Genomic DNA, 72,089 nt, shown 5'->3' on the forward strand with positions numbered 1-72,089 from the left:
CAATAGTCTGCAAGCATTGATGGGCTCCATTTGCCCTGATAGCGTTTCTCCATTGTTGCAATGTCCTGGTGAAATCGCTCGCCGTGCTCATCGCTCACTGCTCCGCAGTTCGGTGGAAAAAAGTCTAGATGAGAGTGCAAAAAATGTATCTTTAGTGACATGTTGCAACCAAGGCTTTTGTATGCCTTGAGGAGGTTTTCCACCAACAACCTGTAGTTGTCTGCCTTGTTGTTTCCAAGAAAATGTATTGCCACTAACTGGAAGGCTTTCCATGCCGTCTTTTCCTTGCCACGCAGTGCATGGTCAAATGCATCATCTCAAAGAAGTTCACGAATCTGAGGACCAACAAAGACACCTTCCTTTATCTTAGCTTCACTTAACCTTGGAAATTTTCTACGGAGGTACTTGAAAGCTGCTTGTGTTTTGTCAATGGCCTTGACAAAGTTCTTCATCAGACCCAGCTTGATGCGTAAGGGTGGTAACAAAATCTTCCTTGCTTCAACAAGCGGTGGATGCTGAACACCTTTCCTCCCAGGCTCCAATGACTGTCGGAGTGGCCAATCTTTCTTGATGTAGTGGGAATCTCTTGCACGACTATCCCATTTGCAGAGAAAACAGCAGTACTTTGTGTATCCAGTCTGCAGACCAAGCAAGAGAGCAACAACCTTCAAATCACCACAAAGCTGCCACTGATGTTGGTCATAGTTTATGCACCTCAAAAGTTGTTTCATGTTGTCATAGGTTTCCTTCATATGGACTGCATGACCAACTGGAATTGATGGCAAAACATTGCCATTATGCAGTAAAACAGCTTTAAGACTCGTCTTCGATGAATCAATGAACAGTCTCCACTCATCTGGATCGTGAACGATGTTGAGGGCTGCCATCACACCATCGATGTTGTTGCAGGCTACAAGATCACCTTCCATGAAGAAGAATGGGACAAGATCCTTTTGACGGTCATGGAACATGGAAACCCTAACATCACCTGCCAGGAGATTCCACTGCTGTAGTCTGGAGCCCAACAGCTCTGCCTTACTCTTGGGTAGTTCCAAATCCCTGACAAGGTCATTCAGTTCACCTTGTGTTATGAGGTGTGGTTCAGAGGAGGAGGATGGGAGAAAATGTGGGTCCTGTGACATTGATGATTCAGGACCAGAAGTTTCATCCTCTTCCTCTTCCTCGTCTGACTCAAGTAAGAATGATTCTGGTGCATCAGGAACCGGCAGTCCTTCTCCGTGGGGTACTGGGCGTATAGCTGATGGAATGTTTGGATAATGCACAGTCCACTTTTTCTTCTTTGACACACCTTTCCCAACTGGAGGCACCATGCAGAACTAACAATTGCTGGTATGATCTGTTGGCTCTCTCCAAATCATTGGCACTGCAAAAGGCATAGATTTCCTTTTCCTGTTCAACCACTGGCGAAGATTTGTTGCACAAGTGTTGCAGCATATGTGTGGGTCCACCTCTTGTCCTGATCTCCAATTTTGCAGCCAAAATAAAGGTGATAGGCTTTCTTAACCATAGTGGTTATACTGCACTTTTGTGATGCAAAAGTCACTTCACCACAAACATAGCAGAAGTTATCTGCACTATTCACACAAGTACGAGGCATCTCTGCTCACTTTGGCTAAACAGAAATGTGTCCCTTTGCAAAATCAAACACTGACAAATAAGAGAGCATGACAGTGTATGATTTCTAGAGCTGATATAGGGCAATTTGTTCAGCAGAGTGATGTAAGCTTCGTTATGATTGCATCATCCATGACTTCTAGGAATAACATGATGCAATTCATATCATGTATGACGCAATACCAGCTTCAGATTGCATCATTCATTGTTTTGCCTAAAACGCAAGTACTGTCCAAACCCAGTCATAGATTTATTCATAGATCCAGTCAAAGATGTATTTTAGTCATTTCTGGTTTCAATTGAGATCCCTTCCCTTTATAACTCACTTATCCTCCGCCATTCCCAAGTCAAGGGTCGTATATACTGACTCAATAGCATATCTTGAAAACTAGAGCCAATCAACAATTTTAAGCATCATTTTCATTCTCAGTGACCCAGAATTAGTAAAGTTTGACTACATTTATTTCAGAAGCATTTTGGCTGTAGAGCAGTGCTAGTCTTTGGCGAAAGGACTGCAGCTTCATTATGTGTTTGCACAGCGACTTGCACATCGAGTCTTGGATCTAACACTCTATGAACTATCAAACATAATTTGTTCCATATAGGGCCGGCTCTAGGTTTTTTGCTGCCCCATGCAAAAATTTTTTTGGCTGCCTCCCACCCCAGCCCTGGGCTTTCTCTTTCCCCCCACACCCACACCCCCTGCTGCCCCAGCCCTGGGCTCCCCCCCACCAGTGCTGACTCTGCCCGCTCCCCCCTCGCCTCCAGCTGGTCCAGCGCTGGCAGGGTCGGGGTAAGCAGCGGGGCTCCTGGGCCGCGCCTCAGCCCAGGATCCCTCCATCCAGGGCTCCCGCCTCCAGGACTGGCCGGGACCTGGGAGGGCAGAGCCGGGGGACCACCCCAGCAGAGGGCTGAGGAGCCGGGGCAGGGTAGCCCCAGAGGCAGCGGAACCCCGGACAGCAGGACGCAGGCCAAGCATGACAGCGCCCCGCCCTCTATGGCCCCGCTGCTGCTGCTGCTTCTGGCCGCCCTGCCACAGTCCCTGGGCGGCTTGGGCCGCTTCGCCCAGCCCAGCGCTGGGGGGGGCGGCCGCCCTGCGGCAGCTGCAAGCAGCTCCGTGTGCCCCGTGGGGTGTCTCCCAGCCTGAGTGTCCCCCGCTCGAAGCCTGCCCGGCCCAGCCACAAGGTGTGGGCGCTGCTCCCCTGCAGCGCGAACCGCAGCGGCCCCAGGGCGCCCCCCACGCACGACGCGCTGCTGCTGCCAGGGCCGGCTCTAGGCTTTTGCCGCCGGAAGCACACAAAAAAATGGCCAGAATGCTGCCCTTGAAAATGTGCTGCCCCAAGCACATGCTTGCTTTGTTGGTGCCTAGAGCTGGCCCTGGGGGTGGCTATACTGTATAATGGGCACTAGGGGCAGCAGAGGGTGAAGGTTGGGGCAGCTCTACTGTATAATGGGCACTCAGGACAGTAGAAGGTGAATGTGTTTGCTATACTGTATAATTGTCGCTAGGGGCAGGAGAGGGTGGGAGCTGGGAAGGGGTAATTATAGAATCATAGAATATCAGGGTTGGAAGGGAACTCAGGAGGTCATCTAGTCCAACCCCCAGCTATTTTTTTTTGCCCCAGATCCCTAAATGGCCCCCTTAAGGATTGAACTCACAACCCTGGGATTAGCAGGCTAATGCTCAAACCACTGAGCTATCCCTCCCCCAAAAATGGCATTTTTCAGAAGTGGGATTTGAACCTACATCTCCGGGGAGACTGCGAGCTGAATGCAGCACCTTAGGCTTTGGCTACACTGGTGCTGTACAGCGCTGCAACTTGCTGTGCTTAGGGGTGTGAAAAAACACCCCCCTGAGCACTGCCAGTACAGCGCTGTAAAGCGCCAGTGTAATCAGTGCCTGCAGCGCTGCACGCTCGCTCGCAGCACTGCAAGCTACTCCCCTCGGAGAGGTGGAGTACATACAGCGCTGCGAGAGCTCTCTCACCGCGCTGGCGGCGCGACTACACTCGCGCTTCACAGCGCTGCCCTGCAGCGCTGTGAAGTCCCAAGTGTAGCCAAGCCCTTAGACCGCTTGGCCATCCTGACAGCTGGAAGGGGTAGAAGGGGTGGCTACTCTTTATAATGGGTACTAGGGGTAGTGGAGGGTGGGGAAGGGGCCACTATACTGTAGAATGGACACTAGGGGCAGCATAGGGTGTGGGAGGGAGGGGCCGCTCTACTGTATAATGGGCACTAGGCGCAGTAGGGAGTGGGGACGGGGAAGGGGCGGCCATACTATATAATTGGCACTGGGGCAGCAGAGGGTGGGATGGGAAGTGGCAGTTATTCTGTAGAAGGGGCACTAGATGTCATTGGGGTTGTTATGAATGTCAGATAGTTATACTGTGTCATGTCCAGTAGATGGCTACACAGTGTATTAGCTGAGAAATTCAAAAGTAGGTGAGGTCATATTGTTTATTGGACCAGCTTCTGTTGGTGAGACAGATAAACTTTTGAGCTCTTCTAGGAAACACACTCAGTTTCATAGCTAAACACACGGCGAAACAGGTGGTTTAACATAAGGAGTTAGCATGTATCGTAAAAGAGCATTCGAGGAGAAGTGGCCAGTTAACTCCTCTGTATTCGTAAAACAAAAAAAGGGTTTTGTGGATAACAAGATTGTTGCTATCAGCCATAAATCCAGTTTCTTTATTACATTCATGGTTTTTAGCCTCTAGGGAGGTTGTGAATTTAAGCTCCCAGGCTCGCCTTTTAAAGCTGTTGGGGAAGTTTGCTCTGAGGACGAGGCCTGAGAGGTCTGACATGGAATGACAACTTTGTGAAAAGTGTTCGCCCACAGGCTATATTGTAAGGGAACAGGGCGCAGGCTGTCTGGCCTACGGGTCACAGCTGGGCTGGTATCCACAGGTCAAGGACGGCCACGTGGTGCTGGTGAGCAGGCAGGGATTGGAGTAGTTGCTAGAGCCAGGATTGATAAGCAAGAGTCAGTGTCAGGAGGTCAGAAAGCCAGGTTAGGTCTGGAGTCACAGCAGGCCGGAAGTTTGTGTGGTTACGCAGACATCTTTGTGGGCCACCCTCCAGGGTTTAATAGTGAACATGGGGCAATCAGAGGGCCTCAGGGTGCTCTCACTCTGGACCCTTTGGACCGTACTTCCTGCACTGCTTAATCTCTGCCTTGTCTCTGTCTCTATACAGCCTCTTGGTGGTGATGTGGAGCTGTCAGCTAATCCTGGCTCTCACAAAACCAAGCTCTCATCCCACAGCTCCTTATAGGAGAGGTTGTCCTTGTCTTTTATTAGTTTTCCATGTGAGTTCATTTGAGAAAGGGGCAAAGATAAGGCAGCAAATCCTGAATTCTCAGTAGGTCTCGGGTGGGGCTGTCTTAGGGTGTCTACAGTAGAAACGCTATAGTGGCACAGCTGTGGCTCTGAAAGAGCCTCACATAGACATTTACTACAGCGATGGAAGGAGTTCTTCCATGAACCCAGCAATGTCTACAGCAGGGCTTAAGTTGTCTTATTTACATTGCACAGCCTGTGTAGTTAAGATGACCTCACTTCGTAGTATAGACTGGCCCCGAGTCTCTGTTTTCCCTTTGACTCCTGCACTCAGCTCACATGACGGCTTCTCTCTCTATTTTTACTGCCCTGCCTGCATCTCTGACCTCATGCATGGCACCTCAGAGAAGCCGCCCCTGGGTCATACTAAGATGAGCCAGACTTTACATGCATCATGCAGAGCAATTACCCCATTGATCAGGTATCAGAGGAGAGATGTCCTTGGAGAGGGAAAGGCTGATTGCTTTGGGATCATTATTTGTGCCGTCTACACAGAAAACCCAGGAACTTTCCCGGCTCAGTCATTCCAAATCTTCTTCAACGGTGACAGGGGACATCCCATCTTCCCTGGTGAATGAGGTGTCTACTTTTCAGGCTAGCAAGGAAAGAACACATTCCAGGATAAATTGCGGCTCCAGAATTTCTCTTTAGTGAGTCATTAAATTTGGGAGTTGAACCCTGTCAAGGTTCCTTCCCCACTCTGAACTTTAGAGTACAGATATGGGGACCTGCATGTGAACCTCTAAACTGAATTACCAGCTTAGATCTGGTTTTGCTGCCACCACTCCCAAGTGCTAACTCCCTTCCCTGGGTAGCCTTGAGAGACTTCTTCATCAGTTTCCTGGTGAACACCTATCCAAACCCTTGGATCTTAACACAAGGAGAATTTAACCATCCCCCCTCCTTTCCCCCATCAATTCCTGGTGAGTTCAGATCCAATCCCCTTGGATCTTAACACAAGGAAAAATCAATCAGGTTCTTAAAAAGAAGGCTTTTAATTAAAGAAAGAAAGGTAAAAATCTCTGTAAAATCAGGATGGAAAATAACTTTACAGGATAATCAGATTTAAAGAGCCCAGAGGAACCCCCTTTAGCCTTAAGTTCAAAGTTACAGCAAACAGAGGTAATCCCTTTAGCAAAAGGAACATTTACAAGTTGAGAAAACAAAGATAAGCCTAACACGCCTTGCCTGGCTGTTACTTACAAGTCTGAAATATGAGAGACTGGTTCAGAAGATTTGGAGAGCATGGATTGATGTCTGGTCCCTCTTAGTTCCAAGAGCGAACACACCCAAAACAAAGAGCACAAACAAAAGCCTTCCCCCCACCAAGATTTGAAAGTATCTTGTCCCCTTATTGGTCCTTTGGGTCAGGTGTCAGCCAGGTTACCTGAGCTTCTTAACCCTTTACAGGTAAAAGGATTTTGGTGTCTCTGGCCAGGAGGGATTTTATAGTATTGTACACAGGAGGGCTGTTACCCTTCCCTTTATAGTTATGACAAACCCAAATCCCAGAGAAATCAGAGACCATCATTCCAAGCTAGAAATGTACCAGAGTTTTGGGTAACCCTCATTGTCTGTGCTTCTGGGAGTTTTAGGGCACATGTCAATAATGTATATTTCATGATTCTGGAAATGAGACATTCAGGTATCACTTGTTTATCTCACATGTTGGCTATTAATACGGGCATAACTAAGGAGCATAAAAAAGACTTGTGTGAAAAAGGTCAGTGTAACTACGCACTTGGCTAGCCTGGGAATATGAGGATGTCATTGATAACTCCATGGACTAGCAAACATAAGGTAATCAATGCCCTCTGTTCACAATCCATAACGCTAGAAGGGTGTTAGAGAAATTGAGCTTGGAGAAGCTTTCAAATGTTGCCATTTGGCTGTTCAACCCTTTACATCCTCAGTGCATGAATTTTGCTATCCTGGCTCCTGTGATGGCCTGAAAAAGTATAAAATCCCTGTAATGGACAACTAGGGATTAATAACCCAGTAATGGAAGTGTCTTCATAACTCCTGGTTGCCGATGTCTGGTTATGAGCTCAAATATCAGGATTTATTCCCCTTTTACATTTCTGTCCATGCTACTAGAGCTGTGGCCATTCTTCTTATTATTCAAAATAATTCTCTAAGCCTTTTCCCCCAATCCTTGCTTTTCTGCACCAGTGAGTTCTACACTTTAACTGAGTCTCACATTCAGGTAGATACAAAAAGTGCTTGATATGATATACATTAAATAGGAAAAAAATTAAGGCTGAGATTTACAAAAGTACTGAGAACTGAAAGGTGTCTGGGACTTTCAAAGGACTTTCATAAAGTTTGGGACATCTAATCCCCAAGGCACTTTTGAAAATCCCACCTCATTTTCTTATGCTTTAACTGTTCTTTGTCGATTTTGGTTAGTATTCCTTCCACTTTGTTGTTAATACTAATTGTGTTGAGTATCTGGTCACCATTAACCTTTTTAGTGAAGAATGAAGCAAAATAGACATTAAACACCTCTGCCTTCCCCACCAAGTAGAAGACCTACACTTTCCTTTGTCTTGCTCCTAGAGTATTTTTAAAAAACCCTCTTCTTATTGCCTTTATGTCCTTTGCCAGATGTAACTCATTTTCTGCCTTAGCCTTTCTAATTTTGTCCCTACGTGCTTGTGCTGTTCTTTTGTATTCCTCCTTAGTAATTTGTCTGTGTCCACTTTTTGTAGGCTTCCTTTCTGATTTTCGGGTAATTAAAGAGCTCCCGATGGAGACATATTGGCCTGTTGCTCTTCTTCCTGCTTTTCCTTCGGATCACAATAGCTGGCAGTTGTGCCTTTAATATTGTCTCCTTCTGAAACTGACAGCTCTCCTGAACTCCTTTATCCCTTAGAATTTCTTCCCATCCTCTGAGTCTACCAGTCCTCTGAGTTTGTTAAAGTCTGTTTTTTGGATATCCATCATCTTTATTCTGCTGCTCCCTCTCCTTCCTTTCCTTAGAATTAGGAAATCTAGCTTTTCACTATAACTTTCACCCAAATTGCCTTCCTCCTTCCGATTCACAACCAATTCCTGCCTGTTGGTGAGACTCAAATCTAAAATGGTTTTCCCCCTGGGTACATCATTTACTTTTTGAAACAAAAAGTTGTCCCCAACACATTCCAAGACATTATTGAAAATGTTGTGTTTTGCCGTATTACTTTCCCAACTGATGTCTGGGTAGTTAAAGTCTCCTATTAGTACCAGGCCTTGTGTTTTGAACAGTTGTGTTATTTGTTCTAGAAATGCCTCATCCACCTTCCATTCCTGCTTTGGTGGTCCATATGAGACTCTTACAATGATGACAACCGACAATGTGTTTCCTTTCCTATTGGCCAGGAGCAGGGAGTGGAGGAAATGTATCTAGCCACAAACGCTGCTTCTATGTGTTCTTTTGAAAAACAGATGACTTAAGGTGGGGTTTTCAAATGAGCCTATAAGGGGTTTAGGCACCCAACTCCGACAGCATTTCAATTCCTGGTGTAACTCCCTGGAATCCAGTGGACTCACACCAGATGAATTTGGCCCAGTCTCAAGTGGTTTTCTACTGAATTCCTGCAATGCCAACTGGGGCTAATCACAGCTCTGCACTCCCAGTGGATGGTGTGCCTGGGGAATTCTCCACATGGCCTGGGTGCTATACTTCTTATTGACAACTGAATCCCTGGGTTGATGTTACAGCCTTGCCACACTCTGCAGGATTTAAACATGGGCACACGGAATGCTTGACAAGGTGTCCTGGGGAACAATGACACGTCCTGACATAAACCTCTGCTGGGCAATGGAGGAGATGAGGAGTGAAATGTTGGAAAGTGCCTAACAGCCAAGTGTTAAAGGCACTTAGACACCTAAATATTGAGATAGGTGACTAGCAGGGTCCTCAAATATGCCTAACTCCCATTGATTTCATGATTTACACCCACTGTCACTAATGATCTCCAACCGGCCGATTGATCCTTCTGAAGGATCAGTAAGCCAGCTCTATTCTGCGAAGCCCATCTGGATGGTGCAAAGGGCAATCCAGTCTCCAGGTCCCATTCCTGACCTGCACCTCCACAAAGATTGTACCAACCATAACTTGTTAGGTAACATAGCCAATCATAAAGCCCAAACCAATTTTAAACAGCTGCACCAATGGTTCATGACCTTTAGATATATTTTCTTCTTAGTAGGCCATGAAAAATCTGCGGGCTAACAATTCTTTATTGTCTTTCTTAGACTAACATTGCAAAGCTTCAACTAACAACTAATTATGGTAACACATCTGATTAACCTTCCATTAGAAACACTCACATATGTAGCTGCAGAGAGTGCTTCAAGATGAGATTTAAAGTTGGGAATTAAAAACTGTAAATGACAAACAGAATTAATACAACTAATGGCATTAGTACAAGAAAAACCTAAATCCTACCTCTATTTACATGAGTCATTGATACTTCAGGCGTGCCATCATGAACTAGTTAGTTGTTCCTTGGACTGGGCCATACTGTTACTGATTTGGATAATGTGAATGTCCTTTCTATTTAGTAACTTCTTAAGGTTTGGAGTTAAAGGATTTATGTGGACCCTGAACTGGGGTGATTCTTATTTATAGGACATCAGGATGTAAGTCGATGCTCGTTTCCAGCACTTTCTAGAACTTTTTGGAACCCGGTCTACACTGCAGAGTTAGGCCGAGACAAGGCAGCTCACGTCGACCTATCTACGTCAGTGTCTACACTAAAACTTCGCTCCCGCTGATGTAAGTCGCCTGTTATGCCAACTTAATAACTTCACCTCTGCCGGAGGCGTAGAGTCAAGGTTGATGTAGTTAGGTCGATGCAGTGTCAGTGTAGAGCCAGAACATCCTATCTGAGCTGCCCAGAAAACGGGGGTGGGGAGAGAAACAGATTTTCATTGAAAAATGGAACCCCCCAAACTAATATGTATGTATATGAACGTATACTCGGTTTTGGCAAATGAAAACCAAAATGTTCCACTTAAATCCAGAAAAAATTCCATTTACTGTTGCCAGTTTTATGCTTCAACAAAAAAGAATATCGCTGTTTTGGACAAAAACTTATTTTTGTGACTGACAGTTTCCTCTTAGTTAAAAAAGCCAATTTGTGTCCAATAAAAATATTGGCAGCATTTTCTTATCCGCTTTAACCTCAGCACAATCTAAGACCAAAAACTCAGGTGGTGTAATTAAAACCAAGAATTGCTAAGGCCAGAGAGACCATTATATTTAAATACAATATATAGTATGTTAATTGGTGTCCCGGGATTATTTTTGCAATGAAAGAACAACCTCATATTTCTACAGAGGGCTTTTTTTTCACTCCTGCTTTGATTCCTTAGGACACTTGGCATGTCAGAGAAGAATCTTCTCTTGTTTGCGCTCTATCTTCACACTGACAGCCCCTGGTTCATGTGAAGTGCCCGGGCATTTATTGTATGAAATACTTCTGGCCCCAGATTGATGTTCACTCAGGTTTGTTCCTAAACTGATTCAGGGCTATATTTAGTGCTGTAGCTAAAGAATTTTGATTCCTATTTTCTGATCCACAATTGCAATTTATCATCTCCAATAAGTAAGTATGAGCATGTGAATGCACACACACACACACACACACACGCAATCTAGTCTACACACAAACTGCTACTGAAATAATAAATCAGTTGGAATTCACACCTATAGTTATTTTTAGAGCTAGTTGAAACTTTTTTTAACAAAACCGTCTTCTGTCAGGAAACGCTGCTTTGAGAAAATGAAATGTTGTATGGGAATGGGGCAATGTTTACAAAATGTTAGATGAGAAATTTGGAAGCAATTTGTTTCAGCTTTCTTGTTTTGTTTTGATAATGTCAAAACGTCTCATTTCAACTTTCCTTTCCTTTCCTTTCCTTTTGTAATTATCTAATAAGATAACTTTGGGTTAAATTGATATTTCAGTAATAAAATAATTTCTGTGTTTAGAATTTCATGTGGTTGAATAGTTGCTGATGGTCTTGACATTTTGACTGGTATCCAGTTTAACTGACAAGTGGATAAGGACTTACACCAAGTATCCATATTTCCATACTGGTACCCTAATCTCTTCCCCTCCCCCCAAAAGAGCAGAAAGTTGGAATCAATTTAACTTTTTGTGATAAGACTTTCATTTATCGTACTGTGATTCCAAAGTTCTGGGTATGTTTTAGCATCATACCATATTTTAAATGAGTCCATTTTAACTTTGATAGCACTGTGTAAAGACCGGAGGACTAGAATATGGGTCTGCAGAGCCTGAGGTGGCCATATTCTCCCAGTGCCACTCGAAAGTCATGCAGAGGCACTGCCAGGAAGCTCTGTGGAGAGTAGGCACCACAGGAAGTACTGCCCATGAGACCCAGAGTGACAGTACCCTGCGGCCCTCTGATTGGCCAAGTGCCCCTACTTAACCCCTGGGCTTGCCCCAGTGAAGTCATCTGGGCAACCATACAGGCCTTGGCCTGCTTCAATATCCGACTTTGCCTTGTCTCCTCATCTCCAGTCTCTGACTCCGGCCTGACTTTGACCCTGATTCCTGCCTCACGATGCTAACCTGGTTCTGCCTCTGATCTCCAGTGTCCCACCCCAGCCTGACTCTGATCCTCACTCTTGGTTACGGGGCCTTGTGATTCCTCCAACTCCAGCCTGGTGACTCCCGCCCCTGGTGAGCAGACCTCAACCCACTTGTGACCGCTAGGCAAGACCACCTATGCCCCAGTCCCTTACACACCGCTGTATATTTATTTTATCTTTTGTAATTTCTTATTGATCTTGAAGTTCTACTTTGATTAATAAAACTTAAAAGCTGTAAAGAAATTTGGATGCTCTCCTTTAGGTCCTCCCTTTGAAAGAAATCAGCTAAACCTGTGCTTAACTTTAAACTCATTTTTAAGTCCCATTAAAGTTCCTATATGTACTCTAGTACATGGAGGGGAGGGATAGCTCAGTGGTTTGAGCATTGGCCTACTAACCCCAGGTTTGTAAGTTCAATCCTTGAGAGGGCCACTTAGAGATCTGGGGCAAACATCTGTCTGGGAGCAGGAGGGTTGGACTAGATGGCCCCCTGAGGTTCCTTCTGACCTTGATATTCTATGATTCTTGTGCCTGAAGCAGGATCCAGTAAAGCAACACCAACATTCAAAATTATGTGAACAATATAGTGTCTCTCTTATGAGCTATCTATTCTATCTACTTAATGTACAGTGCCTGACCTGTAAGCTCTTCTGAGTGCTTAGGGTAGTATTGGGAAGTGCTCAAATACTACTGTGATGAGTATGGTATAAGAATATATATAGACTGGCCCTGATTAGCATAAAATAGGTCCTTATCAAATCCAGGAGTGGGTCCCTGGTGTCAAATATATCCTTCCAGATTTTTCCAAGCTACTTTACACCAATATATGCATTTTCTTTTAGGTAACACTGATTAAAAGTGAGAAGATAAAAAATTAAGCCAGTGTTTGTAATACTAATGATTGGAATTTAAAATTAATATTTTCATAAGTGTGATACAATAAAATCATAGAATCATAGAATTGTAGGACTGGAAGGGACATTGAGAGGTCATCTAGTCCAGTCCCCTGCACTCATGGCAGGACTAAGTGTTATTTAGACCATCCCTGACTGGTGTTTGTCTATCCAGCTCTTAAAAAACGTCACAACCTCCCTATGCAATATAGTCACCCTGACAGTTGGGAAGTGTCATAAACAGATAGTTAAGGGTTAATGCCTCTTTTACCTGTAAAGGGTTAAGAAGTTCACCTAGCCTAGTTGACACCTGACCAGAGGAACCAATGGGGGAACAAGATGTTTCAAAAGGAAGGAGGGAAGTTCCCTTTGTCTTAGGTCAGTTTCAGTTTGGCCGGAGTGGAAAAGATCAAGGAATCAGCCTCTTATCAGAGTAGTGAATATTAAGGAAGGAAATAAACAGGTTTATTATTATCACTTTCACCCAAGCTGCCTTCCACTTTCAAATTCTCACCCAGTTCCTCCCTATTTGTCAAAATCAAATCTAGAACAGCCTGTCTCATAGTAGCTTTCTCCACCTTCTGAAATAAAAAATTGTCTCCAATACATTCCAAGAACTTGTTGGATAATCTGTGCCCTGCTGTGTTGTTTTCCCAAAAGATGTCTGAGTTGCTGATGTTCCCCATCACCACCCAAGTCTGTGCTTTGGTGGATTTTGTTAGTTGTTTAAAAAAAGCCTCATCCACCTCTTCTTCCTGATCTGTAGTGGACCCCTACCATGACATCACCCTTGTTTTTTTACCCCTTTTATCCTTAAGAAGAGATTTTTCAACAGGTCTGTCTCCTATTTCCATCTCAACCTCAGTCCAAGTATATACATTTTTAATATATAAGCCAAAAATTGGCATTTTAAAACATATTTCATTTTGGATTACATTTGAGGATGGATTACATTTCAGATTTGAATGCAGCTGTCCAGAAAATAAAAGAAAGAAAGAATTTATATTATCAGGATATATTCTTTCATTACATATGTTTATTTTATTAAAGTTATGCCACATTTTACATTTACAAGAACCCTACATGAAAGAATTGATTTGTATATGACATTTCCCTCAAGAGAATACTTTTTCCTCCACTACTTAAACTATACGTAATGGAGTTCAACATGAAAATCAAGATATATCTTGAGGAATATGAAATGTATCTTGCTGAACATGTCTGAAGGAATCGTTTCAGAATGTTAAGATGTCTAGAATGTGTCTTGAGCATTCTGGAATGCATAATAATCAAGAATATGTCTGGTGGACTCTCCAAGGAGTCTAGAATAGATGTTCAGAAATCTAGAATTATTCTTGAGGTACCAGAAATGTATCTTGTAGGTTCTGCATTGCCATTAGAGGAATCTACAACATTATTTGAGGAGTATGTGGTGTATTTTGTGGAATCATTTTTTACCTACTAATTTCCTTAGGGCGGCTTTCATTTCCTTGTTCCTCAGACTATATATGAAGGGGTTGAACATCGGAGTCACAATGGTATAAAACAGAGAGAGCAGTTTGTCAGTGTCCTCTGAGTCCCTTGACTTGGGTATCAAATACACTATCATACCAGAGCCATAGAATAGAGTCACAACAGTGAGGTGTGAGGAGCAGGTGGAGAAGGCCTTGTGTATGCCCTCGGCTGAAGGCATCTTCAAAATCGTGCTGGTGATTTTAATATAAGAGATAACAATTAAGAAAAAAGGGATGGTTACGAATAGCAGAACTGCCATAAACACAGCAATTTTATTCCTGTAGGTGTCCATGCAGGACAGCTCTAGCAAAGGGGGGATGTCACAGAAGAAATGGTTAATTTCACAAGACCCGTGAAAGGGCAAAGAAAACACCAAATATGTCTTCCCAAAATGAACCGGGATGTTGACAAGCCAGGACCCAGCTACCATCCTAGCACAAACATCCCTGTTGACAATAAGTGTGTAATGCAGGGGGTTACATATGGCCACGTAACGGTCATAGGCCATGGCCGCCAGAAGGAAACACTCTGTGCCACTTAATAAAAGTAAGAAATACATCTGGGCAGCACAGTCGGTGAATGAGATACTTCCATCCTCTGCCAGGCAATTGGCCACCATCTTGGGCAGGGTGACTGAGGTGTAGTAAATCTCCACAAAGGACAAGTTCCTGAGGAAGAAATACATGGGAGTGTGCAGAGCAGAGTCCAACACTGTGACCAAGACAATGACACCATTGCCTAGCAGGATCACCATGTAGCTGACCAAGAAGACCACGAAGAGCAAACCCTGCAGGTTCATGAGGTTGAAGTATCCCAAGAGGATGAAGCCAGGTGTTGTGGTGTGATTTCCAGTTGCCATTGGATGGGTTCATTGGATCTGCAGAGACAACAAAGGCAGAGGACAAGGGCATGTCACTTACTCATAGTGTTGGCCTTGGCCCATACCTTTCTCTCACAGGGATACTTTAGATGTTTTCTTACTTTGTACTTTGTGCTTCTTTAAATGTTTTATATATTATTTAATTTCATAGAATCATAGAAGATTAGGAGACCTCAGGAGGTCATCTAGTCCAATCCCCTGCTCAAAGCAGGACCAACCTGTTGAAGGCTGCTATCAAATCCCCCCTCATTCTTCTCTTCTGCAGACTAAATAAGCCCAGTTCCCTCAGCCTCTCCTCATAAGTCATGTGCCCCAGCCCCTAATAATTTTCGTTACCCTCCTCTGGACTCTCTCCAATTTCATTCCATAATCTGTTTATTTAATTTAAATATATAATTCAAAATAACAAATTCTATGTCTTATATTTAGGCTCACAATTTGTTTAATACTGGTGCTGTAACTGGAAAAAAATTTAAGTACATCAAGGAAGCCACAACTTATGTATAGTGGGGTCTAATGTGTTATCAATAGGATAAAAAGTAGTGTCATAAACCTCAGCCATCTCTTGCTAGGGGGCCCATTGACTGCTCTGCCTTGGGGCCTGGAATTGCTGTTGGTGGGCCTGATTCAGGCTGTGATGACCCCCCTCCATACCATGCCACCCTTACCTCTGTGGTGCTGCTGGCTGTGGTGCTGCCTTCAGAGCTGGGTGGATGGCCAGCAGCCACCACTCTCATGATCACCCCCTACAATAGTCTTGAAACCCTCTTTTGGGTTGGGGCCCCCAGTTTGAGAAACACTGATATAGATGTACAAGACAGGAAATATCCTGCCTATGGGTGAGCAGTGTTGTCAGTCAATTCAAGGTCATTACAGGGCACTCTGTTCACACTGGAATGGATGTATTATGATCCTGATTCAACAAGACACTTATGTATGTACTGAACCTTTAGCACATGAATAGTCTCACTGACTTCAAAGAGATTCCTAGAGCAGATCTCTTAGAAAAACATGCAATCTGATTTTAAAATTGTCAGCGATGGAGAATCCACCAGACACCTTGGTAAATTGTTCCAATGGTTAATTACTCTCACTGTTAAAAATCAACACCTTATTTCCCAGCCTGGATTTGTCTAGCTTCAATGTTGAGCCATTGGATGGTGTTAGACCTCTGTCTTCTGGGTTGAAGAGCCCATTATCAAATATTTGTTGCCCACGTAGGTACTTATAGACAGTAATTAAGTCACCTCTTAATCTTGAGCTCCTTGAGTCTATCCCTATCAGGCAGGTTTTCTAACCCCTTAATCATTCTTGTGGCTCTTCTTTGAACCCACTGCAATTTACCAACTGCTTGTACACAAAGCATAACACATGCTCCTGCTCCATGGAGCTACTGCCTGTTATAAAGAAGTATTAAAGACAAAAATAAAATTACAATAATACTAAAAATAATCCCCAAATTCACCAGCCTTACCAGTGATTCAGGCTTTTATTCCCCAGCCTTGACCTGTGATCTTAAAGCCCTGACTAAGACATAGATTCTATTCTGTTTCCCACACACAGAGAGTAAGCATACACTTCCCAGGTGAAACTTTAAAAGCTGTCTAGGAGATTTGGACACCCAGTTCACATTGTTTTTATTGGGAATTGGGTGACTGAATCTCACAAGCAGTTTTGAAAATCTCAGTCTCAAAAACTTTTTATTTTATGTTAGAGGCAAACAGCAAGAGAAGAAGGAACAAAAGTAAAGTCTCCACGACAGAGAGAACAGTGTGTGTATCTCCTCAGTAACAGTTTTTTTTTTAGCAGGGAGCACAAAATGGTAGCTGCCCTCAGTAGACTCCAAACTCTTTAGACCCCAATTCAGCAAGGTATGTGAGCCCATGATTAACTTTAAGCACATGAGAATTCCCAATGAGTTCCATGGGACTACAAATAGGCTTAAAAATTGGGCATGTGATTATGTACTTTGCTGAAATGGGGTCTTAAAGAACAGCACACAAAGAAATTCAGTACTAGGGTGAGGTTGAATAGGGCCAAGATTGACTCCAGCCATACAGCTGCCAATAAAGCAAAGAGTTTATAACAGTTGTGGCTCAATGGTCTGCCAGTGTTGTTCCCCTAGCAGATTCCCATTTCGGGCTGAAATCTTTAATTTTATTGTTGAAATCTTTTGACCAAAATAAGGACGTTTTTCACAAAATCCCCCCCCCCTCAAAAATTTTGTTTCATTGAAAACCCAATTTTCCATCAAAAACAGCTACACGGCAGGAATGAATGCAACCTTGCTTGTCTGTGGCAGAGCCCTGTACTCAACTTGTGTCATTTGCAGTGGGTGTGTGATGCTAGGAAAGTGCCCAGAAATAATTCCCGAGAACACTGGCTTGGGAAGGGCAAAGCCAGAGTTAGACTCTTAGGAAAAAGGATTCAATCTAGATTAGCCATCTCCTAAATGCTCTTATTCTATGGCAGGGCAATTTAGGGATGGGGACAGTCACATTGTTCCAAACTGTGCATGAAAAGATGGTGGAGATGGTTTTATTCCATGCCTAGGATTTCAATAGTGCTGTCGGGTTTAGGCTGTCATGCATTGTTCTGTGATTATGATTTTATCTGAAAGAGAATCTCATTACCATATTCAGTTTGAAGACTTGCTCTGGGTTCTCCAGACAGCCCTTATGCCATGGCCCCAAAATAAGAGATCATGGAGGCCCTGAGAAAAGTTCTCAGTAAATTTATGGCTTTCAAAAGCATTCCACCCATCCAAGCTAAGTTAGATAGGCCAAAGAAAAACGGATCCAAGAGCCACAGCTTGGGTTGCCCCTGTCCATGGCCTTTTAACTCATCCCAGGGGGAAGGAGTGACTAATTGGTACAGAACAATTTCTTTAATAATTAAAATCTTTCTCTGTTTGCGCATTGTCTATGGGCAAAAGTTGGTCAGAAATGAAGAAAAAAAAACTAGCTGAATTAAAAAAGTGTTATTTCAAAGTTGTTCTCATTTGGAGGGGTTGGGATCTGAGCCATTTTTCAGGGGTCTGAGTTTTTTCACAGAGTATTTTTAAAAATATTTTGTGAAAAGCATGTGGAAGACAGTTACTGAATTTTGCAAATATGGAACACGTGGATTTTAATTTTTTAAAAATCTATTTACTGATGTTTGGTGAATTAATAATTTCACTTACCAAGTCTGAATTGAACTGAACACAAAATGCCAGATAATTTCCCCCCCAGATTAAAAATTTCTACAGTGTGGCTATAATTTTTGCCAATGTTCAGTTTGATTGAAAAATAATCATTTTTCTATGAAATATGTTTTGTTCCCAAAAGGTTGATCAGCCACAGCCATGAGCTGCTGAGGACTGTCAGGTTTATTCACCAAGAATATTCTTTGTACAGTCCATGGGCTAAGATTCATTCTCAGGCTATGTGACATCCAGAACCTGAGTTGTTTTCATTGGGTGCACAAACCACATGGCATAATTCTCTTTCCTGATTGGCTGAGTGTAGGTGTTGGCCTACACTTACTGCTGGGTGTGCTCAGTGTTCTGAATGCTGTGCAGATTTGCTTTGAGTTTGCTGTTTGTGGAACGTCCCTGATGAAAAACCTGCAAAGAGACATTCAAGGAAAGGAAACATATATGGAAGTGAACTCACACGAAGGACTTTGGCAGGAGCTCTGTGAAGGGGCAGTGAGTAGTTGCACTGTCCAAGGAGCAGAAAAGGAGATCAATTTTGTTCTTAGGTTCTACCTTTGCTCTGAAGAAGAAGCATGAATCAGTTCTATAGCAAGGGATAGAGTCACAAAAGGACTTAGGTGCCTAACTGCCACTAAATCCCAGAATCAGATATCACTGCGATTCACAACCTCCTGTGGAAGCAGAAAAAGAACTGTCAGAAAAGAACTGCAATGCATGACAGTTTGTTAGCAAGAGTCAGGCTAACTGTAGCCCTGATAACGCGAGATTTGTAGAAGCGAGGATTGTGTGAGGCGGGTGAGAAAGTACTGTGTGAGAAGTTATTGTGACCTTGTATAGATAAGGTGTAGAAGACCTTGTGTAGATAAGGTATAGGAAATATTGTATGTTGGCAAGAGTCAAAACAATTAAGAAATAAGATATCAAGATGGCTTATGTATAACAAAATGCAGCTGTCCCTCATTATTTTCTGTAATGAAAGGTATAAATGCTTGTTGTAATTAGGTATCAGTGAGAGAGACCTGCTTGGCTCTCTCCCTCTGCACAATTGTGAGAGTTAATAAAGCTTCTGACTTGCTGTACCCAAACAAAAGAGTGAGAACTCAGTTTTTCTCCGATAATTTGGGGGCTCGTCCGGGATGGCAACGCCCTCAGAGGCACCGGCAGTTACTACGGATCGTTCCCCTTCGAACCCCATGGCGCCACAATAGAGGTAGGAGACCTTTTGAAATCTCTATTGGGGTGTCGGAGGAGGACTGTCCGTGGGGCCGTCTGTCCCTGTTGGGCTCACGCCATCCGAACTTATTGACTGTGCAGCAAGGTCAGATGCTGAGCGGCTTAGGGGAATTGTTTGCTGCCCCTGTATGCATATGCGAGGTGCATTGGATTGCACCTGTGTTGAGGGGTTGTTACTGCCTCAGCAGGAGGGGTTTTTACCGCCTCATAGTCCGGACAGAGGGGTTGTTTACCGCCTCAAGAGGGGTTTTTACCGCCTCGAGTGATGCATCGAGGTACTTGGGAATAGTACCTGAGGTACTTGGGAATAGTACCTGGAGTAAGGCCTTGGTGTGTGTGTGTGTGTGTGTGTGTGTGTGTGTGTGTGTGTGTGTGTGTGTGTGTACACCAGTGTGAATTGAGTGTTACCGGAAGATGCCCAGAGTACTCTGCGAAGTCTTTTGGCTCGTGACCAGAACTACTCTAACGCAAGCCCGGTAACTAGAGGATCTTTTAGGAGATCCGACCCACGGTACGCTAACTCGGCCTGGCATCGTCCGGCGAGGAGGCTGCCTGGGTCTAGGAGTGTGTGAACCCATCTTCCCTCCCCTTTTCCTCTCCGTGTGAGCCACTGACAGTCTGACCATCTCACTGGATGCAACAGAGTAAGTGGCGCCGTCTCTCTGAGATTAGCCGACGCTCTTTGCTGAAGGAAGGTGTAGGAGGTCATGGCTATCCTCGTTAGTCTCTCCTGTGTGAATACCCTGAAGGGAGAGATCCTTAGTTTATATGCCGCTAGCGCGGACAGGGCATCCTCCTCCCTGTGTGTGTGATTGGAAAATGGGTGGGGGACAGTCTAAGCATTCCCTCTCACCCCCTAAGGGTACCCCAGCTTATTTTATGTACGTACATTATGGTCCATCAACCTGCAGGTATTTAGAGAATTGGAATCATTACACGCGTGAAAATTCATCTAAACAATGCCCACTAGAAGGTACCTTCAATCTAGATAAGATCATACATCTCAGAGGCTTTTTTTTGGTGATTAAAAGCTCCTCTGACACACAATGGGAGCAATTTGTCTATTGAGGAAAGGAACGGGTTAATTTGAAATTCAGCTTGGTCCAGAGATAAAGAGAAAGTTAATCTGCGTTCAAGGTCAAGAATCAATGCAGACCAGGCTAAGTACAAAGAAAAACTGCTTTCGGCCCCAGCTGACTGTGAAAAAAATATAGACATAGTCAGACCAAAGGCAATACAAGTTACAGTGCTGAGATTACATTTGCAAAGCTTAACTGTCCAGTGAGATCCAACAGTCTGCCTTTGCGACCCTGGAGCCGGCGTGGTTTGGGGACGCTGAAGAAGCCACAGGCAGCCGGCCTGGACTGGAATCACTGAAAAGACGCCCCAGGAGACCTCAGGGTGTAAAAGAACTGCCCTCCCAAGAGAGGAAGCAAGTTGGAGATTGCACAGCACCTTCTCTCAACGTTATACACAGACGTGGCCAGTCTGGACATACGTGTGTGAGTATGAAAGTGTGCCTACTCTCAGCCGCAGTAAGTCTGAGAACCGGAGAGGGATTTAGCATTCCTCTCTCCACCCCGGTTGACCGGGAAGGGTGTCAGGTGGATATACCCCAGTCGTAGCAGGACTTGGGCAATAGAGAAGTTGGAGTAATAGGAAGAGTTGTGTACTTGATAACTAGAATTGAGCAATTAAGAGCATAGATCATGAACCAGGCAGCAACTCAAACCTATGCCCAGGGCAAGTTGCAAGCCTTGAGACAGGACTTCCAGGCAGAAAAGGAAGCACTGGCTAAGCAAGTACCAGTCCTTCAGGGACTTGTCAGAATTTAACCATTTGTGTTTGCATATGCTGTAACAGCAGTGTGTTTGCCACAAGAGAAAATTGAATAGTTAAACGCCAATGGGCCATGCGTTTTGCCCAAGTGGCAAGCCTCACGAGGGAGGACTCGGGTAGCCTTGTGAGTAAGAATGTTTAAGAGAAGAGACCAGGAAGGGTGGGGGCTAGTTGAGAAGCCCACCCTCCTATCTAAATTGGTAGGGAAAAAGCCGGTGCCCATGGAAGGGACGGTTCAGCGAGAAAAGCAGGATTGGGCCCAAGCGGGCAGGCAATAGATAGAGAGATTGGAAAACAGGTTGGAAACTTTGAGGGCATAGTGGAAGGAAAAGAGTAAGTAATTATAAGCATGGGGATTTCAAATCCCCAGGACAATAACTGGAATGGTAAAATCTGAGTTGATTGGGTGTCATTTTGGGAGACAAGCAAGTGATTTAAGAAAAGAGAGTGAAAAGTTAACTCTGTAGTTGCTAGAGGGAATCAAGCAGTGAAACTTGGTAGGAATGTCTGTAAGTAATTCAGGCAAGAGGTTATTTAAGTGGAATTATTCGACTATGAATACGTTAGTCTAATTTGCTGAAAAACACTCCTGCTGTATACAATCTGTGTTTTATAAGTTTGAGATGAATTGGTATTGTTTTAACGTTGCAAAACTGAGAATACTTTTGCCAGACACAGGAAACTAGTGTTGTTTAATATGGTGTTTAGCATTTAATCCTTAAGGTGACTTAATGCTTTACAAGATTTAAAATGTTTTAACTAAAGACCAAAGGTTGTGGCTGCAGCAGGGTAGTCAAAGCCAGGAGAATAAAAGATTTGAATTTGTTTTTGGGTAACAAAATAGCAGATAAAAGATCTGGTAAAAAGATAGAGAAGGACAGTGCCCCTGGCTCTGTGTGGTCGAGCTGTCACTTTACTAGGGGTGCATGGAGATTTTGTAAGCACAAAAGAAACAGTTACACCTTGTGTAGAAATGGATGTGGCTAGTGTTGTGGAAATTGAATTGTGGAGAGGATGTGCATTTTCCCCAGAACATGTGCAGTGTATATTGTAGCAGAGGTAAAAGAAATGCAAACCTACCAATATAGGTTGTGTTGTCTTTTTCAGATCACTGGGTGTTTGAAAGCAGGAGCTAGAAGTAAAAGGCAATCAAAAGTCTGGGAAAGTTAATTGTGTCCCTTTTAAAGTAAGAATCTTTAAGCTATGGATAGCTTTGGATCTGGAAGCAAGCCAGAAAGCATCTGTATTAATGCAATTTTCTAACTAATAAGGTGTGCCACTGAAACCTGGGCTGCCTATGAAACAAATACAAGGAAATATGGGGTAATTCCTCTGATTTGTCTAAAATCAACAAGAGTATGTGTATATAAAGGAAATATTTTAAGCAATGACTGACTGCCCAGAAGGGGTAGACCTCTGTTCTTTTGTCTTTCAGATCATCAGAGAAAACGGATGCCAGCTGAACAGCATTCAGTGTACCATGCATTTACTGGTACAATAGGAATTATTTTTGTGTTCTTTGTCCTGTCTTGTGGTGTTTGTCTTGTGGCCAGAATTGTTGGGTTTAATAATTTCATAAGACAGTCTAGTTCAAAATTAAATAGAAGGGTTAAATCAAAAAGCAGATACTTGTTTTATTCAACTTGGAATACAAAAAGTGTTTGGATAAATCAGGAAAATGTGATATACTAAAGTCTAATACAGTTGCTTAAGTAAGAAAAAGAAACTTCATTGGCCAGATTTTTAATTGAAAAAATTGTTGTTAAAATTTGCATACCAACAGTCTTTGGAAGCAAGGACATGGAAGGTTAACCCACTCCCATATTGCCCATGGGATCCTTCTGGCTACCTCAGATTTCTAGCCAGAGGGCTGAGGAGGGAGGAAAGCTACTGGACACCTGAGGTTGTACTGAGTGAACTCCTCAAAAGTGGGTGTGCTTGTCCTGGTTTGTTGCTCCAAAGCGCTGTAATAAAGTTATTTTACTGGAAGGGTGTACATGGCATACATTGAATAATAAGACTAATGTACTGTATAATGGCAATGTGTATGTGTTCATTGTTGGGAAAAGGTGTATGAGTGAAGAGTGGAAGTTTCCTTTGTAGGTTAAAAGAAGCCAAGAAGGGGAGAAGGAAAAAGAACAGAATGAGTTAACTGAGGAAAAAATAGCTAGCAAGCTCAGTCCAAAGATAAGACGTTGGCCCCATCCAAGGATACTACCCACAGCTAAGACTTGGCTGACAGCCAAGAAAAGGGGGGGCCCTGAATGTGCCCAAGCAACTATGATATCTGCAAAACACTGCCAGGCATTAATGAAATGTGTTAGGTTTCTTTTCTCACAGATAAAAGAAGTGCTACCCAAAGACCCTAGCAGCCCTGCCATTCATTGAAACAAGGAGACTGAGTCTACGTAAAGTCCATCAATGAAAGACTGCTTTGGCTCCATGCTGGAAGGGCCCTTTCCAAGTCCTGTTAACCACCAACACCGCTGTAAAGTGCCAAGGACTGCCCACCTGGAACCATGCTTCTTACTACAAAAAGTCCCCTCCACCTGGAGAGGATTCTCCAGCTGCTGATCAGCCTATTTCTCCTGCTAGCTCTTCTGTGCCTCCTGGACAGCAGGGAAGGAGGACAAGGTGAAGTGCTAGTAACCTCTCCCTTGTCCACTGACAGATCTACAATGCCTTTGAATTCTTTTACAGGAATCACACCAGTACAGGGTGAAGTGCTAGTAACCTCTCCCCTGCACTATGGTGAATCACAACTGCTTTTGAAGAAGAAAAGAAGAAACACTCGCTCTGCTGAAACCACCAAAGTCCAGGAATTCCTGACTACAAAAGACATTAAGAACTGGCCCTGGTGGAGAAGACGGAGCATCATTTATTGGCAAGGAGGGAACTGTGGGGACCGTTCCTGGGAATGCGGGGTACAGTGGTGGGGTGGATTCTTTCCAGGGGCAGGACTTTGTGCTTATGGACAGGTACCTTCAGGATGCACTGCCCTTCCTAATTGGCTTTCAGAAGATGAATATCAAAACCGCCTTGCCACCACTAGGACTACACTCACTAGTCCCTTGACCCCTGCCACCACCACTGTAACTTACCCAGATACAAACCGTACTGTATATTCCAATGAAACCCATTGGCCAAGGCTTTCACATCTTAGTGATTTACTGAAATTTTGTTCAGAGAAATTATTCTTTAAAGTTCAGGATAATGTATATGAGCAAACAATTGAATGGAAAACAAATGGATCAGTAGAGATAGAAATACATGATATCACTACCAGCGAACCCCAAGAATTAATAATTGCAATTGATGGGTTCTATAGTGAAGTAGATATGATGGTTGTTCCTGGAACTTGTACTGTGTTAAATGAGAGAGGCCCTTATTGTTATTTGGTCACCCAATTAGTGAATAATCAGACAAATACCCAAATTGTTCACAGGGGGCTGCCATTAGATTAGCACAACAGAGGGCTTGGGTTATTTCCTCTAGAAAGAAGAGAGACTTGACCGGATCCCTGTGGGATGGGGCCAATAGTGCAGCAGCAGTGTGGAATATTTTTAAGAACCAGGAACATGATGAGAGATTGGGCCAACTAGAGAAGGCCATTGGCCTTGTTTCTGGAGCACAACTAACCCAGGTACAGGCTGGAGTTGGTGAGTTACATGTTATTTCCGCCCTTAGTTCTATGACCCAGAAGTTGCTAAGAGAGATGGTACTGAATATCACTGAGGCTGGGAAGGCATTGCAGTGGGATCTAGCATGTTCAGAGACTCAGGCTTTCCTGAATGACCAGCTGATGTCCATTCGGAATGATCTAGAACATCAGGCTTGGCCCACTGCCCTTACAGACACATCAGGAGTACCATCTGATCTGTGGCCATGGAGACTTACTTGGAAACTTTCTGGATGGAAGTGCGGACGTTCTCAGTGCTCCTTCCAAGCATATGGACCGGTAAAGGGGGTGTGGGCTCCCACATACCGTATCCTGCCGGGTCCATGGGGAGGATGCATGTGGGATTGGACAATTCACCGAGACATCTGGGAAATTAGACCACCTGATATGCCCAATCGATTTTTAGTCAGTGCTCCTGGGATTACACCTCACATTTGGATGGGGTTAGGAAGTCAGTGGACATTTTGGCCATTAGAACCCCCACAGCTTCAGTGTAACCGTAAACTGGAGCCAGGAGAAGTTGTCACTGTTTATGACTACGTTTGCTGGGAGGGTAGGGGACAAGGAACTACCCTGACAGGACACTTACTTTTTCAAGCTAACGATAGCTGTGTGTATGTTAATGACACCACATTACAAGACATACATTTTAATCTCACTACCACTGCAGGCAATCATATTATTTACTGGCCTGCAGATAGAGCTTTCCAAGTAGCCCTTAGGTTCCAGATACCCTTTAATTGGACTAGTTTAGTACCTGATAGATTTCAGAATTTGTTTTCACTGTTACCAGAGATTCAGAAAATCTCTGAAGTACAAGGGCAAATTCACATGCTTCAAAACATATATCAAGTTGAAAAGTATGCCTTTCAGACTGCTTATAGAGTATCCACTTTATGTACTAAGTATGATGTATTGTGCTTTGTAACTAAGGCTGTACAACAACCCCATTATAGTTTTGCTATGGGAATGTTATTGCTTGTATTGTTATTAGTTAGCTTAGGATTATGTTATTGTTGTTGTAAAAGACGTAATAATAGTAATACCTTTCATGTTCATGCTAATCATGCATTGTCATTACATCCAATCAGAACCGCTAAAATTGAAACATCTGATATAGAATCTGAAGTCCAGGACTTGATGCAAATAGACGTTTGAGAATGTTTGTTGTACTAGAAGTACAAAAGGGGGGGTTGTGGAAGCAGAAAAAGAACTGTCAGAAAAGAACTGCAATGCATGACAGTTTGTTAGCAAGAGTCAGGCTAACTAGCCCTGATAATGCGAGATTTGTAGAAGCGAGGATTGTGTGAGGCGGGTGAGAAAGTACTGTGTGAGAAGTTATTGTGACCTTGTATAGATAAGGTGTAGAAGACCTTGTGTAGATAAGGTATAGGAAATATTGTATGTTGGCAAGAGTCAAAACAATTAAGAAATAAGATATCAAGATGGCTTATGTATAACAAAATGCAGCTGTCCCTCATTATTTTCTGTAATGAAAGGTATAAATGCTTGTTGTAATTAGGTATCAGTGAGAGAGACCTGCTTGGCTCTCTCCCTCTGCACAATTGTGAGAGTTAATAAAGCTTCTGACTTGCTGTACCCAAACAAAAGAGTGAGAACTCAGTTTTTCTCCGATACTCCTCACTCAGCTGCCTCCGAAGCCTGTAGGTGCCTAAACTCGTTTAGAGTCAGTGCCTAAATTTTTGCAGTAAAAGTTCCCTAGGTACGGATGTTTCGGTCTCTGAGCTCACATGCTGGTGCTCTACTCTGGGCACCCGGACGCCTAAGCCTGAGCATGATGCATGAAGTGGGGGAAGAAAGATGTTCCTCCGCCTGAGTCCACTGCCGGGCCTGGTCTGAGAAAGACGCTCAGAACATGCCGATGGGGGCCCATAGGTGAACTCACACAAAATGAGGAGGTGGAGCCCCCTCATCACTTTTAGCCGAATGGGTACGGGGTGCACCTGGGATGTGGGGGACCCCTGGTTGAAAGTCACCCATCAGCTGACGGAGAGAAAGGATTTGTCATGTGTCAGGTGAGTGCCCTCACCACTGGGCTATAGGCTATTCCAATGCAAGGCCCCCTCAGACTGATTATGGGATTTAGGCATTGAAATTAGGGCTAGCTCCTAAATCCCTTTGTGAATCCTGCTGGGATTCAAAAAAGCATTTAAGCAGGGTTGACACCTAAATACCGCTGAACACCCAGCACACAGAGACAAAGTGATTTGCCCAAGGGCATACGAAAATTGAAGCTGGGTCTCCTACACCTGATGCTTTAACCACTGTACCATCCTTCCACCCAGCTGTTAAAGGGCAAATTCAAATCTTTTTAGTTTGTATCCTCTCTGGGGGCAGGGACGGTGTAAAACACTAAGCAGAACGAGGCCCTAGTTCTGGCAGCAACTTTGGTTACCTACCACAGGAATAAAGAAAAACAACAACAACAATTAATTCCAAATGAATCTTTATTCAGGATGTGAATTTAATTCAATTTTTGAGGAAAGGGTTCTGGGAAATGGTTTATGATATTTATCCTGATCTATTAATAAATGGATGAATCCAGGTATCAGTTACATTGTGTGTGTGTGTATATATATATATATATATATATATATATAAATTGGGCTTCAAGATCCTTGCCACAGCTTGGAAACCATCACCAGAATGCAAATTATGAGCCAGATCCTCAGTTGTTGTAATTCGGCATCATTATGTTTATTTCAGCATAGTGACGCTGATTTACACCAGTAGGAGATCTGGGTCATCAATTGAAATGGAGCTATGCTGGGAATGTAGCACCTCATTGCTATCCAAAGAGCACGTTTTGGGGAGTATACATCATACTGTTCATGCAAACAGAAGCAGCTGAATCCTTGCTTTAGGTGCTGAACTCAACCATAAGGGCTTGACCACACTGGGACATACTATGGGATTGTCAGAAGTGCCTAGATGTCTAACTGCCTTTGAAATTAATAGACATTAGGCTCCATGGTTGTTTGGAAAACCCCCACTAGGTGTCTTATCTCCATCCTTAGGCACCTAAATATGTTTAAAAATCTGACCCATAATCATCCCTTGGAGCATGTCCTAGTGGACAGCAAACCCCAGGTTACTGTCGTCCATGGAGGGCACCAGCTAGGATACAGCTTCTGATGGCAAATTCAGCACGTGGAGAGATAGGTACGGGGCAGATCTAGACCAATAACTCATGCACAAGGAGGCCATGTTGTGGACGCAGTTGGGAGTACAACATGGGGATTTCCTTGGCTGCTAAATCTGGTGGGGCCTGGACCGGATCTGCAGCTGGTACAAACTTGCACATCTCCACTGATTTAGATGGAGTTATGCCAGTTTGCACCATCTGAATGTGATCCAATGTTTTTCATTTTAAAACCTCCCTTTTTTTCTCTACTTCCTTAGAAAATCCATCAGTCTAGCGGCCATTGTCCTCAGGGCGTCATTCACATCCTTGTTCCTCAAGGAGTAGACCAGGGGGTTGAGCAATGGGGTGACCAGGCTGTAGAGAAGGGAGAATGTTTTGTTTAGGTTGACAGCAGAATTGGCTGTTGGCACCACATAGACAATGGCCAGCGCCCCGTAGAAAGTGCTGACCACAGTAAGGTGAGAGGAACAGGTGGAGAAGGCCTTCCGCCTCCCAGTGCTGGAAGGGTTTTTTACTACAGCTGTTATGATAAATGCGTAGGATATGACGGTTAGCAGGAAGGGGATCAGGGTGGCCGTAGCGGAGAGCAAGAATGCTGCTAAGGTTATCAGGTGGGTGTCACTGCACGACAGCTTGACCAGGGGCATGAAGTCACAGAAGAAATGGTCGATTTCATTAGGGCCACAGAAATGTAGTCTGTAAATCCAGGCCATTATCACCGGGTTGAAGAGGAAGCCACCCAGCCAAGAGCAGGAAGCCAGCTCGACGCACACCCTCACGTTCATGAGGGCCGTATAACGCAGCGGATTGCATATCGCCAAGTAGCGATCATAGGCCATCACTGTTAGCAGGAAGCTTTCGGTAGCTGCCTGGGAGCCGAAGATATAAAGCTGTGTGACACAGCCACTGAAGGAGATCGCCACACCCTTCTCAGCCAGGAAACCTTGCAGCATTTTGGGGATGATGTTGGACGTGTACCAGATATCCAAGAAGGACAAGTTCCCCAGTAAGAAATACATGGGGGTGTGAAGGCCCCGATCAGCCAGAACGGTGACAATGATCAGGGTGTTCCCAGCCACGGTGGTGAGGTACATTAGCAGAACCAGCACAAAGGGACCAATCTGGAATGGGTAGAAGATCCTGAACCCGCGGAGGATGAATTCTGTAACATTGCTTTGGTTTCCCCTCTCAACATCTGCCATGTGCGCAGTGTCTAGAGAAAGCACAGCGCACCAATAAAGCAGAGACAGACAATAAACCAGAACGATTCGGAGACTAGACCCAGCTTTTAAAGCTCAATAAATATATTTTATCCCTACAGTTGAAAACACCCTTTGCTGAAAGATGGTTGACTGCTCCCAAAGAAGAGAAAGAATGGGAAGGTCTTACTGCCTGCATTAGATTACTCCTGGAGCTATTCAAGGAAAGATGGGCCAAATTGAATGAACTGATAGGACCAACCGCTCATGGAACTCTCACAGAAACAATGGATGAGATTCAAAATCTGCCATGGGGATTTGGATGCCAAATTTCCATTAATTGTAATAGGAACTGAGCATCCAAGTCTATCGGGGGCTTTGAATATTCCTCCTATATGTTTACCTGTGGTTGGCATATGGGGGTTTGGCATGCAACTCCAATTACTCTACAAAAATCCCAGCTGTTACTCATTGAGTATTAAGATCTACACTGTCTTAGTTCTGCTGGTTCCCCAGACCTTTTCGTTAGTTGCCACCCACTCTTTTAATATTTATCTAAGAATAGAATTTGAACAGTCAACATTGCTCCTTGTCTTAAATAAAAAAAGTGGGGGGGGGTCAGATTTCCAAAGGCACCTAAAGATGCAGATAGTTGCCTAGTGGGATTGACAACAGTGCATAAGCAGTTTGAGTGCCTAACTCCCATTGGAATCAATGAGAGTTAGGTGCCTAGGCACTTTAGAAAATCTCAATCAGCACCTATCTGACTCGTTAGGAGCCTAAAAACATTAAAAAATCTGCCCCCGTAACTAAATTAGCTCAGCTCTGAAAATTGATGTTCACTTGATGATTACCTGTTCTGTTCATTCCCTCTGGGGCACCTGGCATTGCCCACTGTTGGAAGACAGGATACTGGGCTAGATGGACCATTATGACTGACCCAATACGGCCATTCTTATGTTCTAAAGCAGCGGTTCTCAAACTTTAGCAACCCGAGGAACCCCATTTTGATTTAAAAAATTTTGGGGACCCCCTGCCCCGCCCCTTCTCTGAGCCCTCACCCCCACTCGCTCCATCCCCCCTCCCTTTGTTGTTTGCTTTCCCCCACTCTCATTCACCTTCATCAGGCTGGGGCAGGGGTTTGGGGTGTGACTGGGAGTATGGGCTCTGGGCTGGGGCCAGGGATGAGGGGTCTGGGGTGCAGGAGGGGGCTCCGGGCTTGGGCAGGGGGTTGGTGTGTTGGGGGGGTGAGGGCTCCGGCTGGGGGTGCGGGCTCTGGGCTGGGGCCAGGAATGAGGTGTTCGCGGTGCAGGAGCAGGATCTGGGCTGGGAGGTTGGGGGGGTGCAGATTCCGGGAGGGATTTTGGGTGCAGGAGGGAACTCTTGGCTGGGGCAGGGGGTTGAAGTGCGGGGGGGGTGAGGAGTCTGGGGTCCTAGTGGTGCTTATCACAGCTCCTGGAAGGGGCCGCTATGACCCTGCAACTCGTAGGCACAGGAGCGGCCAGTGAGACTCTGTCTGCTGCCCTCACTCCTGCAGGCACTGCCCCCACAGCTCCCATTGGTCGCAGTTCCTGGTGTGGACCCCAATTTGAGAAACGCTTTTCTAAATGAACTGTTTTAAAGTGACCCCTTTTCACAGCAGAAATGAAGTGAGGAGGACGAGGCTCTGTTTGTTCCATGCTGACGAGATCTCACTAAATTGAAATTGTGATTCCTTTCAGCATTTCAGAGCTGGACGTTAAACAGCCTGTGGGAGCCAGACCACCCGAGTGGGGGACAGAGCTTTAAAGTCAGGAATGAACATATCGGCCAAGGGAAATAGGTGACACAGAGTGATTCCGAAGGGATTTCCTGTTGAGGTGTTAAGAACTGGACGTGGGGGACGCTGAGAGAGAACATTTAATGAAAATCTTTAATCTGATCCCTACTTTCCCATGTGCCTTAGTCCTGCCTAGTGTGCAGGGGACTGGACTAGACCTCTCGAGGTCCCTTCCAATCCTACATGTCTATGATTGTATGAAAGCTTTGGGAAGAGGGGTAAAGACTGAGAGGGGACATGATAACAATTTTCAAGTACATAAAAGTTTGTTACAAGGAGGAGGGAGACAAATTGTTGTCTTTAACCTCTGAGGATAGGCCAAGAAGCAAGAAGGTTGGACACTAGGAAAAACTTCCTAACTGTCAGGGTAGTTAAGCACTGGAATAAATTGCCTAGGGAGGTTGTGGAATCTCCGTCATTGGAGGTTTTTAAGAGCAGGTTAGACAAGCACCTGTCAGGGATGGTCCTGATAATACTTAATCCTGCCGTGAGTGCAGGGGACTGGACTAGATGACCTCTCAAGGTCCCTTCCTGTCCTACGATTCTATGATTCTACATCCAAGAGCTACTCCAAATTCCATGGCTAAGGTTGGTGGGCTGCATCACACAGATTTGTGCCGGGACCCCATGATCTTCCAGTTTTGTACCACAGCTCCATTATGCTGTAACTGGATCCACACACATTCACCCCAGCTCAGGATCTTGTCCTATATTTAATACTGATTTTTTACCATTATTTTATGTCTTGGTAACTTATTTCAATTGGTACAAAAATGAACAGTCCTGGGCACTGCTAGACAAATCTGTGCAATGGAGGAGGTTAGATTAGACAATCCTCATCATCCCAGCTGGCCTTAAAATCAACGAACGTATGACAATCAGAAGAGCAAATTATTTTAGCTCTTCCTGCCCCTTTCATTGCTGCAGGTCCTCTTAGTTTGTGATACGGTTCTTTAAAATGAAATACAGAAATAAGCTAGTGGGGAAGTTGGAGAAATGAAGTCATGGGCTTCAACAGAAGCAGAAGGGATTGAGGAGCCCAAATCAATGGGATTTGGATGCCTAGCTCTCTTCATTTCCTTTTAAACCCCCTTCCTAAAACACTCCCATCAAACATACCTCTATCAACACTTTCCTCTGCTGTGGAGCAGTGTCCAACACTGGTGGAGGGATGATGTAGATTCTAAACAGGAGAAACAATAGAGAAGTGGACCAGAGAAGATTGCAGTTGACGTCTGTGTTGAACTCAGGTGTCTAGAGAGAAGATGAAATGTTCAAAAAGCAACTAATGGCCAGATTTTCAAAGGTCTTTAGGTCTCTACAGATGCAGATAGGCACCTTGGAAATAACAGCCATTATCAATTATTTTCTGCACTCTTGTTGTGCAAGAATTAATGATGAGACAAGGTGTAAGGCAGAGGAGAATCAGGGCCCTTATAGCTAGTCAATAGATCAAATGGAAATTACTGTGAAACTGCAAGGAGGTGCTCACAGGACTGAAGGAATTTGTTTTATTTAATGTTATCCCAAGATTGACAGATTTCTGTCCATCCTCCAGCAGCAACTTGAATTAACAAGTACAGGAGATGGGCATTCTTATTCTCTGTCATTAACCAATATTTGGACTCTATCCTGTTCCCACTGATGTCAGTTACAAAACTCCTGTTGACTTCAACATGAGCAGGACTGGACTGTTTTTTCTCTAGAAAATATAGTTTAAGAGAAAGTGTTCTGGACCAGATTTTGATCTCAAGCTAATGTAGCTGCACAGATATTGAAGGGTGTGGTATGATAGATAGATAGATAGATAGATAGATAGATAGATAGATAGATAGATAGATAGATAGATAGATAGATAGGGTGTATCCTTAGCTGGTATAAATCAGTGTAGTTCTTGTGAAGTCACTGGAATTATGCAGACCTACACTAGATGAGGATCAAGCCACAGGAGTAAGTCCTTTGAAGTCCATTGTTGTTATAATAATTTCTATAACAGTTGGAATATACTAATATATAATAATTTATACACTTTCTTCTTCTTTTAAGAAGAGTATTCCCCACTATGTGTTAGGCACTTTCCAAACATGTAAGAAGGACAATCCTTGCTATGAGAAACTCACAATTTGAGGACAGACAAGTAGACAGAAGTCAGGCGAAGGGGAATAACCAGAGGCTACATATATACGATTTAAAGTCCTGTATGTAGGTATACCAACAAGATTCAGCATACACAGAGTGGCAGGACTGGGTGTTTAAGAGGGATTCACATGTGGCGAGGGTCGGAAGAGTTCAGAGAGGCTGGACTATTAAGAGGTGGCTGCATGTTAGACGGCACAGAGGTGAATGGGTGAGAATCTGACAAGAGGGTGGGTGAGTGCATTAGTGGAGGGGGCGGGAGGTTTGACAAAGAGCTGATCATGAAGGAGGGACAAAGCTATGTAGAGCAATGAAGGCAGTGACACGAAGATTCAATATGATACAATATTGGTTGGAAAGCCAACAGAAGGATTCCAAGGGGAATTACATGATCAAAGTGATGGGCAAGAAAGAGGAGTTTAGGGGCTGCCTTTTGTATGGAATGACGGGGTCACAGTGTGTGACTGGGGGTCAGAGTCAAAGGTGTTGCAGTGACCAAGGATGAGATGACAGTAACATAAAACCGGTGAAATTAAGATCAGAATTAGAGTCTATTATAATTAAGGAAATAATCTACAGACTCATATTTTGCATTGGTTCCTCAGTTAGACAATTTTAGGTCAGATTCTACAAAGAGGCCAATGGAGTTAATCCACCTTGACATTGGTCTGCAATTGGGCAACCAAAAAGCAAGGAAACCAACATTATAGGCCATTTTGGAAAATGGCAAAATTTTGGAACAGTCAATTTTGCAGTAATTTCCTTCTTGCCTCTCCCACATGGTGAGATATAATATAAATAGCACTTACCATGCAGATTTCAGGGTCTTGGCATCACTGTGTTTCATTTTGTTCAAAAATAGAAAAACAAAAAAAAGAAACCAATTCAGGTATGAATACCAGTAGCCAGCCTTTTAATGAGATCTAATTTCATTGAACAAATGGATCCGATTGAAATCAGTGCTAGTTCCAGCTACTAGAACCAGCCCTGTTGGAGGCTATTGTTACCAAACCTACTGTCTGTGGGAGAGATAGAAGTCTAACATCTGGTGTGCAGATGTATTCTGTTTCAACAATGTGTGAGGTTTGCAGGGTATGCTCTTTATATCTGAAATCATGGCATTTGAGGACAGAGTGCCTAAAATTGCTCAGAGCTCTGGATCTCAGATGGGCTCATTAAACGATCTTTATGTTTCATGGGAGCTGGAGAGAATTGTTCCTAGATGTATTGACGTCAAATGTTTTTTAGGAGCTCACATGTTCTCTCTGTCTGTTTTCCAAGCCTTCTGCACGCATAGAGATAGCACTAGGTTTAACTTGAATTGTTGTTTTTAAACAGAGGCCTTTTCGACACACGAATGTGCACCATTTCCATTAAACCAGTTGTCTGACTGGTGCAAATTCCAGTGTGGACACACTTATTGCAGGCTGTGAGTGGCTCATTCATAAATTCATAGCTTTTAAGGGGAGAAGGACCCATTATCAAATCAAATCTGACCTCCTGCAGAACACAGGGCCAAGATCTTCTCCAACTGATTGTTCAATGAATCTGTACATTTTGTTTGAGCAAGAGTGTATCTTTTAGAAAGATATTCACTCTTGATTTAAAGACTCGAAGTGAGGGCGAATTCACCACATTTCTAGATACGTTATTCCAATAATGAATTATGGTCATTGTTAAAAATGTGCCTTATTTAAGAACATAAGAATGGCCATAATGGGTCAGGCCAATGGCCATATAGCCTGGTATCCTATCTAGAGCCAAATGCTTCAGGGAGAAGGGACAGAACAGGGCAATTATTGAGTGATCCATCCCTTGTCATCCAGTTCCAGCATCTGTCCATCAGAGGCTTAGCTATCTTGGCTAATAGCCATTGATGGACCTTTAAGATGGTGATGGTGGAGGAGGCTGCCTCTGTTAGCACTGTCGTGGCTGGAGATTCCTCCTCCGTCAGAAAATTCTCCAATGATCATAGAATCACAGAATCTTAGAAGATTAGAGTTGGAAGAGACCTCAGGAGGTCATCTAGTCCAATCCCCTGTTCAAACCAGGACCAACTCCAACTAAATCATCCCAGCCAGGGCTTTGTCAAGCCGTGCCTTAAAAACCTCTAAGGCTGGAGATTCCACCACCTCCCTAGGTAACCCATTCCAGTGCTTTACCACTCTCCTAGTGAAATAGTTTTTCCTAATATCCAACCTAGACCTCCCCCACTGAAACTTGAGGCCATTGCTCCTTGTTCTGTCATCCTCCACCACTGAGAGAAGCCTAGCTCCATCCTCTTTGGAACCCCCCCCTTCAGGTAGTGGAAGGCTGCTATCAAATCCCCCCTCACTCTTCTCTTCTGCAGACTAAATATGCCCAGTTCCCTCAGCTTCTCCTCATAAGTCATGTGCCCCAGCCCCCTAATCAATTTTGTTGCCCTCTGCTGGACTCTCTCCAATTTGTCCACATCATTTCTGTACTTGGGGGGGGGGGGGCAAGACTGGATGCAGTACTCCAGATGTGGCCTCATCAGTGCCGAATACAGGGGAATAATCACTTCCCTGATCTGCTGGCAATGCTCCTACTAATGCAGCCCAATATGCTGGTAGCCTTCTTGGCAACAAGGGCACACTGTTTACTCATATCCAGCTTCTCGTCCACTGTAATCCCCAGGTCCTTTTCTGCAGAACTGCTGCTTAGCCAGTTGGTCCCCAGCCTGTAGCAGTGCATGGGATTCTTCCATCCTAAGTCCTACTCTAGTCCTTTGTTTACCCCAGCTCTCTTGCCAGTGTTCTGCTAGACAGGAAGCTTTTTTTTATGATCTATTGCACTCTGTCACCCTCTAGTTCAAGCTATAGGTTAATATCGGTCCTTTCCTATTTCAACCTTTTCTTCACTTGTTTTGCTATATTTAGGTTTGGAAGGATTAGATTTTTATTGGTAAATGTCAATCTTACCATTCACACACACAAACCAATGAAAAAAATACTTCCCTCAATAATAATCAAAATTTACAGAGCATCAAAATAAGAAACGTGCGGCCTGAGAACTCATTACAATTTGATTTGAGGCTATTTGCTATGTATAAGTGGACATGTAAGTTTGACAATTTGTGTTCTAATGTTGTAACTTTTTTCATATTGATGTCAGCTGTCATTAAATAATTGTTGTCTCCCCTCCCCATTGTCTGACCCCCCCATAACGTCCCACACCTGTGAATTTAAATAGATTAAAAATAGAAAAAATACTAAAGAATAAACATCAGTATTGCTAGTCAACATTACATATATGAAAAAAGTGAATTCTTCCAAGCCTAGCCATATTGAAAATATTGGGATTTCGCTCTTATTTTGTTGAAGCTTTTTGCTTTAAACAGAAGAGCGTCCTCACTTCTAGAACTCTGTGCCTCCTTAAATATCCATTCCTTTCTCTGGTCAAGTGTCCATTCTCCCGTATCCTGTTCTTCACCAGTGCTGCCAATATTGGGCGCCCGTTTGTTTGCTATGCCTAGAAACCCCCCTCCCCCTTTCCATCATACTGCTCATTGCTCATGGAACACACTCGATACCCTTTCTTCTTTCAAAGCATGCATCAGGATTTCTGCTGCAGTGCCTGTGAGAATCAGTGTGTGACCTAGAGAATAGAGAACTTGGCTGGTGTTAGAAAACCTGGCTTTTATTCTCAGCGATGCTACATATGTTGTTGGCATCCTTTCATCTATGAGAGATGGTGGGAATTGCATCCTATGAGGTAGGTTTGCAATGTCTCATGTGACAGAATAGTCCAATCCAAGATTTGCATGATCTTTGGCAGTTATTACAAATGTAGGTATCTTGGTTGGGAGCTGCTTGCTTCCTACTGGCTCTTTTCTCTTCAAGCTGTAGGAGCCAGCTCCTGCCATGGACTTTGATACCCCCAATGTTGACGATGGCATCGCTTGTTACGATCATTTGCCAAGTTTTCCCATTGGTCAGGTTCAATTCAAAATTCCTTCATATCTCACTTGCATGTGTCTTTATAGCGAAGTTTGGGACATCCTGTTGTTCTTGTTCCCTCTGATAGCACCCTGTATAGCATGTCCTTTGGATTGCGTCCGTCTTTCAACCTACTCAGGTGGCCCAGCCTGCACAGTCATCTTTGCTTGAGCAGAGTTGTCACACATGGTAAATTTGCCCTTTGAAGAATCTCTGCGTTGGTAACTTTATCTTGCCATTTGGTGTTAGCATAAACAATGTAGGTGGAAACTGTTTAACCTTTTCTCCTGATGAGCACAAAATTGTCCGTGTTTCCCCACCATACATGAGAGTGCTGAGGACGCAAGCTTGGTACACTTGCTACATAGGAAAAAGTACTTTCCCTCTCTGAGCCTCTGCTCACCCTCCTCTGTCTCTTTTTGAAGTAGAAGCTCTTCAGGCCAGCAAATATTTGTGCAGCCTCAGATGTGGCTTCTAGGTCTAACTGTAGTAGAAATCAGAGTAGCAGTTGGGATCAAAGAGCATGCATTTTAACTCTATGAGAGGCATGAAGCTTTCAGGCTGAGACTTTGAAAGCCAAAGGTATTTAGATACCCAATTCTGAGTAAGTGTAATGGGAATTGGTGCCTGAATCACCTAAGGGGTTTTGCAATGTCCCAGCCTCAGTCTATACCCTCATTAAGATACCATGAGTAGATTCTCAGGAAATTCTATTTATAATTGTTTCTTTAGTTTTTTGGAATTTTGGTTTATTTCATTTTATTGTGGGAGGCCCAGGGAGAGGGTGGGTCCTGTCCCCAGTGAGGACAGGAGGCCCTGTAGGGTGGGGGTGGGGTGCAGAGCAAGCCCGCCCTGCTGTCACCCCACAACTACAGCTCCTGTCTCACGATGCTGGACCCAGCTCCCCGCATTGTGACATGGCACATGAATTTGACATGAGTCTTGTCAGTTTCACAACTGACTAAACTGACCAGACTCTTGCTGTCGGGCAAAGGCAGACTATGGACATTGGAAACCTGGAAGCCCTGAATTTTCCATAGCTCAGCGAGGGAGACCAGATGTCTCAATATTATTGCGACCATTCCGATATTAGGGGCTTTGTTTTATATAAGCAACTATACCCCCTCCCCATTTCATTTTATTGAACAAAAAAAAAAAGCTTTGATCCCATGTTGTCATGTGAGAGACATACATTTCCACATCCCTTTTCTAAGGGCCTCCTTGACCTCTTTGTTTCTCAGGCTGTAGATGAGCGGGTTGATCATAGAATCATAGAATCATAGAATATCAGGGTTGGAAGGGACCTCAGGAGGTCATCTAGTCCACCCCCTGCTCAAAGCAGGACCAATTCCCAACTAAATCATCCCAGCCAGGGCTTTGTCAAGCCGGGCCTTAAAAACCTCCAAGGAAGGAGACTCAACCACCTCCCTAGGTAACGCATTCCAGTGCTTCACCACCCTCCTAGTGAAATAGTGTTTCCTAATATCCAACCTAGACCTCCCCCACTGCAACTTGAGACCATTGCTCCTTGTTCTGTCATCTGCCACCATTGAGAACAGCCGAGTTCCATCCTCTTTGGAACCCCCCTTCAGGTAGTTGAAGGCTGCTATCAAATCCCCCCTCATTCTTCTCTTCTGGAGACTAAACAATCCCAGTTCCCTCAGCCTCTCCTCATAGGTCATGTGCTCCAGACCCCTAATCATTTTTGTTGCCCTCCGCTGGACTCTTTCCAATTTTTCCATATCCTTCTTGTAGTGTGGGGCCCAAAACTGGACACAGTACTCCAGATGAGGCCTCACCAATGTCGAATAAAGGGGAACGATCACGTTCCTCGATCTGCTGGCAATGCCCCTACTTATACAGCCCAAAATGCCGTTAGCCTTCTTGGCAACAAGAGCACACTGTTGACTCATATCCAGCTTCTCGTCCACTGTGACCCCTAGGTCCTTTTCTGCAGAACTGCTACCTAGCCATTCGGTCCCTAGTCTGTAGCAGTGCATGGGATTCTTCCGTCCTAAGTGCAGGACTCTGCACTTGTCCTTGTTGAACCTCATCAGGTTTCTTTTGGCCCAATCCTCTAATTTGTCTAGGTCCCTCTGTATCCGATCCCTACCCTCTAGTGTATCTACCATGCCTCCTAGTTTAGTGTCATCGGCAAACTTGCTGAGAGTGCAGTCCACACCATCCTCCAGATCATTAATAAAGATATTAAACAAAACCGGCCCCAGGACCGACCCTTGGGGCACTCCGCTTGAAACTGGCTGCCAACTAGACATGGAGCCATTGATCACTACCCGTTGAGCCCGACGATCTAGCCAGCTTTCTATCCACCTTACAGTCCATTCATCCAGCCCATACTTCTTTAACTTGGCGGCAAGAATACTGTGGGAGACCGTATCAAAAGCTTTGCTAAAGTCAAGGAATAACACATCCACTGCTTTCCCCTCATCCACAGAGCCAGTTATCTCATCATAGAAGGCAATTAGGTTAGTCAGGCACGACTTCCCGTTGGTGAATGCATGCTGACTTTTCCTGATCACTTTCCTCTCCTCTAAGTGTTTCATAATTGATTCCTTGAGGACCTGCTCCATGATTTTTCCAGGGACTGAGGTGAGGCTGACTGGCCTGTAGTTCCCCGGATCCTCCTTCTTCCCTTTTTTAAAGATGGGCACTACATTAGCCTTTTTCCAGTCATCCGGGACCTCCCCCGATCACCATGAGTTTTCAAAAATAATGGCTAATGGCTCTGCAATCTCATCCGCCAACTCCTTTAGCACCCTCGGATGCAGCACATCCGGCCCCATGGACTTGTGCACGTCCAGTTTTTCTAAATAGTCCCGAACCACTTCTTTCTCCACAGAGGGCTGGTCACCTTCTCCCCATATTGTGCTGCCCAGTGCAGCAGTCTGGGAGCTGACCTTGTTTGTGAAGACAGAGGCAAAAAAATCATTGAGTACATTAGCTTTTTCCACATCCTCGGTCACTAGGTTGCCTCCCTCATTCAGTAAGGGGCCCACACTTTCCTTGACTTTCTTCTTGTTGCTAACATACCTGAATAAACCCTTCTTGTTACTCTTAACATCTCTTGCTAGCTGCAACTCCAAGTGTGATTTGGCCTTCCTGATTTCACTCCTGCATGCCTGAGCAATATTTTTATACTCCTCCCTGGTCATTTGTCCAATCTTCCACTTCTTGTAAGCTTCTTTTTTGCATTTAAGATCAGCAAGGATTTCACTGTTTAGCCAAGCTGGTCGCCTGCCATATTTACTATTCTTTCTGCACATCGGGATGGTTTGTTCCTGCAACCGCAATAAGGATTCTTTAAAATACAGCCAGCTCTCCTGGACCCCTTTGCCCTTCATGTTATTCTCCCAGGGGATCCTGCCCATCTGTTCCCTGAGGGAGTCAAAGTCTGCTTTTCTGAAGTCCAGGGTCCGTATTCTGCTGCTCTCCTTTCTTCCTTGTGTCAGGATCCTGAACTCGACCATCTCATGGTCACTGCCTCCCAGGTTCCCATCCACTTTTGCTTCCCCTACTAATTTTTCCCTGTTTGTGAGGAGCAGGTCAAGAAAAGCTCTGCCCCTAGTTGGTTCCTCCAGCACTTGCACCAGGAAATTGTCCCCTACACTTTCCAAAAACTTCCTGGATTGTCTGTGCACCACTGTATTGCTCTCCCAGCAGATATCAGCGTGATTAAAGTCTCCCATGAGAACCAGGGCCTGCGATCTAGCAACTTCTGCTAGTTGCCAGAAGAAAGCCTCGTCCACCTCATCCCCCTGGTCTGGTGGTCTATAGCAGACTCCGACCACGACATCACCCTTGTTGCTCACACTTCTCAACTTTATCCAGAGACACTCAGGTTTTTCTGCAGTTTCATACCCGAGCTCTGAGCAGTCATACTGCTCTCTCACATACAATGCAACTCCCCCACCTTTTCTGCCCTGCCTGTCCTTCCTGAACAGTTTATATCCATCCATGATAGTACTCCAGTCATGTGAGTTATCCCACCAAGTCTCTGTTATTCCAATCGCATCATAGTTCCCTGACTGTGCCAGGACTTCCAGTTCTCCCTGCTTGTTTCCCAGGCTTCTTGCATTTGTGTATAGGCACTTAAGATAACTCATTGATCGTCCCTCTTTCTCAGTATGAGACAGGAGTCCTCCCCTCTTGCGCTCTCCTGCTCGTGCTTCCTCCCAGGATCCCATTTCCCCACTTACCTCAGGGCTTTTGTCTCCTTCCCCCGGTGAACCTAGTTTAAAGCCCTCCTCACTAGGTTAGCCAGCCTGCTGGCGAAGATGCTCTTCCCTCTCTTCGTTAGGTGGAGCCCGTCCCTGCCCAGCACTCCTCCTTCTTGGAACACCATCCCATGGTCGAAGAATCCAAAGCCTTCTCTCCGACACCACCTGCATAGCCATTGGTTGACTTCCACGATTTGACGGTCTCTACCCAGGCCTTTTCCTTGCACAGGGAGGATGGATGAGAACACCACTTGTGCCTCAAACTCCTTTATCCTTCTTCCCAGAGCCATGTAGTCTGCAGTGATCCGCTCAAGGTCATTCTTGGCAGTATCATTGGTGCCCACGTGGAGAAGCAGGAAGGGGTAGCGATCCGAGGGCTTGATGAGTCTCGGCAGTCTCTCCGTCACATCGTGTATCTTGGCTCCTGGCAAGCAGCAGACCTCTCGGTTTTCCCGGTCGGGGCGGCAGATAGATGACTCAGTCCCCCTGAGGAGGGAGTCCCCGACCACCACCACCCTCCTCCTCCTCTTGGGAGTGGTGGTCGTGGAACCCCCATCCCTAGGACAGTGCATCTTTTGCCTTCCAATCGGTGGAGTCTCCTTCTGCTCCCTTCCCTCAGATGGGTCATCTACTCCACTCTCCGCATTAGTACCTGTAGAGAGAACATGGAAACGATTGCTCACCTGTATCTCCATTGCTGGCACATGGACGCTCCTCTTTCTCCTTCTGGAGGTCACATGCTGCCAAACTTCTTCATCATCCGTCTGTCCCTGCTGCGCCTGCTCTGAATCTTCAGAACATTGTGGCCGTAGAAGCATCTCCTGACGTCTGTCCAGGAAATCTTCATTTTCCCTTATGCAACGCAGAGTCGATACTCGTTTCTCCAGACCTTGAACCTTCTCTTCCAATATGGAGACCAGCTTGCACTTTGTACAGACAAAGTCACTTCTGTCCTGTGGAAGAAAGACAAACATGGCACAACCTGTGCAGGTTACAACAGCTGATCGCTCACCTTCCATATCACCTTCCTCTTAAGAGCTTCCTCAGCTGTTGCAAGAACTACTCAGAGAAACCTGCAGATGAAAGCCTCAGTGAGCTCTCCCCAGGCAAACTCCCTCTGTTAGCCTCTGCTGTTCGCCGCTCAGCTGGTTTGCTGCTGACTGCCCTTATATACCAGTCAGGCCCACTCAAGGCCCACCTGGAACAAAGCACTCCCAATTCACACTTTTCAAACAAACAAGCAAGCAATCAAGCACACAGTCAAACTGACAAACTGTCCCAGCAACAGACACTCAGATACTCACCAACACAGCCCCCCTAATGCAGCACTTAGCGTACCTCCTCTCGGACAGCTCCCAGGCAAACTCCCTGTGTTAGCCTCTGCTGTTTGCCGCTCAGCTGGTTCGCTGCTGACTGCCCTTATATACCAGTCAGGCCCACTCAAGGCCCACCTGGAACAAAGCACCACCAATTCACACTTTTCAAACAAACAAGCAAGCAATCAAGCACATGGTCAAACTGACAAACTGTCCCAGCAACAGACACTCAGATACTCACCAACACAGCCCCCCTAATGCAGCACTTAGCGTACCTCCTCTCGGACAGCTCCCAGGCAAACTCCCTCTGTTAGCCTTTGCTGTTCGCCGCTCAGCTGGTTCGCTGCTGACTGCCCTTATATACCAGTCAGGCCCACTCAAGGCCCACCTGGAACAAAGCACTCCCAATTCACACTTTTCAAACAAACAAGCAAGCAATCAAGCACACGGTCAAACTGACAAACTGTCCCAGCAACAGACACTCAGATACTCACCAACACAGCCCCCCTAATGCAGCACTTAGCGTACCTCCTCTCGGACAGCTCCCAGGCAAACTCCCTCTGCTAGCCTCTGCTGTTCGCCGCTCAGCTGGTTCGCTGCTGACTGCCCTTATATACCAGTCAGGCCCACTCAAGGCCCACCTGGAACAAAGCACTTCCAATTCACACTTTTCAAACAAACAAGCAAGCAGTCAAGCACACGGTCAAACTGACAAACTGTCCCAGCAACAGACACTCAGATACTCACCAACACAGCCCCCCTAATGCAGCACTTAGCGTACCTCCTCTCGGACAGCTCCCAGGCAAACTCCCTCTGTTAGCCTCTGCTGTTCGCCGCTTGATCATGGGAGTCAAGACTGTGTAGGAAAGAGAGAAAAATTTGTGCAGGTCTCTCAGTCTCTTGGTGTTTGGTAACATGTAAACAATCATCAGGGTCCCGTAGAAAACTGTCACCACAATGATGTGGGAGGAGCAGGTGGAAAAGGCCTTTTGCCTCCCGGCAGTGGAAGGGATTCTCAAGATGGTGATGATGATACAAACATAGGATGTCAGGGTCAACAGAAATGGGGGCAAAGTGAATACAGATGACAGCACAATATCCGAAAGTGTGACAAGGCGGGTGTTGCTGCAAGAGAGTTTGACTATTGGGGTGAAATCACAGAAGAAATGGTCAATTTTGTTGGGGCCACAGAAAATTAGTTCAGAAGCCAATGATATTATGATGGAACTAGCTAGAAATCCACTTAGCCAAGACCCAGCTGCTTAGCTGGAGGCAGAACCTGCTGTTCATACGGGCTTCATAGTGCAGTGGTTTGCATATCACTAGATACCGATCATAAGACATCACAGAGAGGAGATAACACTCTACACCTGTCAGAGAAGCAAAGACATATAATTGCATAAAACAACCAGTAAATGACATTTCAGTTGTCTTTGTCGAGAAACTGGCCAGCACGCTGGGCAGGATGGTGGAGCTGCAGCAGGTCTCCAAGCAGGACAGGTTCCCCAGGAAGTAGTACATGGGGGTGTGAAGGTGCTGATCAGTCACAACAAGCACAATGATGAGGATGTTCCCAGCCATGGTGACAATGTAGATCACCAGAAACAGCAGGAAGAGAAGGGTCTGCAGTTCAGGGAGATCTCCGAATCCCAGGAGGATGAATTCCATGACAGATGTTTTATTGTCCCAGCTTGCCTTTGCCATGAGATGTATCCAACAAACCCTGGAAGCAAATACAGAGAAAATCTACTTCAAGTTTAGTGCATTGTCAGCAATTCATTCCATAAGTTTTAAAATCAAGACTGGTATGTTCTTTTAAAGAGCTGCTTTAGTTCAAATGTGAACTATTTTAGGGAAGTTCTATGGGCTGTCTGTGTTCAGACGAGATGGTCCCTTCTGCCCTTGGAATTTGTGAACCTATGGACATTTCCTTTTTAAAAATTCTTCCCTTCTGGTTACAAAATGAACTGTTGGGTTTGGAAATTGCCAGGAATCTGCATTCCTGTAATAGATTATTAATTTCCTCTAAAATAGTTCAACAAATTATCATTGTTTATGGATAAAAACATAAGAACAGCCATACTGTATCAGACCAATGGTCTATCTAGCCCAGTATCCTGTCTTCCGACAGTGGCCAATGCCAGGTGCTTCAGAGGAATTGAACAGAACAGGTAATCATCAAGTGATCCATCCCCTGTTGCCCATTCCCAGCTTCTGGCAACAGAGTCTAGAGACACCATCCCCGCCCATCCTGGCTAATAGCCATTGATGGACCTATCCTCCATAAACTTATCTAGTTCTTTTTTTAATCCTATTATAGTCAGATTCAAGGCATGACATAAGGCGAGATATTCTGGTTGTCCTGGTTATATACATGTTAATAGCTGCATGCAAAGAGCTGCAATGCAGAATAACATTGTATTGGAGCCGCGAACCCACGAAAAATGCTGCCTAATCTTTTATGCAATGACCTAGCACCTTAGCTATTACTAATTATTTAAATATATGCTGGCATCTCTCTTTTTTTTAGTGTATTTCTGTATAGCCTTTATTGAGTATGGTATTGAATGATATTGATAATCCATTTAAACTCTACTATTAGTTGAAGATCTGGTCTCCATAGCTTCTCCGTTATTTTAAACATTAGTGCTAACACCATCATGTGGGATAGCATCATTGTGGGGATTGGAGACTTGAGGAGCAGGTGAGAAACAACAATCATACTCACATTTAATTGGATGTACCTTTTTCATGCAGAAATCTCCCCTATAACTGCCACATAGATTGCAATGGGTAGGACAAGGTGTCCGCTGCCAGTATTTCTAATTCTTTCATACTCACATCTCGGTGTGGAATCCTGGCTCCTCATCAGGGGACAAGATGACCTCTAGGAAGTGAGGCGCTCTAGCCATCAGCTGAGCCCCATTTATAATAAGTTACACATACACATACACCCACAGTTATTAATAGGCATGAGGGTTGAATCCCATGTGTCCATGTTTGGGATTTATCAGGGGGGCTTTTCAGTTGATAGGCCTATTGGATAGTGCTCCTATTTACTCCTCAGCATTTATGTCACTGTATCACTGTGAGGAGGGGACGGGTCTCAGAGCCCGGGCTCCAGCCTGAGCCTGAGCGTGTACACTGCAATTTGTAGCCCTGCAGCCCAAGTTCTGTGAGTCTGAATCAGCTGACCCAGGGCCTGAGACTCAGTGCTGTGGATATTTTAGCACAGTATAGACATACTCTCACATTTTGCCCTGACTATCAAGTCATCTTGTGGTGTTGACTGATCCCTGGAGCCCCTCCAACTCAGCAGTTATTTCCAAAACATCAGAGTACAAACAGACACAAACTCATTGGGCTTATTATTAACTTACTTATGCTAAATTATCTTTATAATATAGGTAACGTATCCTCAGTACTAAGTCTTAATTTGGCTAAGCTAAACATTTCAGCTTTAAACCTGACATGGGTGCTCAAACTTTTCAGGCTGTGACAACCCCCCAAAAAAGTTACTTCTGCACTGCTACTGCAATCCCCTGAGGGGTTGTGACCCCCAGTTTGCAACCCCCTGCCTTAAACTCTTTTACCCATTACCTATCGTGTTTTAGTCTCATATATCCAGGTCTTATAAGATTCATTTATTAGTTACAAGCTACACCTGTACCAGTAAGTATTTAGACAGATGAAGAGAAAGACAGAGTGATAGCTATGTAGACAGACATTGGATTATAAGAAAGCTTTTCTTCCTTTTAAAAAATAAGTAAATTGGTCCCCTTGGTGGATCTGCATGAATATTTGATATTGTAGAACACTGACATTTTGGGAATGAGCCATACACATATTCTGCTCGGGGTTTTTGTTTGTTATACTTTCCACAACAGTTTCCTGCTCTGTTCATTTTCAGACTAAACAAGCCCAGTTTTTTCAATCTTTTCCCATAGGTCATGTTTTCTAGATCCTTAATAGCTTTTGGTGATCTCCTCTGGACTTTCTCCAATTTGTGAACACCTTTCCTGAAATGTGGCACCCAGAACTGGACACAATACTGCACTTTAGGACTAATCAGCACAGAGTAGAGTGGAAGAATTACTTCCCATGTCTTGCTGTCCTGCTAATACAGCCCAGAATGATGTTCTTTTTTTTTTTTTTTTTTTCAACAGTTGACTCATATTTAGCATGTGGGCCACTATGACGCCCAGATTCCTTTCCACAGTACTCCTTCCTAGGCAGTCATTTCCCATTTTGTATGTGTGAACTGATTGTTCCTTCCTAAATGGAGTATTTTGCATTTGTCCTTATTGAATTTCATCCTATTTACTTCAGACCATTTCTCCAGATCATTTTGAATTTTAAGCCTATCCTCCAAAGCACTTGCAAAGCACTTTCCCAGGTTGGTATCATTTGCAAACTTTAAGTGTACTCTCTATGCCATTATCTAAATCATTGAGGAAGCTATTGAACAGAACCTGACCCAGAACTGATTCCTGCGGGACCCCACTTGTTATGACTGTGAACCACTGATAACTACTCTCTGGGAACAGTTTTCCAACCAGTTTTGCACCCACTTTATAGTGGCTCCACCTAGGTTGCATTTCCCTAGTTTGTTAATAAGAAGGTTATGTGAGACAGTATCAAAAGCCTTACTAAAGTCAAGATATACCATATCTACCACTTCCCCCCATCCACAGGGCTTATTACCCTGTCAAAGAAAGCTTTCAGGTTGGTTTGACACAATTTGTTCTTGACAAATCCATGCTGACTGGTACTTAACCCCTTATTATCTTCTAGATGTTTGCAAATTGATTGCTTAATTATTTGCTCTATTATCTTTCAGAAGTTAAGCTGACTGGTCTGTAATTCCCTGGGTTGTCTTTATTTCCCTTTTTATAGATTGGCACTATATTTGCCATTTTCCTGTGCATTGATTTGATTTCCTGTGAGAATTCACTCCCTCAACACTAAGAAATAAGGGATCAGCAGTCTAGTTCAGAGACAGAATGCAAAGGATGGGAATAAATGGGCAGTTTCCGTTATTGGAAGTGTTGCCAGTGGGCTGTCACACAGTTCTGTACTAGATTCGTACCATACAGATTAGAGAGAAGGGGCAGATTTTCAAAGGAGTTAGGGATGGATTTTTAAAGGCATCTAGTCATCTAAAGAAGCAGATAACTGCCGTAAGCACCTACTAGGATTTTCAGAAGCATGCCAAACTTTCATTGAAACCAAAATCCCTCTAACTGTCTATCTGCTCCTTGAAGTGCCTGAATGCCTTAGTAACCCAAGTCCCTCTGAAAGTCAAAGCCCTCCTCCTCTAGGGCCTTCGAAATTCCCAGCCCAGAAAAAAATAACAAGGGCTCTGACAAAGGCAAACAAGGTAATGGATGATACAGAAGAGGAGGCATGGCACAGAAATGAAATGCACTAGATCTAAAATGGACAAGACAGAAATGATTTCTCACACATAAGGCAGCAGGCCCATTGCTTGGAGCCTCGGTACAATTCCCCCGCCTCCAACAGCCCTGTAAAGAAATATTAGCCTGCAGGACTCACTGCCACAAGCAATGAGGTAATGATGCAAAAAAGGACCGAGCATTTATATGGATAGCTGGAACAGCCAGAGTTACATTACCTAGAATACCTCCCTCTCAATCAGCTTGTGCATGTAACTATTGGTAACAAGACACTGGGTGGACCAATGCCCTGATCCAATAGAGCCATTTCTGTGGGTCCAAAATATACTATGCAGGCTGAGACTGTCAAACCTTCCTAGGGGAGCTGGAAAGACTCAGCCTCTATAGTTAAAAATGGTTAACATCCATCCATCTATCTATCTTCCTAACACCCCAGAGAGGCAGATCCCATCCTGAAAGGTAAAATCAAGCACCAAGCAGAGCAAATGGACATTATCAGCTTCCAGCTCCTGTCTGTCTGTAGCTCTCATTTAACTGAAAAGCATAATGAAGGTTGATTTACCTTTAGCTCAGGTCTATTTCAAGCTGGAATAATTCAATATGACCCCTTCTCTCAGAACTTCAGGTTCAGGGGCTAGGATGCAGATTCTAACACAATCTCTCCTTGTATTTGATTTCCTTCGGCAAAGTAACCTGCGAATAGGATGTCCTGGTTCTGCTGCCCTGCTTGGTGTGCATTGTGCCGTGTATAAAAGTGGCTCTCTCTGTTGTCTCGTTATTTATCCTTCATGCAGGAAGGTAAATCTCTCTGGGCATTTCTGCAGATGGGAATTTTCAATTAACGTCCAAGGAAAAGTTTAGGCATTGTTAAGAGAGTCAAACTCCTAACCTGAAAGGGAAAGAAATGGGGAGAGGAGAATGTCTAACCTCAAAGGAAATCTCTTCTTTCTGGTTTCTGTTTGTTTCTCTCTCATTATCAAGTCTATATCAGGGGAGATAATATATTAAGAGTAACATAATAACCCAACAGGTCCAGGGATAAAGTGTAAAGGTCTGTATCCTTTGTGCAATTAAACCTGATGTTGTCAGTTGCCATAAAAAATGAACCCCTTCCCCAGGCTACTAATTTCAGATGTTAAGTGTCCTCCAGCTACTCCATGTCCATCACTCAGGAAAAGATTTTTTTAGGCAGTACCTGTTACCAGTATGGATGGGATTGGCCCTGGAGAACAGGAGAGTAAGGTTTTCTAAGTAGCCCAAGGGAATTAGACACTCAACTTTCACTGAATTTAATGGAATTTGGTCACCAAACTCGGTTAGGTTCCTTTGAAAATCTGAAGCATCTCTGACCTAATTCATATTAATTGTTTGAACACAGTGGAACAGCATCAATGTCAGAAAGTGAGAGACGCCCAGAGCCGAATTGCCCAGTCATACTCACCAGAGAGGTGGGAAGTCTGTGTTCAAATCCCTTCTCCCTTCAGGCAGAGAGGGGACTTGAGCTGGGGTCTCCCACATCCCAGGCGAGTGCTCCAACCACTGAGCTAAAGGTTATAAGGGAGGCCTCCTCTCTCATGGCTATTTTGGGTGGGGTTATCAGATCAGGCCCTGCGGGCAAGATAGGCGGAGCAGTGCCTAGGTTCACCTGTTTCAGGATCGCGCCAGGGCTTAGGTGTGAAATAGGCCTCCTAGCATAGCACATGTGCCCAGAGGCAGAAACTTGGGTATGTTGGGGAATTTTACGGTGACCATTAAGGCACTGGGGATGTTAAGTACCTCCAGAATTAGGTGGCGGCTGTGCAGGGCTAAGTGGTACCAAATATAGGACTTGGGCACCTCACATAGGAGTTTGGCACCTAAGTACCTTTGTGGATCTGTGCCTCCATGGCCCAAGTGTATCATGGGGATGACTGCACATCCCTACCATGCAGGGATGTTGTGAGGATATGTACATGAAAGGCTGAGAGATGGTTAGATATCATGGGAATGAAGGACAAATAAACACTGTACATAGATTTTGTCTTCTACCAGAGCACCAGCAGAGAGAGTTGAGGATCGGAGGCATGGCCCTGCTTTAGCAGCTACTAGGACCCTGTTGGTGGAAGGCTGGCTGTGCTTTCCATGCCTCCTAACTCCATTTTGGCAGGTTCTCCAGACCATCAATCATTCTCGCAACTCTTCTCCGAACCATCGCCAAATATTCAATGTTCTTTTTTGAGTGTGGACACCAGAACAGGACATGCTATTCCACGTGCTTTCTCACCAGTGCAGCAGTAGGGTCATTCTATAGGTTCTCTCACATGAGTCACGCACTGTCCAATTGGGAGGGCTCCTCTAGTTGGATCTCACAGGGATCAGTCCTGGGTTCGGTACTATTCAATATTTTCATCAGTGACTTGGAGAATGGAGTGTGTATGACATCAAACTGGGAGAGGACAGGATTAGAATTCAAAATGGCCTTGACAAATTGCAGAATTGGCCTGAAATCAACAAGATGAAATTCAGCTAAGACAAGTGCAATATACGACACTTAGGCTTGGTCTACACTAAACTCCCAAATCGAACTAAGGTACGCAACTTCAGCTACGTGAATAACGTAGCTGAAGTTCGAAGTACCTTAGTTCAAACTTACCTCGGTCCACACGCGGCAGGCAGGCTCCCCCGTCGACTCCGCGGTACTCCTCTCATCTAGCTGGAGTACCGCAGTCGACGGCGAGCACTTCCTGGTTCGACTTATCGTGTCCAGACAAGACGCGATAAGTCGAACCCAGAACTTTGATTGCCAGCCGCCGAACTAGCGGCTGGGTGTAGACATACCCTTAGAAAGGAAAAATTAACTGTACAACTAAAAAAGGGGAAAAACTGGCTAGGTGGTCGTACTGCTGAAAGGGATCTGGGGTTATAGTGGATAACAGCTTGAATGAGTCAGCAAAGTGATGCAGTAGTGAAAAAGGCTAATATCATTCTGGGGTTTATTAACAGGATAGTTGTATGTCAGACATAGGAGGTAATTGTCTCACTCTATCAGTACTGCTGAGGCCTCAGCTGGAGTACTATGTCCAGTTCTGGGCCCCACACTTTAGGAAAGATGTGGAGAAAGTCCAGAGGAGACTAACAAAAATGTTAAAAGGGTTAAAAAACCTGAGCTTTTGGGGCGGAGGGGGACACCTGATAACAGTTTTCAAATATGTTAAGGGCTCTTATAAAGAGGACGAGGCTCAATTGATCTCTGTGTCCACTGGAGACAGGACAAGAAGTAATTGGCTTAATCTGCAGCAAGGGATATTTAGGTTACATGTTAAAAAAAACCTTTCTAACTCTCAGGTTAGATAAACACTGGAACAGGCTTCCAAGGGAGGTGGTGGAATCCCCATCACTGGAGGTTTTTGATAACAGGTTGGACAAACACCTGTCAGGGATGGTCAAGGTTTACTTGGTCCTGCCTCAACATGGGGGCTGGACTAGACCTCCTGATGTCTATGATTTCTCACTGGATATTCAAAGGTGCCAAAAGGAGCAAGGCTCCACTGACAATCCCAAAGAAGACACTTAAAAAGTCCAGTTGAAAGGAAAGAGCAAAACAAAGAACAAATAAGGAATGTGTGACGGTGCGGGACTCACCGCTGCAGCGCCTCCTGTTGGTCATCTCAGGGAATTAGCTCTTTCCAATACAGAGCGCCCTCTGCAGGCCGGTGTCCCGCTGCCGCTGGCCCCCGTGTCCCTCCCAGGTCCCTACATCGACACAGAGTGGTTGCAATTATACTGGTGTAAAGCTGCTTATATCTGTGGGTATGTCTACACTACGAAATTAGGCCAAATTTATAGAAGTCAGTTTTTTAGAAATCATTTTTATACAGTCGATTGTGTGTGTCCCCACACAAAATGCTCTAAGTGGATTAAGTTGGCGGACTCCATCCACAGTACCGAGGCTAGCGTCGACTTCCAGAGCGTTGCACTGTGGGTAGCTATCCCACAGTTCCCGCAGTCTCCGTTGCCCATTGGTATTCTGGGTTGAGATCCCAATGCCTGATGGGGCAAAAACAGTGTCGCAGGTGATTTGGGGTACATGTCGTCAGGACCCCACTCCCTCCCTCCCTCCCTCCGTGAAAGCAACGGCAGACAATCATTTCATGCCTTTTTTCAGCCCAGACGCCATAGCACTGGGATCATGGAGCCCGCTCAGATCACCGCGGCAATTATGAGCACTATAAGCAACACGCGCATTATCCTAGAGTATATGCAGAACCAGAACCTGCCAAAGCAAAACCAGGCGAGGAGGTGACGGCAGCGCGGTGACGAGAGTGATGAGGAAATAGACATGGACATAGACTTCTCACAAAGTACGGCCCCGGCAATGTGCACATCATGGTATTAATGGGGCAGGTTCATGCCGTGGAACACTGATTCTGGGCCCGGGAAACAAGCACAGACTGGTGGGACCGCATAGTGTTGCAGGTCTGGGACGATTCCCAGTGGCTGCGAAACTTTCGCATGTGTAAGGGTACTTTCATGGAACTTTGTGACTTGCTTTCCCCTGCCCTGAAGCGCCAGAATACCAAGATGAGAGCAGCCCTCACAGTTGCGAAGCGAGTGTCGATAACCCTGTGGAAACTTGCAACGCCAGACAGCTACCGGTCAGTCGGGCGTCAATTTGGAGTGGGCAAATCTATTGTGGGGGCTGCTGTGATCCAAGTAGCCAACACAATGACCCGGAGGCCCCCCCACCGTGTTCTTGGGTGTCTGGTGAGGAGGCTATGGAACTTGGGGAGTTGGTTGGGGCTGTCGGTTACACAGGGGCTGTAGCGGCGGTCTGTGCTCCTGCTGCCTTTCCTCCAGCTCAACCATACGCTGGAGCATATCAGTTTCATGCTCCAGCAGCTGGAGCATCGACTCTTGCCTTCTGTCAGCAAGCTGACACCACCTATCCTCTTCATCCCACCACTAACTCTCTTCAGCCCGCCACTCAGCCCGCCAGCTCTCCTCGTGTTCATATTGTGCTTTCCTGCACTCTGACATTGCCTCCACACATTCTGCTGTGGTCTGTCAGTGTGGGAGGACAGCAGGAGCTCAGAGAACATCTCATCCCGAGTGTTTTTTTCGCCTTCTAACCTTCTCTAGCGAAGGAGTAACATTTGCAGCAGGTGGGGGAAAAGGGAGAGTGGTAGTTAAAAAGACACATTTTGGAGAACAATAGGTACACTCTTTCCCGTTAAACCTTGCTGTTCACATTAGACAGCACATGTGCTTTTGTTACAAGGTCGCATTTTGTCTCTTATATTGAGGACCTGCCAGTTTTGTGTGAGAGATCACTCACGCAGTGCCAGGCAACAGAATTCGGCTTGTAGGCAGCCATGGTAAGCCACAGTCTTTTGGCTTCTTTAACCTTCATAACAAGTGGGAATGGTTTCAAACAGCAGCGCCCTCATTTCCCATACCAAGCGGCCGTTGGGTTGGCCATTTAAAATGGGTGGGCAATTTAAAAGCAGGGGCTGCGGTTTGCGGGTTAGTGTGCAGCACAAACCCAAATAACCCCCCCCCCCACACACACACGCAATTCTCTGGGATGATCACTTCACCCCTCCCCCTACCGTGTGGCTAACAGCGGGGAACATTTCTGTTCAGCCACAGCCAAACAGCCGAGCAGGAACGGGCACCTCTGAATGTCCCCTTAATAAAAGCACCATTTCAACCAGGTGATCATGAATGATATCACTCTCCTGAGGATAACACAGAGAGATAAGGAACAGATGTTGCTTGAATGCCAGGAAACACCGGGACCATATGCTGCCATGCTTTGTTATGCAATGATTCCAGACTACGTGCTACTGGCCTGGCGTGGTAAAGTGTCCTACCATGGTGGACGGAATAAGGCAGCCCTCCCCAGAAACCTTTTGCAAAGGCTTTGGGAGTACATCCAGGAGAGCTTTATGGAGATATCCCTAGAGGATTTCCACTCCATCCCCATACACGTTAACAGACTTTTCCAGTAGCTGTACTGGCCGCGAATGCCAAGGCAAATTAATCATTAAACACACTTGCTTTTAAACCATGTGTAATATTTACAAAGGTACACTCACCAGAGGTCCCTTGTCTGCCCTCAGGGTCCGGGAGCACGCCTTGGGTGGGTTTGGGGGTTACTGGCTCCAGGTCCAGGGTGAAAAACGTATCTTGGCTGTTGGGGAAACCGGTTTCTCCGCTTCCTTGCTGTGAGCTATCTTCAATCTCTTCATCATCATCTTCCTCGTCCCCAAAACCCACTTCCGTGTTGCGTGATTCTCCATTGACGGAGTCAAAGCACAGGGTTGGGGTAGTGGAGGCTGCACCCCCTAGCATGGCATGCAGCTCAGCGTAGAAGCGGCATGTCTGCGGCTCAGCCCCGGACCTTCCGTTTGCCTCTCTGGTTTTGTGGTAGGCTTGCCTTCAGTCCTTAATTTTCACGCGGCACTGCTGTGCGTCCCTGTTATGGCCTCTGTCCTTTATGCCCTTTGAGACTTTTTCTAATGTTTTGGCATTTCGTTTACTGCAACGGAGTTCAGCTAGCACTGATTCATCTCTCCATAGGGCGAGCAGATCCCATTCCTCCCATTCGGTCCATGCTGGAGCTCTTTTGTGATCCTGGGACTCCATCATGGTCACCTCTGCTGATGAGAGCTGCACTTACCTACACCTTGCCATGCTGACCAAACAGGAAATGAAATTCAAATGTTCGCAGGGCTTTTCCTGTCTACCTGGCCAGTGCATCAGAGTTGAGAGTGCTGTCCAGAGCGGTCACAATGGAGCACTCTGGGATAGCTCCCGGAGGCCAATACCGTCGAATTCCATCCACACTACCCCAAATTCGACCCAGCAAGGCCGATTTCAGCGCTAATCCCCTCGTCGGAGGTGGAGTAAAGAAATTGATTTAGGCTACATCTACACTACGGGGGGGGGGGGGTCGATTTAAGATACACGAATTCAGCTACGCGAATAGCGTAGCTGAATTCGACGTATCAGATCCAACTTACCCTGTTGTGAGGACGGCGGCAAAATCGACTGCCACGGCTCCCTGTCGACGGCGCTTACTCCCACCTCCGCTGGTGGAGTAAGCGCGTCGATTCGGGGATCGATTGTCGCATCCTGACGAGACGCGATAAGTCGATCCAAAAGAGATCGATTTCTACCCGCCGATTCAGGCGGGTAGTGTAGACCAGGCCTTAAAGAGCCCTTTAAGTCGAAAAAAGGGCTTCATTGTGTGGACGGGTCCAGGCTTAAATCGAGGTAACGCTGCTAAATTCGACCTAAAACTGTAGTGTAGACCAGGCCATAGAGTTAAAGGCGCAATACACAGAAAACAAAGGCAGAGTGGCTACCTGGCTAAATAAACCACAGTATTTGTCTGTCACTGTGTTTATATTACAGGACAAAGCCTGGCAGCGTATGGTCCCAGTGTTTGCTGGCATTCAAACAACATCCGTTCTTTATCTCGCTGTGTTATCCTCAGGAGAGTGATATCGTTCATGGTAACCTGGTTGAAATACGGGAATTTAATTAAGAGGACAGAGGTGGCCGTTCCTACTGGGCTGTTTGCTGTGGCTGAAAAGAAATCCTTCCCAGCAGTTAGCCAAGCGGCGGGGAGGGGGGGGGGGAAATGTTCCGTGATACCAGCCACGCAATGGGGGGAGGGATAAAGCGATCATCCCAGAGAATTGGATGAGGGGGGGCATTTGTTTGGTTTCTGGTGCTGCATGTTAACAGGGAAACTGCAGCACTCAACGGGCTTTGCTTGGTATGTGGGAAAGGAGGGCGCTGCTTGTAGGAAAGCTGAAGAAGCCGAAAGACAATGGCTTACCATGGCCACATGCAAGCCGAATTCTGTGGCCCGGACCTGAGTCTGTGCTCTCTAACACCAAAGTCACAGGCACTCAATATTAAAAGATGCAGAATGTGACCTTGTACCGAAATCACATGTGCTATGTAATGTGAATAGTGTTGTTCACCATGAAAGAGTATAAGATTTGTTCTGTAAAATGTATCTTTTTAAATACTTCTCTCCCTTTTTTCCCTCCCTCCCGCAGCTGCAAATTTTTCAAGCCTCCCTCCTCCGTCCCGAAGGCTATCTCAGATAAGGCGTCGAAAAAAGAGGACGCGAGACGAAATGTTCTCGGAAATCATGGAATCCACCCGCAATGAAAGAGCTCATCTGAATGAGTGAAAGGACACGGTATCAAAGTACAGGAAAGATGCCAGTGAACGTGAGGCCATGAGGGACGCTCGAGATGAGAGGTGGCAGGCTACAACACTGGGGCTGCTATGTGATCAAACGGACATGCTCTGGCATCTGGTGGAGCTTCAGGAATGTCAGCAGGATCACAGAGTGCTGCTGCAGCCACTGTATAACCTCCCTCCCCCCTCACCATGTTCCATAGCCTCCTCACCCAGACGTGTAAGAACGCGGGGGGGAGGCTCCGTGGACCCTCCCAATCCACCCCAGTGGACAGCCCAACCAAAAGGATATTATATTGAACTTTTTTAGTGGCCTTTTCTTTGCCTCCTATCCTCCTCCCAAACCCCACCTGGGCTACCTTGTCAGTTCTCTCCCTCTTTTTTATAATCAATTAATAAAGAATGCATGATTTTTAAACGATAGTGACTTTATTTCCTTTGAAAGCAAGCTGGGATCGAAGGGGGAGGGTGGGTTGCTTACAGAGAATGAGTCAATAAAGGGGGCGGGTTTTCATCAAGGAGAAACAAACAGAACGTTCACACGGTAGACTGGCCAATCATGAAACTGGTTTTCAAAGCTTCTCTGATGCGCAGTGATTCCTGGTGTGCTCTTCTAATCGCCCTGGTGTCTGGCTGCGCGTAATCAGCGGCCAGGCAATTTGCCTCAGCCTCCCACCTCACCATAAAGGTCCCCCCCTTACTCTCACAGAGATTGTGGAGCACACAGCAAACAGCAATGACAATGGGAATACTGGTTTGGCTGAGGTCTGAGCGAGTCAGTAAAGTGCACCAGCAACCTTTTAAACATCCAAATGATGGCATAAGAGCAAACTATCTGCCTGTGTAGGAAAGATAGGAAGTATGGCAAGAGACCACCCTGGCTTAATCAGGAGATCTTCAATGATCTAAAACTCAAAAAAGAGTCCTACAAAAAATGGAAACTCGGTCAAATTACAAAGGATGAATATAAACAAATAACAGAAGTATATAGGGACAAAATTAGAAAGGTAAGGCACAAAACAAAATCAAACTACCTAGGGACATAAAGGGTGACAATAAAACATTCTACAAAAACATTAGAAGCACGAAGAAGACCAAGGACAGAGTAGGCCCATTACTCAATGAGGGGGGAAAGACAATAGAGAAAATGTGGAAGTGGCAGAGGTGCTTAATGACTTCTTTGTTTCAGTTTTCACCAAGAAGGTTGGTGGCGATTGGACGTCTAACATAGTGAATGCCAGTAAAAATGAGGTAGGATCAGAGTCTAAAAAAGGGAAAGAACAAGTCAAAAATTACTTAGACAAATTAGATGTCTTCAAATCACCAGGGCCCGATGAAATGCATCCTAGAATACTCAAGGAGCTGACTGAGGCAATATCTGAGCCATTAGCAATTATCTTTGAAAAGTCAAGGAAGATGGGAGAGATTCCAGAAGACTGGAAAAGGGCAAATATAGTGCCCATCTATAAAAAGGTAAATAAGGGCAATGCGGGGAATTACAGCTTAACTTCTGTACCTGGAAAGATAATGGAGCAAATAATTAAGAAATCAATTTGCAAACACCTAGAAGATAATGAGGTGATAAGTAACAGTCAGCATGGATTTGTCAAGAACAAATCGTATCAAACCAACCTGATACCTTTCTTTGACAGATTCCCAGAGAGTAGTTATCAGTGGTTCACAGTCATGCTGGAAGGGCATAACAAGTGGGGTCCCTCAGAGATCGGTTCTGGGTCCAGTTCTGTTCAATATCTTCATCAATGATTTACATAATGGCATAGAGAGTACACTTATAAAGTTTGCGGATGATACCAAGCTGAGAAGTGTTGCAAGTGCTTTGGAGTAAAGGATTAAAATTCAAAATGATCTGGAGAAATGGTCTGAAGTAACTAGGATGAAATTCAATAAGGACAAATGCAAAGTACTCCACTTAGGAAGGAACAACCAGTTGCACACATACAAAATAGTAAATGACTGGGATAGCTCAGTGGTCTGAGCATTGGCCTGCTAAACCCAGAGAAGACTGAGAGGGGACATGATAACAGTTTTCAAGTACATAAAAGACTGTTACAAGGAGGAGGGAGAAGAATTGTTCTTCTTAACCTCTGAAGAGAGGACAAGACACAATGAGTTTAAATTGCAGCAAGGGTAGTTCAGGTTGGACATTAGGAAAAACTTCCTAACTGTCAGGGTGGTTAAGCACTGGAATAAATTGCCTAGGGAGGTTGTGGAATCTCCATCATTTGGGATTTTTAAGAGCAGGTTAGACAAACACCTGTCAGGGATGGTCTAGATAATACTTAGTCCTGCCACGAGTGCAGGGCACTGGACTAGATGACCTCTCGAGGTCCCTTCCAGTTCTTTGAGTCTATGATTCTATAAGGCCCTACAGTGCTCTGTTTTTTCATTAAAACAGAAAAATGTATTTTAACTAAAAAAAAAAAAAAGCAGCCCAGTTGTGCAGACAACTTAATTCCCCCACGCCTCAGATCACAAAAGGGAACTTTGGGAAGGGGTGCCTAATTTCCTTAAGTATCTATTAATTCAGAGTTGTAAGTGATTGAATCAACCTGCTAAGTACAAACTCTGAAACAAAGAGTTAGGATGGTATTAAAAACTCAGTTTTTTTGGAGACTGTCCTTTTAAAAACCCATACAAAATACTGTAAACCCCACACACTTATCTCTAGCATAGGCCCCCTGAATCACATACACACACACATAAACTGTGAGGGAAAACACACACATTCACAAACCTGGAGCATGTACTTTAGTGGTTGTGAATGTGTGTGTTTTCCCTCAGAGTTTTCTCAGGATTTGGTGTGGTGCTGACCACTGAGGAACTGGACTTGTGTTTACGTGGTTGCAATACCCCAGCATTGCAGGAGCTTTCAGTCATTGGTTTTTTATTCACAACCCCTAAAGCGCATGGTCCGGGTTTGTGAATGTGTGTGTTTTCCCTCAGAGTTTTCTCAGGGTTTGGTGTTGACCGCTGAGGAACTGGACTTGTGTTTGCGTGGTTGTAGTCTTTTTCTTAAGCAGGGTCCTGTAACTTTTTGTGCGGACCATATGGTTAATATAACGCTGTAACAGGCATCTTCCAGTTTGGTCATTTTCTTTAAAACACTCAGGGTCTCGACCAAATTGCACAGCATTTATCAAGGTCACTCCTTGTGCTAAATTTTCTTAAATTACGCACAGACATTGCAAAGCATAACCTGTGTCAATAAGAGTGTTTAATAAGCTTTCCAAACACCAGTCAGCTCACAGGTCCCAGAGCTTGCAGTTTATATCCTCCGAAGTCCAACTCACACAGTCATGGTGCCATTGGGCTGGTGCGGCTATGACACAGCCCTCACAATCTTCAAAAAGCTTTTCCCTAAGATTAAGGACAGCAGAAACAGCAACATGCACAATAGAACGCATGACTTTTTTACTCTCATGATGTGCACCAGCTCAGTTAGTTATATGCCAAGCCTCCTCCTTAAATCCATATAGCTGTCATCCTCGGCATCCTCGTTAATGCTTTGTATCAGCATTGAGCAAAAACAAGGTGGGCCCGGTTCGTCTTCACTGTCTGATGCAATGCTGTCCAGTGCCTCAGGGTCCTCTAGAAAGGCATCGTCAAGCTGTCAAGAGATTTTCAGAAAAGAAACATCTGTAAGCCCCCACTGATTGTTTTTAGATTTACGCAATCCCGGGTCAGTTCCTAACCCCATTACACCCTATCCTCAACCGTCAATTCTTAATTGTTCATTTACCCGAGCGACGTCTTTTCCGTTCACCTGTCCACCAGTGATTCCCACGAGCCACGGTCACCTTCCTACTCTAGGGGGGTGGACAACGAGAGGCCATCATGCTCATCGGTCTTCCTCAGAAGCGGTTGGGTTTCGGGGTTGGGTTCTGGCATATCCATCAATGGCTGGGGCAAAGGGCTCCCCTCGGCTGCTCCCTCCTCCTCCTCAGAACTGTTGCTGATGTAGCACTTTCTCCGTGGGTGGTCAAAGGCCCTCAGAGCTAAAACAAAGTCTGAAGTTCTCACGGGGGTGGTGAAGGAATCCATGTTTCCTCTCAGCTGTTCCACGATTTCTAAAACATGTGTTCTTGGAATGAAGTGGCCTCTTCCATGCACTGCTGGGCTTTTCCGGGGCAGTGCTGCACTCTGATTGGTAGAAGGCGGTAGAGGGAGCTCTTAGAGGGGGTCACAGGACCCTCTTCTGGGCAGGTCATCCCGCCCTGGAACTCCCCCCTATTGGTCAAATCCCCTCTCAGGGCAGTTCTACGGGGGGGGGGGGGAGCCCATCCTGATTGGTAGAGGGCGGTGGGAGGAGTTCTTAGAGGGGCCACATGACACCCTTTGCTTCCGGTCATGTGTCCATCTTGACCCCGGAATTAATACCCCCAGGCGCGGGTCTTCGGGTGACAGGTGGGCGGGGCCTGAGGGATCAGGGGGCGGGGCCTGTGTTTGATTGATGGTAGGCCCCTTATACTTCTTATCTCTACAAGAGAGCCCTTGGAAGAAACTAGCTGCACATTTATGTGTATGCAGAGGACACCATTATCTGGTCATAGTGGACTATTTTCCCATGTATATAGAAAACATAGAATCATAGAAGTGTAGGACTGGAAGGGATCTTGAGAAGTCATCTAGTCCAGTTCCCTGCACTCTTGGCAGGACTAAGTATTATCTAGACCATCCCTGATAGGTGTTTGTCTAACCTGCTCTTAAAAATCTCCAGTGATGGAGATTCCACAACCTCTATGGTCAATTTATTCCAGTGTTTTTCCTAATGTCCAATCTAAACCACCCTTACTGCAATTTAATCCCATTGCTTCTTTTCCTGTTCTCAGAGGTTAAGGAGTACAATTTTTCTCCTTCCTCCTTGTAACAACCTTTTATTGACTTGAAAACTGTTATCATGTCCCCCCTCAGTCTTCTCTTCTCCAGACTAATAATAATGTACTGAAAGACATAACAAGTCACAGTGTAATTGACTTGAATTGAATCATTATTCCATAATGATAAGTGATGGACAATGGATCACAATTCACTGCAAGGCCTGGAGTTCCACTTCTGCTTAGCAGAAGGGAGACAATATTGTTAAATAAATAAGTATACAATAGTAATTACTAATCACAACCTACTTCCTTGGGAGAAAAATTTCAGTTGTGTTTGTGTGTCTGTCTGTGAGAGAGAGAGAGAGAGAGAGATAGAGAGAGATAGATTTCCTTTCATCCAAATATTTCAATTTTAAACTACAGATTAAATTTAATTTACATTCAGTTTCCTGTGCTTTCGTTAAACTTCACAGCTTCAACACCCAGTCTGCCAGAACTGACTGATTTTAGCCATTGTTACTCATGCACTTTTTCTATTGAAGGTTATGGGACAACTGACATGAGTAAATATTACAGAGCAGAGTCAGTCTCTGCAGGATCATGCACTCCATGGGCTCTGTGTTACATTTCAGTCATTTAGAGCAATGACCTCAGACAGCAGGTAGCAGAAAGTCAATTCCTCTGGGTGTGGGAGCTTGGTTGCATCAGGAGAGTTGTTTGTACCGTCTGCACAGAAAACACAGTGCTAACTCCCCAGGCTCAGCCCTTCAGAGGTGGACTCAAGGGAGACATAGCGTGCCATGGAGAAGGATACAAGACTGAGGAGACGTCTGCACTTTGTACATTGAGGGGGAAGAGCCTGTGCTAAAACAGATCATGGCAGATGTTCGTCCATTCACGTACATGCAGGTCTCTCGACTGAGAATATCCAGATTCCGCAGAATGATGAGACAAAAACCGTAGCTGAAGAACCTGAGTTCTGGCGGCCAAACCCAGAGACATACGAGCTCACTGCTTCATGCTTAAGCCATCCAGGTTAGCTTCCTGACTACCTTTCTATATCACCTTCGAAACCGGGGCATGAATGTATTTTGTGAATATTAAGAGTTTTGGCCTCATCTTCCCACAGAAGAGCCAGTCTGTGTTAATAGCATCATTTAAGAAGGAGGAAATTGAGATACATGTCTTGTGAAAGGTCCTCAGCCAGGGATCTGTCCCATTGACTCCAATGGAGCTACGGCCAATTGACTCCTGCTGGGATCTGACACAGAGTGAATCCCAATGGTGGTGGTGGAGCGAGCGGTCATAAAATGTTACTACCCAAGATTCCAGGGTAGCACATGCCAGATGGTTTCTGAGTTCAGAGGCAGCCTCTTTCTTCCCCAGTCCCCTTCTTGTTCCTGTATTATCAGCCCTCAGTGGTTACGCAGTGCGGAGAGTCACTCCCCAATTAGAACTGCAGATCAGCCTGGTTTTGGCCTGTCCTGAAATTCACCCTGAAGAGAGACAGGATATTATTATTGCTTCGTAGTTAACTAAGAGAACTCGAATCTAAAAGAAAAAACGCATTGCCAATCCCTCTGCATCTCCTCCTCTTCATTATTATTTTCACATGAAGTAAGGAAGAATTGACTCCACTTCATAATTTATGACAAACTGATCTCTTGTGTGGGTATGAAAATAATTATTCCTTTTCCTATAGGAAACTGAAATGCTCAATATGCCAAGATCTATTATTAGATTACCTCCCATAAATTCTAACAGACACTGACTAGATGGTATTGAAAATCACAGTCCAAGATTTGCGCTGATGGCGTTAGTGATTTTAACTCCTCCTAAGACATGACATGATTCTGGCCATGGCCACCAGTGCAATGCTGCTTTGAAATATCATTGTTAAACCCCAGTGTGTCAGCAGACAGGATATGACAGCAGATCAAGAAGGGGTCTGACCAGTCACATCACTAATTGGGCTACCGGAGAAATAGGTTGTTGTTATTGTAGTTATGGCTCTGATATAGTAGAGAGTGAGTCTGCAGGGATACCAATGTGCTGTTCTGAGACTGAGACTCCTGGCACTTTGCTCTGAAGTTTCTATTTAGCTTTAACATTTAAGGGGGTAACCGGAAGCGGGGGAGGTGTTTTTGAAAATTTATGGAATGAATTCCTGACACTTGATGTTCTACTGATTCGATTGCACAGTTTGTTTTATTGTTTCTAGACTCAACCCATGGCTGACATACGCTGGGGAAACCAAACAACCGTCACGGAATTCATCCTGCTGGAGTTCGGGGATATCCCTGACCTACAAATAATTCTCTTCCTGCTGTTCCTAGTGATCTACATCGCAACGGTGGCCGGAAACATCCTTGTCATGGCATTAATAGTGGCTGATCAGCACCTTCACACCTCCATGTACTTCTTCCTGGGGAACTTGTCCTGTGTGGAGATCTGCTACACCTCCACCATCATGCCCAGGATGTTGGCCCGTCTCCTGACTGGGGACAGAACCATCTCAGTCAGTGGCTGCATCACACAAATTTACTTCTTTGGTGTTCTGGCAGCTACAGAATGCTATCTTCTAGCAGCGATGTCTTATGATCGGTATTTAGCGATATGTAAACCCCTGCACTATTCAGCTCTGATGAATGACAGGTTTTGCCTCCATTTGGTGGCTGGGTCCTGGTTAAATGGTTGTTTGGCTGCAACCATCTTTATATTATTCCTGTCACAGTTAATATTCTGTGGCCTGAATTAAATTGACAATTTCTACTGTGATGTCATCCCAGTGATAAAACTCGCCTGCAGTGACACACATTTGATGGTGTTGCTGGATTTTATCCTAGCAGGTGTATTCCCCCTGCCTCCATTCTTACTAACCCTGACATCCTATGTGTGTATCATTGCCACTATCCTGAGAATCCCTTCCACCACCAGGAGGTACAAAGCCTTTTCCACCTGCTACTCGCACCTCACTGTGGTGACAATTTACTATGGAACGCTAATGAGTGTCTCCATGCTACCGACACTCGATACACTGAGAGTGTTAAAGAAAGTGCTCTCTCTTTGCTACACGGTCCTGACTCCCCTGGTGAACCCCCTCATCTACAGCCTGAGAAACAAAGAGGTCAGGAAAGCCTTGACCAAAACATACACTAAATATGTGGCATTCAAAAAAACCTGCAGAGATTCCTAGATCATCACTGAGACTGAGATTTTCAAAGATGCCCAAGTGATTTAGTCAAACAGCCCCCACTGCAATTAAGTTGAAAATTCTTATTGAATATGTCAGCGCTGATGTGAAAAAGGAATGGACATAATCTGCATGGAGTGACTGAGGCAGAATGTTTATGAACATATAGGAACATGAGATTGGGGACAGTTCTTTTAACCTGTTTGAACCTACTGTTCAGCAATTCAACACTTATACATACAAGATGCTGGTAGTTTCTCCATGGTGTTAGTTGAACATTCACCCTGGGTGAGGAGGGTTTATCACATCTGATAATGCACAGAGCTGTCACATTGTGTAAGGCACAAACTTCACTAAATATCAAAGCAATCCCTGTGTATATCCCCTGTTGTTCATTGTTTCTCTGTTTTAGACAATGACATCTGGTATTCAAATTCTGACAGCCTAAAACAAATAAAACACAGTGAGTGACAGTATCATAAGGTTTGTTTTTCCAAATTATTTCTTATGCCCCCAAAGACACAATGGAGAATCCAGCCAGAGGTCTCATCAGTGTTGTCCATCTAAGCTGGAGGACCAGGGAAAATAAGAACATAACATAAGAATGGCCAAACTGGGTCTAGCCCTGTATCAAGTCTTCCAAGAGTGGCCAATGCCAGGTGCCCCAGAAGGGCTTCTGGCAAGCAGAGGCTAGGGACACCATCCCTGCCCATCCTGGCTAATGGCCATTGATGGACCTATCCTCCATGAACTTATCTAGTTCTTTTTTGAAACCTGTTATAGATTTGGCCTTCACATCATCCTCTGGGAAGGAGTTCCACAGGTTGACTATGCTTTGTGTGAAGAAATACTTCCTTTTGTTTGTTTTAAACCTGCTGCCTATTAATTTCATTGGGTGACCCCAGTTCTTGTGTTATGAGAAGGAGTAAATAACACTTCTTTATTTATTTTCTCCACACCAGTCAGGATTTTATAGACCTCAATCATATCCCCCCTCTACTCGTCTATTTTCCAATCTGAAAAGTCCCAGTTTTATTAATCTCTCCTTATACGGAAGCTGCTCCATACCCTCATCATTTTTGTTGCCCTTTTTTGAATCTTTTCCAAGTCTAATATATCTTTTTTGACTGGGGTGACCATATCTGTATGCAATATTCAAGATGTGGGCGTACAATGGATTTATCTAGAGGCAATATGATATTTTCTGTCTTATTGTCTATCTCTTTCTTAATGATTCCCAACATTCTGTTTGCTTTTTTGACTGCCGCTGCACATTGAGTGAATGTTTTCTGAGAACTATCCTCAATGACTCCAAGATCTCATTCTTAAGTGGTAACAGCTAATTTGGACCCCATCATTTTATATGTATAGTTGGGATTATATTTTCTAATGTTTATTACTTTGCACTTATCAACATTGAATTTCATCTGCCATTTTGTTGCCCAGTCACCTAGTTTTGAAAGATGATTTTGTAGCTCTTCAAAGTCTGCCTGGGACTTAATTATCTTGAGTAGTTTTGTATCATCTGCAAATTTTGCCACCTCACTGTTTACCTTTTTTCCCAGATCATTTATGAATATGTTGACTAGGACTGGTCCCAGTACAGACCCCTGGAGGACACCACTATTTACCTCTCTCCATTCTGAAAACTATTTATTCCTAACCTTTGTTTTCTATCTTTTAACCAGTTACTGATCCATGAGAGGACCTTCCCTCTTATCCCATGAGAGCTTACTTTGCTGAAGAGCCCTTGGTGAGGGACCTTGTCAAAGGTTTTCTGAAAATCTAAGTACACTATATCCACTGGACCCTCTTGTCCACATGCTGATTGATGAGGATTCTAATAGATTGGTGAGGCATGATTTCCCTTTACAAAAACCATGTTGACTCTTCTCCAACAAATTAAGTTCATCTATGTGTCTGACAATTTTTGTTCTTTACTATAGTTTCAACCAGTTTGCCCGGTACTGAAGTCAGGCGTACCAGCCTGTAATTGCTGCGATCACCTCTGAAGCCCCTTTTAAAAATTGGCGTCACATTAGCTATCCTCCAGGCATTTGTCAAAGAAGCTGATTTAAATGATAGGTTACAGACTACAGATAGTAGTTCTGCAATTTCAAATTTGAGTTCCTTCAGAAATCTTGGGTGAATACCACCTGGTCCTGGTAAATTATTACTGTTTAGTTTACCAATTTGTTCCAAAACCTCCTCTAATGACCCTCAATCTGGGACAGTTCCTCATATTTGTCACCCAAAAAGAATGGCTCAGGTTTGGGAATCTCCCTCACATCCTCAGCCGTGAAGACCAAGGCAAAAATTTATTTAGTTTTTCCACTATGGCCTTATCATCCTTGAGTGCTCCTTTAGCATCTTAATCGGCCAGTGGGCCCCACTGGTTGTTTAGCAGGTTTCCTGCTTCTGATGTACTTAAAATTTTTTTTGCTATTACTCTTTCAGTCTTCGGCTAGCTGTTCTTCAAATTCTTTTTTGACCTTCCTTATTATATTTTTACACTTCATTTGCCAGATTTTATGCTCCTTTCTATTTTCCTAACTAGGATTTAACTTCCACTTTTTAAATGACACCTTTTTGCTTCTCAATGCTGCTTTTACTTTGTTGTTTAGCCACAGTGGCACTTTATTTTGGCTCTCTTACTATGTTTTTTAATTTGGGGTATATATTTAAGCTGAACGTCTATTAATGTGTGTTTAAAAAGTTCCCATGTAGCTTGCAGGGATTTGATGTTTGGTGCTGTACCTTTTAATTTCTTTTTAACTAACCTTCTCATTTTTGTGTAGTTCCCCTTTCTGAAATTAAATGCTACCGTGTTGGGCCGCTGTGGTGTTTTCCCCACCACAGGGATGTTATATTTAATTATATTATGGTCACTATTACCAAGCGGTCCAGCTATATTCACATTTTGAACCTGATCCTCTGCTCCACTTAGGACTAAATCAAGAATTGCCTCTCCTCTTGTGGGTTCCAGGACTAGCTGCTCCATTTAAGGTCTCAAGAAACTTTATCTCTGCATCCGTCCTGAGGTGATATGTACCCAGTCATTATGGGGATCATTGAAATCCCCCATTATTATTGAGTTTTTTTATTTTAATAGCCTCTCTAATCTCCCTGAGCATTTCACAGTCACTATCATCATCCTGGTCAGGTGGCTGGTAATATATCGCTACTGCTATATTCTTATTATTCAAGCATGAAATTACTATCCATAGAAATTCTATGTTACAGTTTGGTTCATTTAAGATTTTTACTTCATCTGATTCTATGCTTTCTTTCACACATAGTGCCTCTCCCCCACCAGCACGACCCGTTCTGTCCTTCTGATATATTTTGTACCCTGGTATTACTGAGACCCATTGATTATCCTCATTCCACCACTTGTGATGCCTATTATATCAATCTCCTCATTTAATACGAGGCACTCTAATTTATCTATCTTATTATTTAGACTTCTAGAATTGGTATATAAGTACTTTAAAAACTTGTCACTTTTTCGCTGTTTCCCATTACATGATGTAATTGAATGGGAGTCTTTTCATTTGACTCTTTCTCATCAGATCCTACCTGTATTTTATCATCTTCCATCCTCTCCTCCTTACTAGGACATAGAGAATCTCCAATAGTAGATCCTCTCCAAGGGATGTCTCTGTCTGAACCACTTGCTCCTCCACGCCCATTGTCTTTCCTGCAGCCCTTAGTTTAAAAACTGCTCTACAACCTTTTTAATTTTAAGTGCCAGCAATCTGGTTCCATTTTGGTTTAAGTGGAGCCCATCCTTCCTGTATAGGCTCCCCCTTTTCCCCAAAGTGTCCCCAGTTCCTAATAAATCTAAACCCCTCCTCCCTACACCATTGTCTCATCCACACATTGAGACCCTGCAGTTCTGTATGTCTGACTGGCCCTGTGTATGGGACTGGAAGCATTTCAGGGAATGCTACTGTGACGTTGCACCCCATTAGGCTTTATGGAAATATGCTTATAAATGTATATATGACATAACTGGAATATGTTTTATGCTACATATGCCATGTAACATATCTCCGTAAAGTTTATGGTCTGCTGAATCTATTCATCCTATTTGTATGCATGTATCATTTTTGTATTCGAAGTTATGAATATTGGCTGTATACTTCCTTGATTTTTAAATAGCCTTAGTAAGGCATTTGGTCAGCTTCTTGAGAAAGGAATGTGCAATCAAGAAGCACTTAATGGACAATGCATCTGGGAAGACTCCAATCCACATAGGAAGTCTACTTGAGGACGTTCAAGGTAGCATGTGAACCATGGCTGCTACCAGTAAGTTCTGAGTCATGCATGGACATGTGACTTCCCCATGTGACTCCAAGACTCCATCTTGTAGCTGGAATTCTAAACAGGGGGAGGGAGGGGTATCCACCCACAAGAGAAAGTCTATTTAATCCCCTGGGAGACCCCTGTATTTTGTCTTCAGCTGGCTCAAGAGATAGCCTCTCCACCCCCAAGGATACCGGGAAGAAACTGGAACAAAGGACAGTAACTACAGGGGGTGTGAGTGACTGCTGGACCCAGACTAGAAGGAGACTAGTCTGTACAAGGCAGGACCGGCTCCAGGGTTTTTGCCACCCCAAGTGGCAAAAAAAAAAAAAAAAAAGTCGCGATCGTGATCTGCGGCAGCAATTCGGCGGGAGGTCCTTTGCTCCGAGCGGGAGTGAGGGACCCTCCACCGAATTGCCGCCCATGCCGCCCCTCTCCAGAGTGGCCGCCCCAAGCACCTGCTGGGTAAGCTGGGGCCTGGAGCCGGCCCTGGTACAAGGTAGCTTACTGGAACACCTTTGAGGGTAAGGTTTTATCTGTATTCAGTTTTCTTAGTGTATTAGATATAGACTTGCGTGTTCTATTTTATTTTGTTTGGTAATTCACTTTGTTCTGTCTGTTACTACTTGGAACCACTTAAATCGTACTTTCTGTATTTAATAAATTCACTTTTTACGTATTAATTAACCCAGAGTATGTATTAATACCTGGGGGGCGGGGGGGGAAACAGCTGTGCATGTCTCTCTATCAGTGTTATAGAGGGTGAACAATTTATGAGTTTACCCTGTATAAGCTTTATACAGGGTAAAATGGATTTATTTGGGGTTTGGACCCCATTGGGAGTTGGGCATCTGAGTGTAAAAGACAGGAACACTTCTTAAGCTGCTTTCAATTAAGCCTACAGATGTTAGGGGACATGGTTCAGACCTGGGTATGGGTTTGCAGCAGGCTAGCGGGTCTGGCTCAAACCAGGCAGGGCACTGAAGTCCCAAGCTGTCAGGGCAGGAAAGCAGGAACAGAAGTAGTCTTGGCACATGAGTTGGCAGCACCAAGGGGGTTTCTGCGATCCAACCCGTCACAGCTACCCTGAAGTTCTAGACTTCAATCTCTTACCTAGCAGCCTAAATTTGGCCTCCAGGACCTCTCTCCTATCCTTCCTTATATTATTGGTACCTAGATGTACCACGATCACCAGTTCCTCCCCAGCACTACACATCTGTCCCATTTCCCCCTCGAGCGGCTTTGTACAATCCCGCCCATCGTAACACACAAACCATTCGTTGAATAGAATGGACCTGGAAGATACTTAAACTTAATTCAATCAGGTCTGCCAAGGATATGGCTGGAAATTGCTGGATCTTAAAGACCTCCTCTTGCAGACCGCCACTGAGTTCACAATGTTCTGTGTGACAGAGGCACCTGTGGATAGGTATCAATTGTCCGGTCAGTAGGGCCCCCATTGTCTTTCTAGATGTGAGTCAGTTTAGCCAGTCCTTTAGCAACCCATTCATCCCACCCAGGACAGTTACATGACACTCACACCTAATTTGTCCTGCTCTCCTCATGAGCAGCTTCTAACCCCTTTGTATCCTCTGCATAGCAATGCCTAGTTAGGTACATCACTGCCATGCATCTCGTTCATCAAAAGGTTACAGAAAATTCCCACTATTATGGTGTCTTCAAAAAGTTTGTGCTTGTGGTGTGCTTGCTGCTTGACTGAAATATACCATGTATAACTTTTCTTGGCACCTTAAATGACTGCTTCGTGGAGCAGCTAGTCCTGGAAGCCACAAGAGGAGATGCAATTCTTGATTTAATCCTAATTGGAGTACAGGATCTGGTCCAAGGGTGAATATAGCTGGACGCAGGGCCGGCTCTAGGGACCAGCAAACCAAGCATGTGCTTGGGGCAGCACATTTTCAAGGGCAGCATTCTGGCCATTTTTTTTTTGCTTCCGGTGGCAAAAGCCTAGAGCCGGCCCTGGCAGCAGCAGCGCGTCATGCGCGGGGGGCGCCCTGTAGCCACTGCGGTTCGCGCCGCGGGGGAGCAGCACCCACACCTTGTGGCTGGGCCGGGCAGGCTTCGAGCGGGGGACACTCAGGCTGGGGGACACCCCACGGGGCACACGGAGCTGCCTGCAGGTGCCGCAGGGCAGCCGCCCCCCAGCGCTGCAGCCGGGGCTGGGCGAAGCGGCCCAAGCCGCCCAGGGACTGTGGCAGGGCGGCCAGAAGCAGCAGCAGCAGTGGGGCCATAGAGGGTGGGGCGCTGCCATGCGGGGCCTTGCGTCCCGCTCTCCATGGCTCCGCTGCCTCTGGGGCTACCCTGCCCTGGCTCCTCAGCTGGGGCAGTCCCCCGACTCTGCCCTCCCGGGTCCCGGCCAGTCCTGGAGGCGGGAGCCCTGGATGGAGGGACCCTGGACTGAGGCGCGGCCCGGGAGCCCCGCTGCTTACCCCGACCCTGCCAGCACCGGACCGACTGGAGGTGAGGGGGGAGCGGGCAAAGTCATCACTGGGGGGGGGAGCCCAGGGCTGGGGCGGCAGGGGGTGCGGGTGGGGGGGGAAGAGAGAGCCCAGGGCTGGGGCAGCAGGGGGTGTGGGTGGGGTCTGGGAAGAGAGAGCCCAGGGCTGGGGTGGGGGGGAGCCAAATTTTTTTTTGCTTGGGGCGGCAAAAAACCTAGAGCCGGCCCTGGCTGGACGGCTTGGTAATAGCGACCATAATATAATTTAATTTAATATCCCTGTGGTGGGGAAAACACCACAGCAGCCCAACACTGTAGCATTTAATTTCAGAAAGGGGGACTAAACAAAAATCAGGAGGTTAGTTAAACAGAAATTAAAAGGTACAGTGCCAAAAGTGAAATCCCTGCAAGCTGCATGCACCACCTGCCCATAGTTACATAATTGATAATATAATCATACATGCTGCATTGGGTGCAATAAGCTGGATAGCCCCTACTCTGTTGCTGGAATTCTGCCTGCATTCTCCTTTTACTCCTGCAGCTTAGTCCTTTGTTGATGTTTTGTTTTTATCAAGGGGTGTTAATCGGCTTTCAGTTTAAAGAATGCTAAGTGTATCTAGCCACCCTCACACTCCTCTAAATTCCCTTGCAAAACTCCCCTGATAGCTGCTCCAGTTCTCTAGTTCCTCCAATCGCTTAAGAGAGGGCTTTTTAAAGCCCTGGTCTTCCCAAGTAGCCCTGCCTCCTGGTTAGTGGTTGATGGGTGCTAAAGGGCTTAGGGATCAAAGCCTTGTTAAGAAGCTCTCAGCCTTACCTAGAAGGCTGCTAGGCCCAGCACACACACGGTCAGCACACAGCCCCCAAACAAACAGACCACACGGTATATTTCAGTCAAGCAGCAAGCACACAACAAACACAAACACACACTTACAGACAACACATTTACCCAAGGGTCATGGAATCACTCCTCCTTTACCTGGAGAACTCCCTCACAAAACTCCCCTGTTAGCCATTCCTGG

The 72,089-nt window shown here is 45.0% G+C and overlaps 2 protein-coding genes and 1 pseudogene across 2 annotated transcripts; all 3 read right to left on the reverse strand.

Moving 5' to 3' along the window:
- Nucleotides 1-13,923: 13,923 nt before the first annotated feature.
- On the reverse strand, nt 13,924-14,850 carry LOC135886822 (olfactory receptor 10AG1-like). Its single transcript, XM_065414610.1, has one exon. It carries the CDS (start codon nt 14,848-14,850, stop codon nt 13,924-13,926), a length of 927 nt encoding a protein of 308 aa, XP_065270682.1.
- Nucleotides 14,851-28,232: 13,382 nt separating this feature from the next.
- Nucleotides 28,233-29,189, reverse strand: LOC135887205 (olfactory receptor 11A1-like). Its single transcript, XM_065414980.1, has one exon. It carries the CDS (start codon nt 29,187-29,189, stop codon nt 28,233-28,235), a length of 957 nt encoding a protein of 318 aa, XP_065271052.1.
- Nucleotides 29,190-37,580: 8,391 nt separating this feature from the next.
- On the reverse strand, nt 37,581-44,322 carry LOC135886146 (olfactory receptor 11A1-like; annotated as a pseudogene).
- Nucleotides 44,323-72,089: the final 27,767 nt, after the last annotated feature.

This window comes from Emys orbicularis, chromosome 12, assembly GCF_028017835.1.
Source record: "Emys orbicularis isolate rEmyOrb1 chromosome 12, rEmyOrb1.hap1, whole genome shotgun sequence".
Lineage (NCBI taxonomy): Eukaryota > Metazoa > Chordata > Testudines > Emydidae > Emys > Emys orbicularis.

Excerpts from the sequence above, each read along its gene's own strand:
- LOC135886822 (XM_065414610.1), bottom strand. The coding sequence starts at position 14,850 with ATGGCAACTGGAAATCACACCACAACACCTGGCTTCATCCTCTTGGGA.
- LOC135887205 (XM_065414980.1), bottom strand. The coding sequence starts at position 29,189 with ATGGCAGATGTTGAGAGGGGAAACCAAAGCAATGTTACAGAATTCATC.